Source organism: Anomaloglossus baeobatrachus, chromosome 5 (assembly GCF_048569485.1).
Source record: "Anomaloglossus baeobatrachus isolate aAnoBae1 chromosome 5, aAnoBae1.hap1, whole genome shotgun sequence".
NCBI classification, from domain to species: Eukaryota; Metazoa; Chordata; class Amphibia; order Anura; family Aromobatidae; genus Anomaloglossus; species Anomaloglossus baeobatrachus.
The window spans coordinates 83412370-83482254 of NC_134357.1; the positions used below are offsets into that span (position 1 = coordinate 83412370).

At 47.0% G+C, this 69885-nt stretch overlaps 2 protein-coding genes across 2 annotated transcripts in view; one reads left to right on the forward strand and one right to left on the reverse strand.

Annotated features, from left to right (window-relative positions):
- The first annotated feature begins 35444 nt into the window (after positions 1–35444).
- On the forward strand, positions 35445–59937 carry SYCE3 (synaptonemal complex central element protein 3). Its single transcript, XM_075352332.1, has 3 exons — positions 35445–35549; positions 45299–45407; positions 59771–59937. Exons 2-3 carry the CDS (start codon positions 45299–45301, stop codon positions 59926–59928), a joined length of 267 nt encoding a protein of 88 aa, XP_075208447.1. The 5' UTR covers positions 35445–35549; the 3' UTR covers positions 59929–59937.
- Positions 59938–69606: 9669 nt separating this feature from the next.
- Positions 69607–69885, reverse strand: part of LOC142313333 (kelch domain-containing protein 7B-like) — a 1946-nt gene continuing 1667 nt past the window's right edge. The window contains exon 1 of the mRNA XM_075352333.1: positions 69607–69885. This exon is cut by the window's right edge and continues 1667 nt beyond it. The gene's annotated coding sequence lies outside the window, so the exon portion shown is untranslated.

Sequence of the window (69885 nt, forward strand, 5' to 3'; positions counted from 1 at the left end):
TGTCCCAAGTGCATGACCTTGCATTTACAGTATCCACATTAAAGTTCAATTACCATTTCTCCACCCAGGCCTCCAGTTTACCTAAATCCTTCTGTAATATTGAACTATTTTCCTCTGTATTGATTACCTTGTAGAGTTTAGTATCATCTGCAAATAATTAAATTCTACTCTGCATATCCTCTACAAGGTAATTGGTAAATATATTAAAAAAGAAGAGGACCCAATACTGACTCCTGTGGTAGCTACACTGTGACCAACTCAGAGTATTTTCACTTAATAACCACTCTCGGTTTTATATCACTTAGTCAGTTGTTAATTCAATTACGCGTTTTCCCCTAGTCCCATTATTCTCACTTTATGTACCAACCTTATATGTGTTATGTATCAAATGCCTTTGAAAAGTCCAGATACATAACAACTACATACTTAAGACTGAGCAGAAGAGGAAAAAAAAAAAGTCCAGCTAGAAAAGATCCGGATAAAAATAAAATATAGCTTTAAATTCACTATTAAAAATTTGGCAATGTACCTTAAGATGGTGACTGAATGCCGAACGCATTGTCTGTGTGACTCTGCCACCCATAGAGTCGGTATATAATTGGCTGAGTACATTGCCAAATTGTTAATGGTGAATTAGAAGTTATATTTTATTTTTATCCGGAGATTTTCTAGCTGGACTTTTTTTCCCTCTTCTGCTCACTCCCAAGTGCGGTCAGGCTGCAGCGAGTCCCTGCTTGACTCCTGGATGTATTGAAGGAGGTTTATTCGGGCAAATCCAATGACGGGGAGCGGTTCTTTGCTTTGTTTTTAACTACAAACTTACACTGGTCCAGTCTGGAACTTACCTTCTCATCGAAGTTGATCAGATTAGTTGGACAGGACTGATGCTGGTTTATGAGGTTACTTTTATTTAGAAAATTCAGGATGTAATCTCTTAAAAAAAGCTTTAAAGATTTTTCTGCCAATCGAGGTTATACTTACATGTCTACAGGGTCCAGGTTTTGTTTTTCATGCCTTTTAGAATATTGGCCCCTATACTGCTATGCACAAATATTGTTAGAACACTTTATTGTGCTGTGCCTCTGGTATTCCTTTTGTAAACAATTGGTCACGATTCCAATTGAACAGAGGAGGTGTACTTACACTGGTTTTCTGTCATTGTCAGCAATGATTGGACAGATTGTGTTTGAACATGTCTCATCCCACACATGAGCAAAAGAGTCCAGCTAGTGCATGGATCACACAGTTTGTGTGCAGTAACAAGAAGGAAAGGAAGTCCAGCTACAACAATTCAATAAAATTCCATTAGGCTTTATTATAAATTTCACAAAAATTAGAACAGACACAGGTACAAAAAGCAACGCGTTTCGGATCACTCATGATCCTTCTTTATAGCCTACAACTTATACAAGTGTAGCACCCCTGAACCCATCAGGGTGCTACAAAGTTCTGTATCGCCACCAGGATGCAGAGCCTACCCCCTTAGGGACCCAGAACCCCAGTGCCAGTAACACCAAGAACCCAGGTAATCCCAGTTTCCCCAACAAGTCCCCATACAATGGTACCCAGCTAGGGTGGGACAAATGGATGGCCACCTAGAGGTGGAGCCACTCCAGTCCACTAGTTGACCAGGTGGGAGGGGCAGACTGTGGAGACTAGTCAGTCTAGAGTTGACAGTAAAGTGTGAAGGTGTGACTGAGCAACGTCCTGACTTGGGTTGACGGTGACCTGGTACCCAAGAGAAGTGGTTGCCGGTGGAGTACGGTGGAGTACTCCCGGAACTACGCACCAATGGGGTACAGGACCCTAGGACAGGAAAGAGCTTCAAGCCAACCTGTTAACACCTGCACAGCAAAGGGGACCACCAAGGACCTTGCTCACCCTAAAAAATCCAAAGACTCAGTAGCAAAGGGAGAACCGGGGACAGGACCAGAGACTCCAACCCCCACAGGGTTCAGGCTACTGTCAAGCGGACAGAAATGGACAAACCACAGAACGGGGACCCCCAGTGTTCTATACCACGGGGACCCACTTACCAGAGACAGGTGCAGGGGAGGAAGGTACCAGAGAAACCGACTGGCACTGGGACGAAGGGGACCTGGAGGCGAAACTAGCCGGCCTTGGGCAACCAGTTAACATCTCAATTGAGTAAACCAGTTGCACTGAATACTTGTCTGGACTCCCTTCTTCCGACGCCCACTGCACCATACACCCTACCCTACTTGCGGAGAGACTACCATACTAGCTGATGATACCACCAGCCCCAGTAGAGACAATCTGCAGCGGCGGCTCCCTACAGTTAGCCGCAACACCGCAAGTGGTGTCACATATAAACTTTATTCAGCAATCCCCTGTAAATATCCCCATTACAAAAAGGGCCCAAGGCACGGAACCGGGTATCAGCCACCACCGTGACATCCCCAAGAGAGACACTGCCCGGAACTGAGTACCCCATATCCCTGCGAGCTACACAAGCAATTCTCCTTATAACCAATGTATAATCAAAAACTCTGTTATATGTCCCTACAATAAAATGTAAGACCTTATAATCCCCCCACCGAGTGTTGGCATATAACTCGTATAGGGAAGAAGTGACCCAAAAAGCAATAAATATGAAATATAAACTTATTCTATTAAACTCATTTTAAAAAACATAATAAAATACAAGAATGATAAAAAGATGGAGATTCCTTGATGATAGCAGCAGGACAAATCCAAAGTGACAGTGCAAATAACAGACCCAAAGTATTGTAAAAACCTTTTAGTAATGTTACATGTAATAAAAGTTGCTAGTTCTGTGCAAGATCGCAACATGAGAAAGAATATAACTTAGGTGCTAGGAAATGTTATGCAGAACCACAGTATAGTGAATCATATGTAGATTGCAAGACATATACACGGATAGAACAAATTAAAATAACCGCGGATCTCAGTGAGCGATGTCTGCAGATATAATGAAATATCACTGGGTAAAGCAGAGAACCATATACCTTGGTTATAAAGTCTGTTTGGTCCAAGTGGCCGGTTTGTCTGCTGCAGACCCCGACACATGTTTCGTGACTTCCTTAGGGGTGACTTCCTCAGTACCCCCTGAGGAAGTCACGAAACACGCGTGGGGGTCTGCAGCAGACAAACCGGCCACTTGGACCAAACAGACTTTATAACCAAGGTATATGATTCTCTGCTTTACCCAGTGATTTTTCATTATAACTGCAGACATCGCTCACTGAGATCCACAGTTATTTTACTTTTTTCTTGCCGTTTATATGTCCTGCGATCTACATATGATTCACTATACTGTGGTTCTGCATAATATTTCATAGCACCTTAGTTATATTCTTTCTCGTATTGCGATCTTGCACAGCACTAACCAGCACTTTTATTACATGTTATTTCACATCACTATAAGGTTTTTGCAATACTTTGGGTCCGTTATTTGCACTGTCACTTTGGATTTGTCCTGCTGCTATCATCTGGGAATCTCCCTGTCTTTTTATCATTCTTGTATGTTATTATATGTTTTTTAAAATTAATTTGATAAAATAATAATTTTATATTTCATATTTATTGCTTTTTGGGTCACTTCTTCCCTCCATGGGTTATATGCCGGCACTCTGTGGGGGAATTATAAGGTCTTACAAGCAATTCTCCTGTAGAGAATGTTGTCTTTAATACGTGGGTTGTACCACTGATAAATTAAAAACACACATCAGAAGGCATCTTTCTGATTCCGAAAATTCCAAAGGCGAAAATATCTCTGTGGTTTTCTTTTCCCCACACAATGGTTATACCTCCTCCCTTTCTGTGCAAGGTATTGAAAGAGTCAATCCACCTTTGAGGGGAGATGACTACAAATTTAAGGTTCTTAATAGAGAAGCTTTTTGAAATTTTCTCTTCCAACACATGCATACCCTATGGTATGCCCTGCCTCCCAGAAAAATAAGTAAATTAACTAAATAATATTCAACTTGGTCACATAAGAGCATATTTCACAACTTTGCAGCCAAGGAGAATTAACTCTTTCTGTGACTACCTGGTTTTGCCAGGGCATCACATTCCCCCTTGGTTGAATACAGCCCGTCTGCGGGTTGTCCGGCCACTGACGTTTATTTTAACGGGAAAAGAAAAAGTTAACACATTACAACCATACATCTTCCCACATCGGGAGGTACGTTTGCTTAACCTTTAACCGTCCTGCCACCCCCCATCTGCTGTGCAGATGGCCTCCTTCGGGAACATGAGGACGTTCAACAGGGGCGACAGTCCATAAAACAGTCATTCTTTAAACTTGCGGGTAGCCGTCCATGTTCCGCTACCACTGCTGCTGCTGCCGCCGCTCCCAGTACGGGGCACAGGTTCCATGCTCTGCCTCCTGCTCAGGAGCCAGGCCCACTCTGATGCCCTTGGCGCCGGCTACAACTGGCCTCGCTAACTGCCGAGAGCCCCAACACTCAACTGTGAAAAAGTCTCAAAAGCTGAACCCAAAGTCTGTACACCCTGTACAGCAAATGGATGGCAAGAAGAAGTCAGGACAGTATGTCCATAGCAAGAGTGACAGATGTGACACTGCACGGACTGTAGAAATGCATGAACATTTAGTAGTGTAATGGGGAATGTCAGGAGTCAATGCCATTTATAAATAGGTAATGCCATAACCAAATGAATGGAATATGGGGTAATAATAACAAGAAATGAGAGTCCTGACATGCCGCAACACACAAAATAGATAGTCACATGCAAGTGTACAAAAACATCTAGAGTAATCACATACTGTATCTTTTAGATATTTCATTGTATGTTTGGCCAGAGTATTCAATTTTATTCAGTCGGATGAATTTTTTGAAATAAATTCCTGAAAGTAATTTTCAGAGGGGATTTTGTTTACACTTCATCTGACTAGGAAATATATATTTATTATTGCTGGCCACCATGTGATTTCAATCAGAGAAAAAGCTGTCTCCTATCCTCATGTCATTGTATTGCTGTGCATTTTTATCTTGTTTTATATATATATTCTCTTAATAAAGATATTTTCTATGTAAAAGTGTTGTAGTTCTTTGTAGGTTGTACGATTCACTGTGAACTACATGAGTGTGTGTGATCACATTGGCTCTTTTTTTGAGTAGTGATCAAATTCTTAGGTTTATATAAACTTCTAACTACATCAACCTGTAACTGGTTCTAAAGCTGGGTTCACACATAGCGACAGCGACAACGACGTCGCTGTTACGTCACCATTTTCTGTGACGCAACAGCGACCTTGTAAGTCGCTGTTATGATCGCTGCTTAGCTGTCAAACACAGCAGAAGCAGCAGCGCTCATAACGACACGCGTCGCTGTGCTACATGTGCAGAGAGCAGGGAGCCGCGCACACTACTTAGCGCTGGCTCCCTGCACTCCTAGCTACAGTACACATCGGGTTAATTACCCAATGTGTACTGCAGCTACATGTGCAGAGAGCAGGGAGCCGCGCACACTGCTTAGCGCTGGCTCCCTGCACTCCTAGCTACAGTACACATCGGGTTAATTACCCAATGTGTACTGCAGCTACATGTGCAGAGAGCAGGGAGCCGCGCACACTGCTTAGCGCTGGCTCCCTGCACTCCTAGCTACAGTACACATCGGGTTAATTACCCAATGTGTACTGCAGCTACATGTGCAGAGAGCAGGGAGCCGGCACTGGCAGCGAGAGCGGCGGACGCTGGTAATGAAGGTAAATATCGGGTAACCAGGGAAAGGTCTTCCCTTGGTTACCCGATGTTTACCCTGGTTACAGCTTACCGCAGCTGCCAGACGCCAGCTCCTGCTCCCTGCTCGCTTCATTTCATTGCTCTCTCGCTGTCACACACAGCGATGTGTGCTTCACAGCGGGAGAGCGACGACCAAAAAATGAAGCTGGACATTCAGCAACGAGCGGCGACTTCACAGCAGGGGCCAGGTTGTTGCTGGATGTCACACACAGCGACAGCGACGGGACGTCGCTGCAACGTCATAGAAAATGGTGACGTAGCAGCGACGTCGTTGTCGTTGTCGCTGTGTGTGACACCACCCTAAGATTAGTGGATTTTCCCCTTTCAGGGTTGTTTCTACACAGTATCTGTTTTGTTATTTTATTCTTTCTTTCCAATTATGCCCCAATATTCACCTTTGCACCATGATTTCCTTTGTCTAACAATTAATTTTGAAAGTCCATGTTCAATATAATCTATTGATGCTACAAGATAAGATGAGTTTGCACAAATTGAACAGTTCTGTTAACACAGCCAATTATATCATTTTAGTGGAAATTTCCTGAGTCACCAGGTTATCACCCCCGAAGTCAATATTTGTGAAATACAGGATGTGACATCAGACTTTTACTGGTTTGTACACGCTGGATATCTCTAAACATGGAAACAAACTACAAAAAAAAGACTACAGATGAAAAATATAAATCAAACTGTACTGTCACACTGTGTCGACAGCTATGATTTCTTGTTACTCACTCAGTTAGCTCAGTACTTGTGATATATTGCCCTCCTTAGGTGGGGGTGGTCTAGAAGATCTCCCCATTGATAGATAAAAAGTGACAAGGTACTTGACACTTCAATGTGAAGATGTTACTTCAGATTTTTTTTATCAGGAAATCCAAACAAAAATGTAATGACATGACATGTACCTTCATCAGACACGTATTGCTACATGATAAACAGGGGACACAAAAAGAAATAAAGCTCTAGAAGTATGCGGCCATTATCGCAAAATCTGGGGGCTTATATATTGCAACTATGGCTGCTTGCTTCTACCGCTTAATGTCTTTTTGCGTCCTCTGTTTATCCTACAGCAATCCTTGTCTGGTGAAGGTCCAATCATAGTTACTGAAATGCACCTCAGTACAATTTTTTTAGATTGCCTAATAATATAATCTGAAGTATATTTTTCCTTTTGGTTAAACCACTTACAGTGGTAGAAATAAGTAATGAACACCTCCAATTTTGCAAGTAAATAGTAATAGTATAGATGCTATTGCCATTCATTTCTTATCAGATGTCAGTAACAACTTATCCAGTCCACACAGGCAAAGAAGTTATAGCATAGATTTCAGTAAATTAAAGGGAACCTGTCACCAGTTTTTTCAATATTAAACTAAAAGTATCACCTGGGCTGCATTCTATGAAGGTGCACCTTGTTCCTGACTAAACTTGTAGACCCATGAAATAACTTTATAAAATCTGACCGCCAAGTATGCTAATTACCTTATCTAATCAGATGGGTGTGATAATTTTCTGCTATTTTTCCTCCCTCTGGCCTCGTTCGCCATCCTCCTTTCCTGATTGACAAGGATGGTGCCGCCATCGTCACCCATGCTGCTCGGCTAAATCTCACACAGGCGCAGTCAGCTCTGCCACATCGCGGGCCGAGCAGGCAACATAGTTGTCCTTGCACGCGCCGGTGAGGTATTTGTGCAGGCACGAAAATATGGTTGGGTACGAGGATGAGGCTGGTGAGCTTATGCACAGCGCCGACCATATGAGTCGCTCGGATCCGGACCTTCAGTGGGTGGCTCGAGGGTCTCCGGACCCAGGGGTCCTGCAGTCACTTCAATCAAAAGGGGCTTGGGGGTTTGGGGACATAGATGTACGGCCGGAGCCGTGTTAAGTTCGTGATGACACCCACAGGATGTGGTGAAGGTGGACACCACCGCTGCAGTTACGGGGCACCCAGGGGAGATGTTACGCAGCAAGTTATTAACCCCTCCGTGGGCAGGGATGGTGGCCCTGGGACCCGTTGGGGGTGTTTTGGCGGTGCAGGGAGATGGGCGGCCGGAGGGCACTGATGTACTCACTATTAGTAAACACACGAGTCTCTGGTAAACCAAGGTGATGGTGGTCGGTGCCCGCAGCCGGCTGCAGTCTGGTCCCCCACCCGGCTGGTGGTCTCTGTCTTTCTCCCGCACCTGTTTGTGATGGTGGACTACCTGCGCTTGCAACTTCAGGAGTCCGCTCCCGGCTTGTGGTTTCCTAAAAAAAGCCCTTTGCCCGCAGACGCTGGCCCGTGGGATCACTGAGTCGTGGCTGCTTATCCCCCTAGTTGGGCTGTTGCCTTCAGTCGGGACTTTGGGTGGGACAGGACCTCAAGTCCTGGCTGCAATCAGTTAATTAGCTAGCCCCCAGTAGCTTCTGGACCTAGCTTCAGGGTCTGAGTACCCCAGTTTGTGCTCTGGATTCCGAGTCGGTTCCCCGGGTCGGTACCGGCAGGCTACAACCCTGTCCCGGTCCACCACGGTTCCATCGAGCCGTCTTCCCAGCTCCTGTAGACAGAGGCCCCCGTCTGCTTCCCAGGCAGAGGTACCAGGGTTCCTACCCCGGCATCTGCTCAAATTGGGTTTCTCTCCTCTGCTGGAGCTGCACACAGCTCCAGCCCACACACCTCTCCAACTTGAACTCTGAAACTGTTCTGTTTACTTTCCTGCCTCAGGCTCTCTGAACTCCTCAGTGGGCGTCTTCCAACCACCTGGTTCCGCCCCCTGGTGTGTTCATCAAGCTCTGAGGGGGGTGACTAGGGTTTAAATGTTTGGCTGTATGTTACCTATGAGGGACAGGTGTAATGCGGGGCCCTATCTGTGACTACCTGGCATGGCCAGGGCATCACACTGGCATCCCTGTGCTCTCCTACCCACAGGCATGCATGCTTACTCACCACTGCAACTGGCTCTCACCATGCGTCCTGATGTCCCCACTCTCCCCCACATGGGCGCTTCCTGCTTCTTCCTTCCGGGGATTGTGCACACGTCGCTGGTCCTCCAGGAGTGTCCCTGGGGCACGCAACTGACCTTCTCTTAAAGGACTAGTGCGCCATTTCCCAGAAATTGTCAGGTCCCCTTGTCCACTGTGTTTCGGTTACGGTGTTTCCCTGTCCCTTGGCCCTTGTCCCTTGGCCTCAGTAGCTTCCTGTGCCTGTCAACCCCGGCCGTACCTCCAGCCTCAGTTATCTTGGTGGTCCTTACAATACCAGAGACTGTACCTGTCCATCCCGGCCATGCCTCAGCATCAGCTACCCCGATGGATCTCGCAATACTAGAGACACTGCCTGTCCACCCGAACTGTGCCACCAGTCTCTACTACCCCAGAGATTCCTGCTAGTGACTAGTGACTGTGTCCACTTGTCCCCGTGTCTGTCCTCATCCTAGGATCAGCTACAACAGTCCTGGGCCCTTCCCTGGGAGGAGCACCTGGCCACAGTGGGTAATTAGTCAAGCTCCTCCAACACTAAGGGTAAGGCCTCCCTCTGGTCCAGTTGGTCCACCCCTGCCCGCCACTCTACCACGTCCAGCGGCGAGCATTATCCTATTGCTGTACAAATAAATAAATAAATAAATTGGCATAGGGTCCCCCCATATTTTGATACCCACCCATGATAAAGCATATTACTACAGGCTGCACATCCCAGTCGTGTGCTTATCTTGGCTGTGTATCAAAAAGGACCTCATGAGGCTTATTTTTAATTATTTAAATAAATAATTTAAAAAACTGGCTTGCGAAACTGTGGATTTTGGATCGTGGATGGCAAGTTAGTGAACCATGGCTAGCTTGGGGTGGCAGAGAGAAGTACGCGTGAACCTCTAAGGCAGGGCTCTGATTTCTTTTTCCCTTTCTCCCTTTTTCCTTTTCTTTAGTCTTCTATTCTATTCCTTTTCTTTTTCTTCTTTTCTCTATTCCTATTAGCTCTTTGACAATGTTTTATTTTGACATAGATCAATGCATGTATTGAGATCCCTGTATGGTTTTTCCGACTAGATATGTCAATCTCGGTTGCCTTTTTCTTGGATCACACTAATAGCCATATGTAAACACTTAAAAATGTTTCTGAATGTTTTGCTTTGACTACATTTTCTTCAATAAATCTTGATTTGAAAGAAAAAACTGGTTTGCGTTTCCCCCCAATTTTGATAACCAGCCAGGCTGGTTATTGGGCCCCCCAGCCAAAAAGTAGCAGTTTGGAGTCACCCAGGATTGTCACATCTATTAGATGCGACAATCCTGGAACTTAACCAGACTCATCCCAATTGCCTTGGTGTGGTGGCAAACAGAGTAATAAGGGGTTAATAACTACTCCATGCCCAATTTTCCCACTAAGCCCTAGATTAGTAATGGGAGGGTAAATCACAAAGAAAATGATTAGTGATAACTAAATACTAAATATTAATTTTGGGTTATTCATACCGATTACCTAGTACTTTTCTAGCATTCGTCGTGAATAACGAACCTAATGCAAGTCAATGAGAAACCTGAGCATTTTTCTAGGAAATCTTAAAAGAAAATATAGGGCTCCTTATTGACTTCGATTAGGTTTGTTACTCTTCACAAATACTGAAATAGTTCTTCACTCATCACTAGAAATGATATATGGCTTTCTAGATATTTTCAAAATATAAATGTGAAAATTGGGATGCACAGTAATATTCCTAAATAAAATTCTGAGTGACTAATTGCTTCCAGAAGTCACGTAATCACTATAATAAGTCCACCTGTGTGTAAGTTATTGTCAGTATAACTATAAGAGTTTTTTTTTTAGAACATTAGGGATCAAACAGCATTATAAAAACCAAGAAACACATCAGACAGGTAAGGGATAAAGTTGTGGAGAAGAGAAAAGCAGAGTTAAGTTATAAAAAAATAGTCTAAGTTCTGAATATCTCAAGGAGCACTTTTCAATCCATTATCCAAAAATGGAAGACGTATGGAACATCTGCAAACCTACCAATTGACTTGTATTGGCGAGTCTCGCACGATTTCGATATCCACTCGCAGCATGCTGCAACCTTTTCTCATCCAGAATCTGGATAAGAAAAACAACTGACCATCTGCTCTCCTTCATTGACTAACATTGATCAGCGTGTAAAGCGAGATTTTCTCGCATTGCACTCGTCCGAGTCATACGCTTAGTCATATATGCCACCAATCTGGCTTTTGTGGAAGAGTGGCAAGGAGAAAGGCATTTTTGAAAGTTTGCTGCTTGCAAAAAATCATATAAGAGATGCAGCTAATGTGTTGCCCACCTGCAGCGATTGCCCCAGGGACACCACTCCACCTTCGGGGACACCACAGAGTCTTCAGTTTGGGTATATCTGGCTAAAGGTATGTCAGGTTTATTTACATGGGAGTCGTGACGGTTTGCGGTCAGGGTTATGGGTGACCGCCACTGCAGGTTTAACGAGCGTCTGGAGCTGATGGAGTCTGCAGTTGGGTGGTGTGGCCTCCCGTGAGTGAGGCTGGCCCCAGGTGCTCGGGTTTGTAGAACAACAGGTCCCAGAATAACTCAGTCTCAGACCGGAAAGTCTTTCAACTTGTTTTAACTCCCTGTTAGATGTTTTGTGAGGTACCCGGGCGATGCTGAGATTGAACCAGGTGGAACCAGGAACTCCTTCAGGCCGATCTGAGGGTAACCATTAACTCGCCTTCCTAGCACTTCTTGTTTCAGATAACCCCTGACTTGAAGTACCGTGGGGTCTATCCAGGGAAGTCGCTACTGCCTGTTCTCCCCTTTTTGGCCCGTTTGCCGGCAGCGTGGTCCAGGTGAGATGGCTTCTGGCTCTGTCTCCTTATGGGTCCCCCTGTTGCTGCTGAGGCTCGGACTCTAGATCGTTGGCGAGGGACCTCCAGTCCCCTCACCGGCAGGTTTAGCAGATCAATAAATGGACGTCTACTCTAGGGACCTGTTCCCTGTATGTGCCTAGTCACCAGGAGTCTCCATACTCAACTGCCTCTCTTCAGGTGTCTTTCTGACTCTCTGGTAACTGTTCTCCCCCGCTAACAGCTACTACACGTGCAGGGTCTGTCTAGGGTGTCCGTGTCACTGCCTCTCTCCCAGCAACTGCTGCACTTCACCCCCAGACTGGCTCTCTCCTCCTACGTTCCTTACAGCCTCTGCAGCTTAGCTCCCAGCCCCTCCCCTCCACCCCATGACAAGAATTGTAAGCTCAAGGTCCTATCTAATGGTGTGGGAGACCTGGTTGCTATGTGTCTGTGCGTACACACCCCTTTCTGGCCTTTGAAATTACCTGGAAACACTGTCCCAGCATGGGTGCAGTACTCAGTGGTGCCTGGCCAGGTCAGGGCCGCCACACTAACATGCGGAAGAAGGTGCTCTTGTCAGATCCAAAGTAGAACTTTTGGGACTAGATGAAAATGATATGTGTGGCAGAAAATTAACACTGCACACCACCCTGAAAACACCATTCCCACCGTCAAACATGGTGGTGACAGGTTTCATGCTGTGTGGATGCTTCACATCAGCAGGGACAAGGAAGCTGGTCAGAGTTAATGGGAACATGGATGGAGCTAAATATAGGGCAATTCTGGAGGAAAACCTGTTAGAGTCTTCAAAAGACTTGAAGCTGGGTTCTAGGTTCAGCTCCTATCAGAACAATAACCCCAAACATACTGCCACAGCTACAAAAGAATGGTTATGGTCACAGCATATTCACGTGTGTAAATGGCCCACTCACAGTCCAGAGCAAACTCCCATTGAGAATCTTTGGCAAGACTTGAAAATTGCTATGGTCCTATTGATTCAGGGATGCTGAATCAAATGTACATCACATCTTTCAGATTTATATTTTTAATATATTTAAAAAAAAACATCTAATGTGGGAAAGTTCAAGGGTATGAATAAGCATTCAAAGCATTGTACATGCTCTCTATATAAAATAGCATCTTTTCGCATAATTGCGCATTGTGCGTTCCTAATGTTATTCCTTTTGAATATTTGCAAGTAAAATTGTGTCGCCCTGGGCAAGCCAGTGGTCACAGGTCACAACACCACCACACCCCACATCCCAGGTAGGCACATCTAAGCTGAACCAAAAATCCTTGTTGCCTTCCTCCAGGAGTCTGATGATGCACACCAGGGGGTGGGCCAGGCGGTTGGCTCCGCCCACCAAGGAGCTCACAGCTCTGGAGGCAGGAAGTGTCAGGCAGATGAGCCCAGGGTGAGCCTGTGTCAACAGCAGAGTAGCCCGGGTAGGGCTAGAGTAAACAGCAGAGAAGTGAAAGTGAAGGAAAGAAAAGTGGAAAAGGAGGAAAGCAAGAAGTGGTGACAGAGCAGAGAGTGTGCAAGCCTGAGAGCCCAGCTTTGTGTAGGGCCAGAACAGCAAGGTCAGCGACGGCGGTGACTGTCTGGAGGGGGACCGTTTGGAAGTTCCTGGAAGGACCCCGTTGGCTGTGTGCCCGGTGGTCTGGAGCAGTGTTCCGAAAGACAGTCAGCACCAGGGCAGGGGCCTCTCGGACCCCGGCAAGGCTAGGAGTCGCCAAATTTGCCGAATCCGTCAGTGAAGGGGACGTAGATTCCCCCAACAACCAAGTCCCGATTGAAGGCAACAGTCCAACCTGTACAACAGAGGCACCGCCACCGTCAGGGCACCAGTCTCTGAGGGCCAGCGCCTGCGGGCAAAGTGTAGTGCTCCTCTGGCCCAGCTTGAAGCCGGGGAGCGGGTTACCGGTGGGGACCCATCGCAACCATCCGTACATACAGGTGCAAGGAAGAGGGACATCACCGTCACCTACCGGGGAAGCAAAGCAGCCGTCTGTGGGACCGTCCTACCAGCCGTTTGGTTTACCGTACAAACTGTGTCCAAGTCTCAGGCTCAGTGAGTACCATAGTGCCGCAAGGCACAGCGCTGCCCCCGCGTCCCTGCGCCCACCAGGCCCTGCACCTCACAAGCCATCACCGGGTCCCGGGATCACCAACCCCTACCCACGGAGGGGCAACACAACACCTGGCTGCTCCCCATCACCATCCCCGGGATCCCCGCATAGAGCAGCGGTGGTGCTACACATCACCACAACCGTGGGTGGCGTCACGGACATTATCCCAACATCCCAAAACCCCCCTTTCACTCACGGGCGAGGAGTGTCGCTCGAGAAACCCCGGGATCCGGCCCACCGCTCGAGCCACCACTGAGCAGCTGCCGGACCCGAGCAGAAGGGGTGAGCGCGGTGTGCTGACACCCTCCTCCCCGCCCGCGACAACTTGGCGTCACGAACAGGATCTTACCGCTCTGCCGTCTGGTAGAGGTGCGCCTTGTTACCGCCGGAGGTATCCGGCAGAAAAATTTCAGAAGCCGCCATCTTTGGCGCGAAAAGTTCCCGCTCGAGCGTCTTCTCGAGCAGTAGAGGCGCGAAGGCCAAAACCCCGCCCCGAGAGAGGAGGGGCCGGAAAGAGCTAAGGGGGACGAAAACAAGATGTCTGCGCCCGACGGAGCCGCTGGAGGAGCGGTGGTCGCAGCCGCAGCGGCACCCGCGGATGGGAATGGGCCTGCCCAAGCCCCGGTTGTACCAGCGGGAGGTGCCGCGGCCCCCGCGCTCGCTCAGGTCATGCCGTTTTCCTTGCCCTATGCGCCCGGAGCTGCCTGGCTACCGCAGTATGATGGGAAACCGGATGCCCTACAGGCCTTCCGGAAAAAGCTTAACCCGTTGCTAGAGCTGTACCCCCTGACTGATAAGCAACGTGCAGCGATAGTGCTAGGCCAGCTAACCGGTGCGGCGGAGCAGGAAGCGGAGACCTGGGCCGAGGGGGACCGGCTCTCTGTAGCCACCATCTATGAGAAGCTACAGACTGCCTTCGAGACCCGGACTGAAGCTGAGCTGAGGATGCAGTTTTACCAGTGCCGGCAACGAGCCGGGGATAGCATTCGGGACTATGCTCTACGTCTGCAGACCGCCCTCCGCACGCTGAAGCGGGTGAGCTCTATTAATGAGGCGGATAGCAACAAGATGCTGGTGGAGCAATTTGCGCAGGGGATGAGGTCCCCTGAGGATCGTAAACAACTCCGGCTGTGGGCTCTGGAACACCCGGATGTGGACTTTGCTGTGTTAAAAGAGCGGGCTATCAAAGCACTCCAGGCCCCAGTTGCTGAAGTTCTGGAACCCGTCCCGTGGCCCGTAGAGACGGCTCCTGTTGTGGCGGCCTCAGCCAAACCAACCTCTGTAATGCCTGCAGCCCCAAGCAGCACAGTCGAAGAGTTGGCAGCCCAAGTCCGTCGCATGGACGGAGACCTTGCCAAAATCCTTGCTGCACTGCAACCTTTGACCAGATCTCAGCCTCCAGCGCAGATACAGCTTGCTGACAGTCCCGAGGATGTTCCCTGGATGCAGCGGAGAAGTGCTAACAACCCGCGGAGCAGACCTCCAATCTGCTACAAGTGCCGTAAGCCGGGCCATTACTACCGACAGTGCCCGTTAAACGAGCAACCCCTGGGGCCCCGGGCCAATCCTCAGGAGTAGAACATCGTGGCCCCCCGGACTGGCGAGACCGATATATCGGGGCCCGCCCTATCATCCCCGTGGCTGTGGACGGCATACCAGTGATGGCTCTCTTGGACACTGGATCACAGGTAACTACCATACCGTACACGTTGTACCAGCGGTATTGGGCCGTAGACGAGCTGGCGCCCCCAGACAATAGCATAACGTTGATAGCCGCTAATGGACTTCCATTGACCCAGGTGGGGTATAAACAAGTGGCTATGACAGTGGGGCAAGCTGAACTGCAACACCAGGGTATGATTGTGATCATGAATGAACCCAGTGATCATAACCCGAAGATAGTGCTGGGAACCAATGTGATGGAACACTGCATGGCTGATGTGTTGACCCTATTGCAACAGCTGGCCGCCACAGCGGCAGGGAGCCGGCAGAGGGCTGTGCAGCGTGAAATCCGTGCCCTGATGTACCGCCAGCATGTAAGCTCAACAGGAGGGGAGATTGGTGGAGTGAGAGTGATGGATGTTGCTCCATTGACTGTGCCCCCTAGGAGTGAGATGATGATCTGGTGTAGGGCAGCGGTAGGGCCTCAGGGGCGTGACTACCCTGCGATGATGGAGCCCATGCCTTCTGAGCACTGGCCCACTGTGATGGCCGCCCGAGGGGTGGTGGATGTGAAGAAAGGGAGAGTGCCTGTGAGAGTGCTGAACTGTGGAGAGGAAGAAGTCAGGCTTCCCCGGTATGCCACCATTGCCAAGCTGCTCACCCTGGACCCTCACACTATCCATGAAGCCAGTCCATCCACACTTCCACCTACCACCAGCACTTCCCCACCCCAGGGGGAGACAAAGGAGTGGCATCAACAGCTACATGTAGGCACTGATGATACCCCTACACATCACAGGGCAGGGGTACACAGGGTGGTGCAGGAGTACGAACAGGTTTTCAGTAAGCACCCCCTAGACTTTGGGCAGATCAAGGGGGTCCAACACCACATTCCCACAGGTGAACATCCCCCTATCAAAGAGAGGTATAGACCTATCCCCCCTGCACATTACCAGTGTGCCAAAGATATGTTGAGGAATATGAAGGAGGCAGGGGTTATTCGGGACAGCTGTAGTCCCTGGGCCGCTCCGTTGGTACTGGTTAAGAAGAAGGATGGTACCATGCGGATGTGTGTGGACTACCGGAAGATCAACCAGATAACCCATAAAGATGCCTATCCATTACCTCGTATTGAAGAGTCTTTGGCTGCACTGAGAACTGCAAACTACTTCTCGACCCTTGACCTCACCAGCAGATACTGGCAAGTAGCCGTGGCCCCAGAGGACCGGGAGAAGACCGCCTTCACCACCCCGATGGGGCTTTGCGAATTCAATAGCATGCCGTTTGGGCTGTGCAATGCCCCCGGGACCTTTCAACGGTTGATGGAGTGCTGTCTGGGACATTTAAACTTCGAGACCGTCCTGCTGTATTTGGATGATGTGATTGTTTATTCCCAGACGTATGAAGCCCATCTGGAGCACCTGGCCGAGGTGTTCGCGTCCCTTGCCAAGTACGGGATGAAGTTGAAGCCCTCAAAATGCCACCTGCTGAAACCCAGGGTGCAGTATCTAGGGCATGTGGTGAGTGCGGATGGTGTCGCCCCCGACCCTGAGAAGATCACTGCCATCCAGAGCTGGCCGAGACCAACTACAGTGAGGGAAGTAAGGCAGTTTCTGGGTCTGGTGGGGTACTATCGGCGCTTTATAAAGGAGTACACGAAGATGGCTGCCCCCATGCAAGATCTCCTCGTGGGACAGACCAAAGGTGGTAGATCCATCGGAGCCCCACTGTCGTGGGAGGACAAGCATGAGGAGTCCTTTTGCCAGTTGAAGGCGGCCTTGACCGGAGAAGAGGTCCTGGCATACCCTGACTATGGGCGCCCGTTCATCCTCCACACGGACGCCAGTAACGTGGGGTTAGCAGCGGTCCTATCCCAGGTCCAGGATGGAAAGGAGAAGGTGATTGCCTACGCCAGCCGAAAACTCCGGCCGACTGAACGGAACCCTGAGAACTATAGCTCCTTCAAGCTCGAGCTATTGGCGTTGGTGTGGGCTATCACGGAGCGGTTCCGCCACTACTTGGCGGCGGCAAAATTCACCGCGTTTACGGACAACAATCCGCTGACTCACCTGAACACGGCCAAGTTGGGCGCGCTGGAGCAGCGGTGGGTAGCCCGGCTAGCCAACTATGATTTCACCATAAAGTACCGAGCTGGTCGTGTCAACATAAATGCTGATGCACTCTCCCGGATGCCCCATTTGTCAGAAGAGGGGTGCGAGGATGACGACCTCGAGGAGATCGAGTTGCCTGCGTTTCACCAGCCGCCTACTGAGAGGGTACAAGTATGTCAGCAAAGGGTGGATCTGGACCCGCGGCCCAGTCAAGAGTGGCAGGACGCCCAGGACCAAGCACCGGCTGTCCTCCTTGTCAAGACTCTGGTGGAACAAGGTGCTATGGGAATAGACCCTGCCGCTCCAGCCGAAGCCCAACGCTTGTGGAAAGAACGGAAACGGCTTTACCTACACCAAGGGAGGCTGTACCGTGAGCTGATCAACCCGAAGACCCATGAGAAAATATGCCAGTTAATCGTTCCTCAAGCTGATGTCGCTACTGTCCTACAGGCATACCATGATGGTGCTGGCCACTTTGGGTGGAAGAAGCTGGAGATGCTGTTGAGGGAGCGGTTCTATTGGAGTGGGATTCGTGAATCGGTGGAAGCCTGGTGCCGAGAGTGCGGTCCTTGTACGCTGAGGAGAAAGGGCGAGGCTAGCCAGAGGGCACCGTTACATCCCATAGTCACCCATCAGCCGCTGGAGCTGGTCGCCCTAGACCATGTCAAGCTCACCCCTAGCAGAAGTGGGTACACCTACGCATTGATCATGGTAGACCACTACTCAAGATTTATGGTGGTAGTCCCTGTTAAGGACCTGACTGGTCGAACCGCTGCTCGAGCGTTCCAGGCTTATTTTTGCCGACCCCATGGGTACCCCGAGAAGGTACTGACTGACCAAGGCCCGGCTTTTGAAGCAGAAGTGTTTCACGAATTCTGTCAGTTATACGGCTGCAAGAAGATCCGGACCACTCCATACCACGCCCAAACCAACGGCATGTGCGAGAAAATGAACCACTTGGTCCTGGGGCTCCTCAAGACGCTACCGCTGGAAGAACGGAACATGTGGCCGGAAAAGTTGCCCGACTTGGTCGACATGTACAATAATATCCCGTCCAGCTCGACGAAGTGCACCCCAGCGTATCTGATGAGGGCTCGGCCTGGCCGCCTGCCGGTGGATCTGGAGATGGGGTTGGAGGCCCCGGAAGCACTCCCTTCAACGGCAGAGTGGGAAAGTCGGAGGAGGGCACAGTACCGGCAAATCCAGGAGTATGTGGAGAAAAACCTCAATCGAAGTCGAGAACAGCAAGAGCACCGGTTCAATCAGAAGGCGCCCGCAGGTCCTTTCCAGCCAGGAGATGTGGTGCTGAAACGGAAGAGAAAAGCCCACAAGCTGGATGATCAGTGGGAGCAAGTCCCTTACGTCATACAACCCACAGAATGGGGAGATAGGAAGACCTAACAGATCAGTCGTGACCAAGGGGGCACCCTGGCCACCGTTTCCCGGGACCATCTAAAAAAATGCCCCCCAGCGTTGAAGGCAGAGGCTGAAGTACCGGTTCCTCCACCCGTGGAGAAGGCAGCAGAGGTAATCCACACTGTAATGGGTGACTTCCCAGCAAACTGGCCTACACAGAACGGCGCGGTGATTCTTCCAGTAATACTGTTCCCACAACCCGTGGATGAAGAAGTAGTGGAAGCGGTTAACCGTGAGCCAGAACCAGTGCCAGTGCCCAGGGATGAACCTGTACCCAGCCCCCCTACACCTCCGCCTGCTCCACACTATAGCAGGGAGGAGGAACCGATTGTTCCCTCTACCCCACTGTCTAGCAACACTGACACCGGGCCCCGAAGGTCCACCCGTTCCAACCTAGGTAGACCCCCACTTAGGTACAGGGAGACCGTTCTATGAGTAAAAGGGGTTCGCAAATGTGAAGGAGTGGTTGTTTGTTTGAAAAGTTTGAAAGTTCTGCCAATGAAGAAAGATGATTATCCGAGTTTTCACCTGATTGTCTGCTGTGATTTGCAACCGGCAGGAGCCGGCACCGTTGTCCCCGTGGGGACCGTTTAAAAATGCATGGGAACTATCCATGGACAAGCCCGTGAACTTGCAGGGCAACCACAGACGTTAGTGGCTTGTAAATATGTTGGTTACCGTTACCGTTTTCCGCAGTGCCGCCTCCGGAGAGGCAGGTTGGAGGGAGGGCCCTGAGCAGAGCAGGCCAGGGCCCAGCCGCCAAAGGAACCGGTGGCTACCCTCTGGAGGGAAGGACAGATCCCGCTCGGGTACCGTGTGCTGGACTGTGGGTCAAGGGGTGCTGCCTGGGTTTTAGGGGCAGCATCAGGGCCAGGTTACTTGGGTGGGAGAGAGCGGAAACCGTGACCGTATACCGTTGAAACGTTAAAAGAAATGTGCCTCCCGTCTTGGGAAGAATTTATTAAAAATGTTATGTATGTTTGTTTAACCCTGTTATCCCCTTTTTACAGAAAAATAAAACCGGTGTAGGACGGCAGCCCGCGGACGGTCTGCGTTTTGCTAAGGGGGAATGTGTCGCCCTGGGCAAGCCAGGGGTCACAGGTCACAACACCACCACACCCCACATCCCAGGTAGGCACATCTAAGCTGAACCAAAAATCCTTGTTGCCTTCCTCCAGGAGTCTGATGATGCACACCAGGGGGTGGGCCAGGCGGTTGGCTCCGCCCACCAAGGAGCTCACAGCTCTGGAGGCAGGAAGTGTCAGGCAGATGAGCCCAGGGTGAGCCTGTGTCAACAGCAGAGTAGCCCGGGTAGGGCTAGAGTAAACAGCAGAGAAGTGAAAGTGAAGGAAAGAAAGCAAGAAGTGGTGACAGAGCAGAGAGTGTGCAAGCCTGAGAGCCCAGCTTTGTGTAGGGCCAGAACAGCAAGGTCAGCGACGGCGGTGACTGTCTGGAGGGGGACCGTTTGGAAGTTCCTGGAAGGACCCCGTTGGCTGTGTGCCCGGTGGTCTGGAGCAGTGTTCCGAAAGACAGTCAGCACCAGGGCAGGGGCCTCTCGGACCCCGGCAAGGCTAGGAGTCGCCAAATTTGCCGAATCCGTCAGTGAAGGGGACGTAGATTCCCCCAACAACCAAGTCCCGATTGAAGGCAACAGTCCAACCTGTACAACAGAGGCACCGCCACCGCCAGGGCACCAGTCTCTGAGGGCCAGCGCCTGCGGGCAAAGTGTAGTGCTCCTCTGGCCCAGTTTGAAGCCGGGGAGCGGGTTACCGGTGGGGACCCATCGCAACCATCCGTACATACAGGTGCAAGGAAGAGGGACATCACCGTCACCTACCGGGGAAGCAAAGCAGCCGTCTGTGGGACCGTCCTACCAGCCGTTTGGTTTACCGTACAAACTGTGTCCAAGTCTCAGGCTGAGTGAGTACCATAGTGCCGCAAGGCACAGCGCTGCCCCCGCGTCCCTGCGCCCACCAGGCCCTGCACCTCACAAGCCATCACCGGGTCCCGGGATCACCATCCCCTACCCACGGAGGGGCAACACAACACCTGGCTGCTCCCCATCACCATCCCCGGGATCCCCGCATAGAGCAGCGGTGGTGCTACACATCACCACAACCGTGGGTGGCGTCACGGACATTATCCCAACATCCCAAAACCCCCCTTTCACTCACGGGCGAGGAGTGTCGCTCGAGAAACCCCGGGATCCGGCCCACCGCTCCAGCCACCACTGAGCAGCTGCCGGACCCGAGCAGAAGGGGTGAGCGCGGTGTGCTGACACCCTCCTCCCCGCCCGTGACAAAATCGCAGCTGAGTATTGCGTTTGTTAATCCATTGTTAATCTATTGATAAATTTCTAGGAGTAATAGCTGAGGAGTGGCACAATGCAGAGTCCAAGTTAAGATTATACTTACTTGCTCGAATGGGTAAATCAATATTTGTGATGTTTATAACACAAAATGTGAAACTATGCTCGTACATGCTTTCCTTTTAAAATTAAAATTCTCAAGCATTGTATCATAACTCTGCACTGTGCTGTTTGGTTATCGCTCCTGAGTATGGATAAACTGACAAATCCAACTGGTAACATACAGTTGTCAAGTAAGATACACGGCACGAAAATCAGAACGAGTGGAATGCGGTAAAACATTGCAGTCCACTCGGACCAATATTAGCCTATATGTCAGCACCCATGAACTATTATTTTCTCAGCCCTAATCGAACCAAGAAAACAATTGCAGCATGCTGCAACTGTAATGCGTTCCTGGTTTCTCTCGCACCCATTCAAGTCTATGGGGCGAGAAAAAAATCGCACTGCACTCGCAGTACACCGGTGTACCGCGAGTGCAGGGCAAGATTGGCAATAGCCGACTACGGAAGATTGAGGGTGATAAATCCCTCCCTCACCTCCGCAGCGCCAGCCCGCTCCTCCTCAGCACCGGCTCTCCCCTCCTCAGAGCCGGCCCGCCCCCCGCAGCTGAGGTCACTCGCATGACACTTGGCTACCGTTGTGCTGCCAGCGGGAGCCAAGTGTCATGCAAGGATCGCATTAGTCCCCCGTGTGTCCCCGACCGTAGTCATAAATTCGTATACCTCCGACACTCAGCACGTCTGCCATTCAGCTGTTATTAGCTCTAGTGGTGTCTGGATATAAAGACAATAGAGATACGTAGCTGTTCTGCAGCACCCGACAGCAGATACTGCACCTTGAATGGAGCAGTTCATTCCTCTGTTCAATGTGTTTAAAGTGAACTTGTCACCAGATTTGGGATTTCTAAACTAAAGCTAGCACCTTAAGCAGCACCTGTGCGGCATTTCATGAAGGTGTGCGTTACCCCCTGACTTCCCTGTAGCCCCCAAAAATACCTTTATAAAATCTCCCGCACAGTATGGAAATTGTCCCGTCCAGTCTGATGAATGTCCTATTCTGTGCCTCCTGTACCTCCTTTCGCCGTCCTCCTGTGCTGATTGAAGTGGATGGCTCCTCGGATGCCATCCACGTAGGCGGGCAAAGTCTTTTGCCTACGCACACATATTCCCAGCTCGCACAGGCACGCTCTGCCCTATTGCGGGCAAAGCCGAAAATATAGGTGTGCCTACGTGAGCCAGCAAGTTTTCTGCGCAAGCGCGAGATTTTGCCCGGTGATGTGGATGATGTCACTTGCTTCACTCACATCGCCGGGCAACATCTTGTGCCTGCGCAGAGAAGTCGCCGGTTCGTGCAAGCACACCTATGTTTCCAGCTCTGCACTGAGAGTCATGTCAGTGGCTGCTTTCACACATCTTTTTCCATTCAATAAAATATATGATTGAGCACATCTGCATCTGGACTTGAATTTTTTTCATTTTTCCTATTTGAGTGCTGGAGTTATATATTTGTAACAATCCTTTTTGTGATTGATGTGACGGATGCGTTGGAGATTGTGGTACAACTGATGAAACTGATCCGTTAAAAAAAGGGATCCATTATAGCAGTTTGTACCTGGCAAAGAGAATCCAGCTGTGGCCGCTGGTAACCTGAGTGACGTCACCGCTGACAGCGCAACTCACTTCAGTTGCTCCGTGGAGCTCACAGTGAGCGGCTGTGTTCTACAGCCGCTCCTATCAGCTTCCGATGTAGCAGAGCTGAAAGAGTCGTGGAACCTCGTGTTGATTACGTCGGACCTGCAGGGGTATTTGGGGATTAATAAAGTGGTGAAAGAGGATGTTTTTTGTCTTTTATTTCAAATACAGGATTTTTCGGTGTTTGTGTTTTTTTATTTTCACTACAGTTTAGTGATGAGGGGGTGTCTCATAGACACCTGGCTTCACTAAGCTAGGACTTATTGGCAGCTATGGGCTGCCATTAACTCCTTATTACCCCAATTGCCACCACATCAGGGCAATCGGGATGAGCCAGGTAGAGTCCCAGGACTGTCGCATCTAATAGATTTGGCATTTCCATACAGCTGCTGGCTGATATATTTAGGCTGGGGAGCTCCCCATGACGTGGGGCTCCCCACCCTGAGAATACCATCCCTCAGCCGAGTGGCTTTACCTTGGCTAGTATCAAAATTGCGGGGCAAAGCACGCCATTTTTTTAAATTATTTATTTATTTAACTGCAAGATATAGACCCTCCCACCGGTGGCTGTGATTGGTTGCAGTGAGACAGCTGTCACTCAGCATGGAGGCTCGTCTGACTGCAACCAATCATAGGTGCCGGTGGGCGGGGGAAGCAGTGAATACGAGATGGAATAATGAGCGGCCGGCATTTTCAAAACCAGGAGAAGCCGCCAGAGCAGTGTGACAGCTGTGCAGCGCCGCGGCGATGATCGGTGAGTATGAGAGAGGGGGTGAGAGGGAGAGACTAACTGACCGATAGACCGACAGAGAGAGAGACTGACATCGACAGATAGAGACCAACCGACTGTCATACAGAGAGAGAGAGAGATTTTCTAACCAGAAAGGAATTTACACATCTGAGCATGCTCTGTTCCTAAAAGACAGAATCGTCGACAGAATGCGTCATTTGACGGATTGGATCGATTCCATAGGCTTCCATTATAACCAACAACGGACGCCGACGGAATCCTAAGCACTGCGTTTTTTCGACGCTACAAAAAAGTTACATTCTGCGTTGCTTCCGCACGGCGGTCAGTAATTCCATGACTGATCAGTCGCATAGTGGATGCAAGGCAGGGCCATCAGTTGCAATCCGTCGTTAATACAAGTCTATGGGAAAAAACTGAATCCTGCAAACTATTTTGCAGGATTCAGTTGTTTCTCTAAGCAACGGATTGCAACTGATGGTAAAAGACAGAAGTGTGAAAGCAGCCTTAAGGCTACTTTACACGCTGCGATATCGGTCCCGATATCGCTAGAGTGGGTACCCGCCCCCATCTGTTGTGCGACACGGGCAAATCGCTGCCCGTGCCGCACAACATCGCGCAGACGCATCACACATACTTACCTGCCCGGCGACGTCGCTGTGACCGGCGAACCGCCTCCTTTCTAAGGGGGCGGTCCGTGCGGCGTCACAGCGACGTCACTGAGCGGCCGCCCAATAGCAGCGGAGGGGCGGAGATGAGCGGCCGGAACATCCTGCCCACCTCCTTCCTTCCTCATAGCGGCCGGGAGGCAGGTAAGGAGAGGTTCCTCGTTCCTGCGGCGTCACACATAGCGATGTGTGCTGCCACAGGAGCGACGAACTACATCGTTACTGCTGCAGTAACGATAATTGAGAATGGACCCCCATGTCACCGATGAGCGATTTTGCACGTTTTTGCAACGCTGCAAAATCGCTCATCGGTGTCACACGCAGCAACATCGCTAATGCGGCCGGATGTGCGTCACAAATTCCGTGACCCCAACGACTCCGCATTAGCGATGTCGCAGCGTGTAAAGCCCCCTTTAGGGTACTTTCACACTTGCGTTGTTTTCCTTCCGTTACAATACGCCCTTTTGGAAAACAGCGGAATCCGTTAACGGATTCCGCTGTTTCCCATAGACTTGTATGGATGACGGATTGTACCAAAAGGACCTGCGTTGCTTCCGCTGGGCGACGCTCAGTTGCTTCCGCCCAGCGGGAGGAACGCAGCATGTAATGTTGTTTTGAGCAGCGGAATCCTCTGGATTTCAGTGCGCATGCTTTTTTTTTTTTTTTTGAAATCACAAACTTTATTTTGGCTCGCGGTGGCCGAACGTTCAACTGAGCGCCCGCCCTCCGGCATGCCCGGGCGCCGGCAAGTGACAGCGCTCAGCTGAGCGACCGGCTGCCGGCATGCCCGGGCGCCGGCAAGTGACAGGGCTCAGCTGATCACCCGGCGGCCGGCTGCAGGGAGCGCTCAGCTGATCACCCGGCGGCCGGCTGCAGGGAGCGATCAGCTGATCTCCCGGCGGTCGGCAAGTGACAGCGCTCAGCTGATCACCCGGCGGCCGGCTGCAGGGAGCGCTCAGCTGATCACCCGGCGGTCGGCTGCAGGGAGGGATCAGCTGATCACCCGGTGGCCGGCAAGTGACAGCGCTCAGCTGATCACCCGGCGGCCGGCTGCAGGGAGCGATCAGCTGATCACCCGGCGGCCGGCAAGTGACAGCGCTCAGCTGATCACTCGGCGGGCTGGCTGCAGGGAGCGATCAGCTGATCACCCGGTGGCCGGCTGCAGGGAGTGATCAGCTGATCACTCAGCGGCCGGCTACTGGGAGCGATCAGCTGATCGTTCACAATAGTCTGCCGCCGGTAAAACTGTAAAAAAAAAAAATAAAAAATCAAAACGGATTCCGTTGTTTTGCAGGATCCGTAGCATCCGTTGTGCCACTATATGCAACACATCCATTGCATCCGTTACACAACGCAATGCAACGGATGCCGTTCAACGCAAGTGTGAAACTAGCCTTATCAGACTTTAAACTTCTTTCCTATTATGCCATTGCTATTATTTCTTTCTTTTTTTTTTGCACTGGGGAGGATGTCCAGGTTTGGTATGAAAGTCTGCAGTCGCTCTACGTGACTGCAGAGTTGTCAATCCTCCCATCATGCATATCTAGCGCTATAAGGATTCTCCACAATGGCCACAATTATGCAATATGCATACGCCAGACACATTTTGACTTGACGTGCGCGGCCTCACAAAATACAGGTGAATTGAGTGAGGCCACACACATCTAATCAGAAATAACCTGAAGAATGCATATCACTTACAGTACTCATGGTTATATGACCGCCTGGTCTTGCCCCAGTGTCAGAGAATCCTGACAGTTGTCGCTATGCGCGATGTGAGGATTCACAAGTCTGCAGTCACATAGAGTAACTACAGACCTTCGTGCTAAATCTGGAAAACACCTTTAATGCAATATCGGGAGGTCAAATGTTTTTGTAACTTTTTTTTTTGCCTTTCTGACAGATATTATTTCTTTGCTTGTAGCATAAATGATTACATAAGATAGATTTGAACCCATAGGTATTGGTCTACATACCTAGCCTTTGAAAGTTGCCTGATAACTTCTCAAGCTCAGTAGTAATAATAATAATAATAATAATATTTATTAACTTATATAGTGCTATTAATTCCATAGCGCTTTACATACATCAGCAACTCTGTACCCATTGGGGCTCACAATCTAATTTACTACAGTAAGTCATATTAAATAACTACTCGAATAAACTACAAAAAAAAGAGTTTAAAATACATTACATCAAATTTTTATATTTGTGTGTGTTTTTAAAACTGTAATAGCTCTACAATATTTGCACATTTGTCATTAGCAAACATCATCTGATGTGTTCTCCACAGCGTGTGTTGTGAGTCACAAAATCAATATTTCCACCTTGGGAACATGAACATCACCTGTGACATTTATGACAGTCTTGTGTTATTATTTCTCTTAATGTTAAAGAGATTTAATTCTTTGTTTGTTCTGGGTGACATTATATGGGGTTGATTTAGTAAGAATCTATATACTCTTAAAGGGAAAGCCTGATCTGAAGGCAACCGTTTATAGAACAAGGAGCTGAGAAGATTGATGTATAGCTTTGTTGGAATCGATTCAGTATAATTTGTATTGTGTTCAAGTAAATGACTGTTCTGTCTTAGTCCAGTGAGCTGCACTTATTAGGCAATTAGGGACTAACAGCTCGGTATGGACATTCACATAGAGAGGGTTTTAAATGAATAACATACAACAAGCAGGCTTGGAGTGACCCACCGAGAAATCAGTGAATGCTCGGTAGGCCCCTGTCTCCAACTGTCTCGCATCTCAGCATACAGCACATAAGCTGCATGCCTGATTTTAAGGGACTCTGTCACCAGTTTTCTGCAATGTAACCTGAAGACAGCATGCTGCAAGAGTTAAAACAAAGAATTCAGTCCGGCTTATCTGATCTCACAGTCTTTTTTTGTTTACCTGCAATGTTAGTATAGGCCTCTTATCTTTATCATTAGTGAGTCTGAGGAGCATGTGAGATCTAGTCCAACTTGCTCCCTTCTATGATTAGCAGCTTCTGTTTGTGGAAATGGACACTCAAACCTGGTGTGGGCAGGAGCAGCTTGCAAAGCTCTGCTACATGCAAAATCTCAACTCTATCACTGTATTGGAATGGCTACAACCACTAACCTAAGTGATGCAACTCAGGACCTCTTGGCCTACATCATGAAGCTCTTAGATGAGGTAGCAAAAACCTGCTGACAGATTTCCTTTAAGCTTCACCTTACCCTATCTATCTGTAGAAGAGAAATGAGTTGAAGATAGATGTATCTTTGTCACTGTATGCCAGTTCCAGTATTGCCTGTTGACTTGGAGAGATGTGGAATCAGAGGCTGAGCACGGTCAGACTGCAGTGTCAGAGAATTTTGCAGCGGTTGGGTCTCCCCCCCACTCTCCGTCAGCAGGAGTCTCTGGGTAGCATAGCGAAATGGAGTGTGGCTCAGAACAGCCATTCCCCTTGCAATGCACTCACTACCCTGCTCCCAGAGTCTTATAGCATTACACCCTGCTCACCAGAAAAGACCTGCTGTGGAGGAGTCTCAGGCTGTATGAAATGTGCTGCAGGACTAAAGGGTACTTTACACGCTGCGATATCGGTACCGATATCGCTAGTGAGCGTACCCACCCCCGTCGGTTGTGCATCACGGGCAAATCGCTGCCCGTGGCGCACAACATCGCTTACACCCGTCACACGGACTTACCATCCCTGCGACGTCGCTGTGTCCGGCAATCCGCCTCCTTTCTAAGGGGGAGGTTCGTGCGGCGTCACAGCGATGTCACACGGCAGCCATCCAATAGCAGAGGAGGGGCGGAGATGAGCGGCTGGAACATGCCGCCCACCTCCTTCCTTCCTCATTGCCGGTGGAGGTGCAGGTAAGGAGATGTTCGTCGCTCCTGCGGTGTCACACATAGCGATCGCTACTGACCTGACAATGATTTTTGGTAATTAAACAATCTCTCAGAGAAAAACGATTTTTGCCTCTTTTGCGGTCATTTAAGGTCGCTCCAGCCTGTCACACTCTGCGATGTTGCTAACGACGCCGGATGTGCGTTACAAACACCATGACCCCGATGATATATCGTTAGCGATGTCGCAGCGTGTAAATGGCCCTTAAGAGAACAAACTCAGAGATTGTGTCCCTCTCTCTTCTGTACTGCTATACCAACTAAATTCTGTATACAAGATGGGGTAGAGAAGGGGTTAATGCCGCGCATCAGCCGAATGAAGATGTAGAATGTTAATGAAGATAAGTATTCTTTTATTTCATTTATTTCATAGGTCTACGCGTTTCGAGGTGAAAACCTCTTCCTCAGGACCAGTATATCAACAACAAGTAAAGCATACATGAAGATGACAGATATATACACAACTGGTGAAGAGAGAACCGCCTACTGAGAGAAAAAAATTCAGCGGGAGGATCTTCCAGCTGCATGACATGGCAAATTCACATTGGTACATCAAATTCACATATATTTGAAGATAACATATCATTGTGCAAAAAAACAAGTGAATATGTAGTAATTAAAAATTAATAAAGGAAAAAAAATAAAATGAGAAAAAGCAAAAAACAAAAATGTGCATACGTATGTGAAATGACTAGAACCCTTATGTGGGTGGTAGCTCTACATTTATAATTCAAGTCACCGTTTTAGTGGTGATCACCATCATGAATTCCACAATAAAGTCCAAAAAACAAGAAAAGAAGAACCAAAAAAGGGGCAGAAGAAAAAAGTGAATCAAGCAGACTTATTATTAGAGTCTCCAGATTGTGATTAGAACACTTAAAGTGAGCAGAACAAAGAAAGCAGTGTGTATCAGCAAGTCATCAGCGCCACAAAGAGAAAGTGTGCTGGAAAAATGCATATTTACGTGTATAAAATATTTATCTTCATCAACATTCTACATCTTCATTCGACTGATGCGCGGCATTAACCCCTTCTCTACCCCATCTTGTATGCTCATCCTTGTGGGGCTGCAGCAGACGCCATTATCTCATGCGTACTAGTGGTTGTGACTATCACAACTGATCCAGGTGAGTGTATATTTTCAGGTATACCCCACCGATCGTTTTGGTGTTACACTATCAGCGCTCCTTATTTTCAGATTTATAACTAAATTCTGTAGTCGGCACTAGCAAGAAGGGGAGGGGAGGCTACAAAGTGCAGGACCCGAAGTGAGTACTGGAGCTTGATGTGTTCTGTCTCTTACCCACTACCCTCTTTTATCCTTCTATCCTCTGTCACTTGGTAGTATGCCCACATGCTAACATGCTATTCAATGTAGCATCACCAGCTGGGCCGCTCGTACCTGTGTCCGCTGATCAGAAGTCTCGGCACTTCCGTTCATGCGCGCTAGACCTCTCTGAAGTCGGGACGCATACACCCGACTTTATACTGCACATGCCCGAAGTGCCGGGCATCCAGATCAGTGAACACAGGTACGCGCGGCCCCACTGGTGATGCTACATTGAATGGCATGTTAGGACACTCGTGGGCGTGCTAACATGCTAAGAGGGTGGAATGAGTGCAGGAACTAACGCCCTTGTGTCTAGTCCCTGCGCTCATTAGCATATGATAAAGGATCTTTAGAAATACTTTTTGTAAAGATCTCTTTATCTATGCTAGTGTATACAGGGACAGTTAGGCTATGTGCGCACGTAGCGTTTTTCTAGCGTTTCCGCAGCATTTTAAGCTGCAGCATCACATTGCCAAAATGCATACGTTTTGCTTTCCAAGCAAAGTCTATGAGAATCATGACAAATCCATGCGCACAATGCTTTTTTTAACGCAGCGTTTTGAGTAAAAAATTTGACAAAATCTCTGCGTTTAAAAAAGCAACGTCACTTATTTCATGCGCTTTGGATGCTGCTCCCACTCTGTCTATGGGAGAGGCAGCATCCAGAGCACATGAAATCGGCATCTATTCTGCAAACTCACTGAATCCATTACGCAGTGTTTCTGTAGCGATTTGAAGCGCACATGCACTGCCCAAATCGCTGCAGAATTTGCAGCATGGACACTACGCTACGTGCGCACATAGCCTAAGGCCAGTTTCACACATCCGGCTTTTCGCCGGTTTTGCGGATTGCCGCATTCGGCAGACTCCAGTACAGTGTGATACAGTACAATGGCAGCGCTGCAACTTCCAGGTCACATGACAGCATGTGACCGGCGCTTGTCGCACTGCCATTGTACTGTATACATTGCACTGGCATGCGCCGAATCCGGCAAACCGGCAAAAAAACTTTTTATAGCCACTTAAGTTTTCAAAGATGAAAAATGGTAAAAAGAAGTCCACAGTCTATTTTTTGTGGCATGTTCTGTTTGGAAGAAGCTCACTATTAACACTTACAAATCACAATATTAAAAAAGGACATCTAAAAAAACCACATCTGTCGTGTTCCTGACGTCTCTTTATATAGGAAAAACAATGCAGGTAGGTTGGTGCCTTAAAGACGTCATATGCACATAACCTAGAAGGTCAGGGCTTTTTTTGTGTCCCTGAGTCTATGGAGCAATAATCATCATTGATAGGGGATAACCTTTTTAAATGATATGCACCTTCAGCTGATGGCATTTAAAAAATAAAGTCCTTATGTAAAGTCAAAAATAGAAAAGATATGAGTCTGTGAAACTAAACAAAAAACTGCATCCTGAATTCCTGCGTATAGCTAGGATAACATTGGCTTCATGGTTCTTTTTTTTTTCTTCTTTTATTATTATGGGAGCAGAAAAATTAAACTCTTAACAGAAATAGATCTGTCACCAAATTAAAGACACAAATGGTGATGGACAGAACCCATTGAATATCAGGGTTCAGGTCTTTTTTGCTTTAGTTAGGGTGGCCATCTTTTTAACAGAAAACAAATTGTGCAGCACATTGCATCTGTTCTTCCAGTAAATATAAAGGAACTTATGACTGAGCCTCCTACCAAATACTACAACATGAGTGTGAATCTGGCCTGAGCATGGAAATTTAGTGTGGGCCCCTAAAGTCAGTTCTATTGGTGCACCCTAGGCCCCCCAGTATGACACTGCACATAAATTACACTGAATCATATCCCACCACACAATCTTGTATATGAATCTGCTTAGCTTCCCCACCTATATAAAATAGAATAGACAGCAGTTTCAAGATGATAGCTTCACTTTTAGCCTTCAGGTTTATGGGGGAAATGTAATAAAGGAAACCTGTCACCAGATTTATCCCTATAAGATGCGGCCACCACCAGTAGGGTCTTATATACAGCATTCCAGAATACAGTATATAAGAGCCCTGGCCAATCTGTATAAGATAAAAAAACATCTTTTAATATACTCACCTGCAGTTGGGTCCAATGGGTTGCTGGTCTTGGTCCGGCGCCTCCTCTATTCCTTCCATCACCGTCCTCCTTCTTGCTCCGTGTGGATGATGCGTCTTATGTCATCTACACAGTGTCCTCCGTTGCGCTCCTGAGCACACACACTTCTCTCTGCCCTGCTGAGGGCAGATCAAAGAATTTTAGTGCGCATGCGTAGGAGTTCTTTGACCTTTCCCGTGCCTGCGCATTACAGTACTTTGCTGTGCTCTGAGCAGCACATGAGCACATGGAGACCTCTGTGGATGACGAAGGATATGTCAACAACACGGAGCTGGGAAGGAGGACGGCAATTGCAAGAAGAAAGGAGGCGCTGGACCCGAGACCAATGATGCCCATCAGACCTGACCGCCTTGCAGGGAAGTTAAATAAAACATGTTATTTATGTTATACAGTGCGGCTTTGGCACTTATATACAGTATTCGAGAATACTGTATATAAGAGCTTATTCGTGCCAGCGGCTTTTAGTAGACAAATCAGCTCCAGGGCTTTTTAGAACAGAGCTGAGCCACTTGACACAAGACATATTAATATAATTTACGTCACAACCTGGTGTAAATTATAGCATTTTGTGAATTCGGAGTCAGATGCATACTTAATAACATATTACAAGCAGTGCTACTTACTATATATGAATAGTGTAGCAATGTATTATTTAAAAATAAAGGCCATAAGAGTTCACAAGTTCTATACGCTTATGAGGTTGAAATACTTGACGGAAAACATTACTGTTTTTCCATGTTCAATCCAGTGAAAAAAAACTCGGGTATTTTTCTACAGTATTTGGAATTATACCTGCAGACAAGTGTGTGCCCACATAGAAATGGTGATCCTGGACGATTAACCCCACGGATCCTGAAGTCAATACTGACTGTCACACCTCTGTGGTTAAACAGAGGGACAGGGCTTCTATTATAAGTTTATCAGCCTCCATTCAACAATTTGCATATAACAATTGGACATGCAAATATAAGAAACTTTGGAACATATGTATCGAAATATGCTTTCTTCTGCACTTATAAGTTACTTCCTCCCCTCGAAACTTGCTCATTCACATATCAAAAACTGCTACAATTTATGTTGAAACAGAAAATAGTTTGAGTTCTTTGAAGGATTAGGTTATTCAATGTTTTATGCAGGTCAATTGAAAAGGGGATAGTGGAGGAGAAAGCTGCTGAAGCAAGACATGGGCAGACAGATACACAGTTTATTTCACGCCATCACAGCTCCACTGCTCAGTAGTTGTTGCCTCTATGCTGCTATTGTTAGTGATGATGTCCTACAGAGAAAAAAGGAGCTGCAGGATATCCACTTATGAGTGGGCAGTGGATAGGAGACTATAGTAGCTATTCTTCACCCACGAGCCCAAGGATGACTGAAAATTAAAAGTTGAGCTTGTGCAAGGAAAAACGTGTGTGTTTTCACCAGAAACATGGCATGTAATGCATTGAAATTTCTCAAAATTGATGCGAGGTTGCACAAGAATTTTAAGACTTGGCATTTCATGAGCGTTTTAATGCGAGAAAACATTGCATTGCACTCAGGCCAATGTTATTCAATGAGGCACAGCAGATCTGCAATTTTTTTTTTCCTCACCTGTATCTGGGATTAGAATAAACTAGCAGCATGCTGAGAGTGGATGCATAAATTGGCTGAGACTCGCAAATGCAAGTCTATGGGGTACTTTACACGTTGCGACATCGCTACCGAAATATCGTCAGGGTCACGGTTGTTGTGATGCATATCCGGCGCCGGTAGCGACATCGCAATGTGTAAATCCTAGGAGCGACGATGAACGAGCGCAAAACGGTCAAAAACGGGCGGGTGCTATCGCGCTTGACATTGCTAGCCGATCCTAGCTATGTTGCAACGTGTAAAGTACCCATATGGGTGCAAGGGAAAAAAAACGGACAGCACACAGATCATCCGTGTGCCACCTGTTTTTTAAGGATACATTACCATTCTGGAGCATAAAACACTGTAAATGGTCCTGTAAGTGATTGTAGGATAATAGTTGCTGAGAAAAAAAGGCATACGGATGCCAAGCAAGAAAATCATCCCACACGCGCACAGCACTGCATGACATATGGAATACCAACCAGATTTCACTCGTTCTACTCTCCTGGATGATAATCGGTATTATTTTTTTATGCTCCTGTGACACCAACCTAAGAAATGGATACAAATGTATTCAGTCTATGTAAACAAGTTTGGAATGCAAACTGATACATTGTAGCAAATAGACACAAAAGAAGGGGAAAAACTGGACCTCATTATTTATTCATCGGGTCACTCCCCAATAACCACTGAAAACCTGAAACAGAAACCTCTGGGAGTTTTTCTGACCCATACATATACATAGAACAATTATCAAAAGTGCTCCAACCGTCTTATAAATAAATTTATTTTATTGTCACAATAGTACAAAAAACAGTTTATAGCATTATAATTAATCCTGAACAAAAATTCAGCAAAACATATTAAGGTAAAAATCCAAAAGAGAAACCAGGGCAAGAAATGTGGACACGAATAAAAAGCCCAGGAATGGGAGAGGACACGGGACGATAGAGCAATCACTAACCCAGTCAAATAATGGGCAGGAAAATATCCACGTATAATATCGTTGCTGGAGTGCAAGCTAAGGTGACTATGTGCATATCAAGAGAAAATCAGAGCTATTCAGCGAGTGGACACTAGATGGCGCTCAAGCATAAATAACACGTTAATGTGTCCCAGCGCTGAATATTTTATTGCAGCAAAGTATTCCAGGCTTACCCACGTCAGTATGTTGTGAGGCTCACGTACCGGGTCCCCTCCCTCGCCCAACGTAACGTCCGTTTCGAGATGAATCTTCTTCGGGGGCCATGTTGGCCGGGACACATTAACATCCGTCCGCCGCATGCGGTTTTTGCCACTGCGCATGCTCAGTAGCATGCCGCAAGCGGCAAAAACCGGACCGGCCGCATGTAAAAAACTTATGCAAAGGATGCGGTGTTTTCACCGCATCCGTTGCATAGCCTTCACAGCCGGATTGAGCCGCAGAGCTCAAACCGGATGTGTGAAAGTAGCCTAACACACCAAGCCGTATGCATGGTGTGTGAGGCAAAGTGCTGCAATATTATCCACTGTACTTATAAAGCATTGCAGTGGATTATGGAAGCGCAGAAAAAAAAAACGCAAAAACAATTGACATGCTGCTTCTTTTTTCAGCAACAAAATCTTCAAGGAAAAAAGCACTAGGTTAGATGCTCTTCTATGAGGTGGAAAGCACATCCTAAAAATGGACAGTGACCAAAGGTAATGAAAGGAAGACTCAGTGGGGAGATGGGTCAGCAGAGCAGGTCTAGGACAGATGAGTTTAGGCTTTTATTTTTTAACCTCTTCATGGTCTTATAAAGAACCCCAAAAAAGGTGGCTAGCTGGCTGCCATTTTACTGGAATTTTGCAAATAGTTATGAATTGATTAGTTGCATCTATAGCACATCAGAGAGGCCTTTTCCTGCTACTTCTGCTCCCTGCTTCATTGCAACATCTCCGTTTGCTTATGTCATTGAATTATTGCATTAGTTCTCATGTTTTCTCTGAGGAAATAATTTCTAAATTGGAGAAGATAATAAAATTCATGGATTTTTAACATTTCCCCTTATTTAACGACCCAGTATTGGACATAAGCATGAGTGAAAGGAGTCAGGTGGATCTCAGGAAAGTACAGGCCTCATAGTTACCATGACAACACAGCCTGCACGGTGGTGAGGTGGCAGTTACTGAATGACGCAGAAGCTGAGCATCGAGCGCTGAGGTGTTTACCTGGACTTCTGAGAGAAAATAACAGAAAAGAGTGACTACAAGGAAAAAGTATAGTTTAATCAGAAGCAGACGGTGTTGCCTTATATGCTATTACTACAGCATTAACAGAGAATTTAGTAACATATTACACCAACACTTAAGGCTCGTGCGCATGTTGCGTAATTGCATGCATTTACGCTGTGTATTGCATTGCAGCGTAAATGCATGCGTCCTGCGTCCCCTGCACAATCTATGAAGATTGTGCATGATACGTGCGCACGATGCTTTTATGAACGCAGCGATTTGGGTGCTAAAATTTTTACCCAAATCCGTGCGTTCATAAAATGAGCATGTCAATTAATTTGTGCGCTATGGATGCAGCTCCCACTCTGTCTATGGTGAGGGCAGCGTCCCGAGCGCATGAAATCGGCTTTTTTTGTACAGAAAAACTGCATCTGTCGCGGGCGGGGAGGAGGGTGTCAGCACACTACGCTCACCCCCTTCTGCTCGGGTCCGGCAGCTGCTGCTCAGTGGTGGCTCGAGCTGTGAGCCGGATCCCGGGGGTTCTCAAGCGGCACTCCTCGCCCGTGAGTGAAAGGGGTTTGTTGGGTGTGGGGATTGTTTATTGTCCGTGACGCCACCCACGGTTGTGGTGATTTCACCACCGCTGCTCAATATGGGGCTCCCGGGGATGGTGATGCGAAGCAGCTAGGTGTTGTGTTGCCCCTCCGTGGGTAGGGGTTGGTGATCCCGGGGCCCGGTGATGAGAAGGGAGATGCAGGGCCTGGTGGGCGCAGGGACGCGGGGGCAGCGCTGTGCCTTGCGCCACTGTGGTACTCACTCAGCCTGAGACGTTGACACAGTTTTACGGTAAACCACACGGCTGGTCAGACGGTTCCCACGGACGGCTGCACTTGCTCTCCCAGTAGGTGACGGTGATGTCCCTTTTCCTTGCACCTTTATGTCTGTGTTGGTATCGATGGGTTCCCACCGGTAACCCGCTCCCCGGCTTCAAGCTGGACCGGAGGAGCTCTACTCTTTGCCCGCAGGCGCTGGCCCTCAGAAACTGGTGCCCTGGTGGTGGCGGTGTCTCTGCTATTATGGTTGGGCTGTTGCCTTCAATCGGGACTTGGTTGTTGGGGGATCTACGTCCCCTTCACTGACGGATTTGGCAAATTCTGGCGACTCCAAGCCTTGCCGGGGTCTGAGAGGCCCCTGCCCTGGTGCTGACTGTCCTTTGGTACGCTGCTCCAGACCGCCGGGCCACCACCCGTCCGCGGTCCTTCCAGGAACTTCCAAACGGTCACCCCTCCAGACAGTCACCGCCGTTGCTGACCTTGCTGACCCTGTCCTGCACACAGCTGGACTCTCTCTGCAGCTTTCTTTCTGTCACCTTTCACCTTTCTTTCACTTTACTTGTTTACTCCTTTACCTCCTAAACTCAACTTCACTCTAGCCCTGCCTGGGCTCAACTCCTGGGTTTTCCCGCCTCCAGAGCTGTGTCCTCCTCGGTGGGCGGAGCCAACCGCCTGGCCCACCCCCTGGTGTGAACCCCAGCCTCTGGAGGAAGGCAACAAGGATTTTGGTTAGCTTTGATGTGCCTAACTGGGATGTAGGGTGTGTGGGTGCAATGACCTGTGACCCCTGGCTTGCCCAGGGCGTCACACATCCATTATGCAGTGTTTCTGCAGCGATTTGACGCGCACATGTGCTGTCAAATCGCTGCAGAATATTCAGCAGTTACATGCACATGAGCCCTTACTGAGGAACAAGGAAAGACGGGCAGGTTTCACACATCCACATATGAACAGCATGTCAGTTCTCCTTACATGAAATCAACAGACTCATAGGCATATATGAGACTTTTAGGCTATGTTCGCACGTTGCGTTTTTTACCGCGTTTCTGCAGCGTTTTTAGCAGCAGCGTTTTTGTGCTAAAATGCATGCGTTTTTGTTTTCCAGCAAAGTCAATGGGAAAAGCAGAAATCCTGTCTGCACTTTGCTTTTTTTTCTGCAGCGTTTAATTTGCATATTTGTGGTCAAAAACCATGCTGAAAAAGAAGCAGCATGTCAGTTGTTTTTTTGCCATTTCTGCAGCATTTCCTTAACATTGGAGTCAATGAGAAATGGCAAAATGCAACCAAAATCACAATTCCTGCGTTTTTCATGCTTTTTACCTGCTTTTCCACTGCGTTTTTGGCTCCAAAAACGCATGCTTTTCTGGGCAAAAATTAAAGGGTTCTAATGTTCCTTTACACACACACAATAACCGAAAATTTAAATGTAAAAAAATAATAAACTTTACCTATTTTTCTGTTAAAATGTGCATAACCACTATTATATCATTAAAATTGATAATTTTACATATAGTTTTATTAAAAGTTAATTTTATACTTTTTTTCTCTTTTTTCATTCTTTTTGACTATTTCAACTTTATTTCTCAGTGTCTTGATCTACAAAACGCATCTGCAGAAACGCAGGTGAAAACGTAGGTAAAAAGCGCTGAAAACGCACTAAAAACGCGGTAAAAACGCATGCGTTTTTAGCGCTAAAAAATGGTCAAAAGCCATTTGGTCAAAAACCAAGGGAAGGAAACGTGCAGAATAAACTGCAGGTACTCCGACGCAACGTGCGCACATAGCCTTATTTGGGTTTTTGAGACCCCAGCACTTTCAGACATCACTGTCATTACTCGGACCATGAATGTTGCACACGTGACACCGGCCCTAGTGTTGTTCATCGGTATCGTTCAGTATATACTGCCGGATTCGGACAACGTATTACAGTAGTTTGACAGATTTACTAAATTTCCGCCAAACGCTGTGACAAAAAAAAAAATCTGTGAAGCATGAATGTCAATTCCTTCTACAGATTTTTATGCAATGCACAGGGTGAAATACGGTTCAAGTCTGCAGCAAAAATGGGAATTGTGTTTGTGTATTTGCAGCAAAATTTGTGAAGAACCAGCTCAAAATTCCGCAGCAAACCCGCCCTGTGTGGATGTTCACTTAGACTATGTTCACACACAGGTTTTTTTGGGGAGGATTTTAGTGAAAATCTGTTCTAAAATCTTCCTAACAAATTATAGAAAAATGTTGTTTCTTAGATTTTCATTTTTGCTGAAGAGGTTTTGAAAAACTCCTGGTGGAAAAGGAAAAAGTTCATGCCACTTGTTTGACGCCACTTCTGATGGAATCTGCTCCAAAAATGCAGTGTCAGATCAAAAGTCTGCCAAAAGAACTCCCCATGAAAAGAATGCTTCCTGAAGTGGTTGAAAAAATCATTGTCTTTTGAATACTTCAAGAACCTTTGTGTGAACATAGCCAAATAATGACATTCACAGTCTGAATATAATAACAACCGCAACAATCCATATGCATCACAGCCCCATATTTTGACAGCCATAAGCTAGATAAACAACCAGTGTTTACAATGGCAACCTCTACCGCCAGTGGCGTAACTAAAGTCCAATGGGCCTCTGTGCAAAATTTGGGCCTGGGCCCACCCTTTCCCCTTATATTAGTCACTTGTATGGGCTCTTGTAGCTTTCTAAATCCTATAAAGACATATGTGTTGTCCCCCTCTCTTTATGTACTAATGTCCCCCATCCTGGGCCCCTTCCTGATAAATATGTCCCCCACTCTGATATGTATATCTCCTATCCTGGTATATACTGTTATATATACCCCTCATCCTGGTATATATGTCCCCAATCCTGTTATATATGTCCCCAATCCTGGTATACATGTCCCCAATCCTGGTATACATGCCTCCCATCATGGTACAGATGTCCCCCATCCTAGGTCCATCCTGGTATATACTATATGTAACCTGCGATGAAAGGGTGCACAGCTATAATACCAATCAATAAATTGGTGTTGCATCCTGTATAGAACACAAACTGTCAAGAGGAGAAAAGCTAATACTTAATGGATGTGCACATCAGATCTAGTAAGCGCATCCATTACATAGTTTTTTTTCTCCCTTTGACATCATGATATATATATATATATATATATATATATATATATATATATATACATATATATATATGTATATATATATATATATTACAGTATAGACCAAAAGTCTGGACACATCTCATTCAAAGTGTTTTCTTTATTTTCATGACTCTGAAAACTGTAGAAGGCATGAAAACTATGAATTAACACGTGGAATGAAATACTTAACAAAAAAGTGTGAAACAACTGAAAATATGTCTTATATTCTAGGTTCTTCAAAGTAGCGACCTTTTGCTTTAATTACTGCTTTGCACACTCTTAGCATTCTCTTGATGAGCTTCAAGAGGTAGTCACCAGAAATGGTATTCCAACAGTCTTCAAGGAGTTCCCAGAGATGCTTAGCACTTGTTGGCCCTTTTGCCTTCTCTCTGCGGTACAGCTCATACCAAACCATCTCGATTGGGTTCAGGTCTGGTGACTGTGGAGACCAGGTCATCTGGCGTAGCACCCCATCACTCTCCTTCTTAGTCAAATAGCCCTTACAAAGCCTGGAGGTGTGTTTGGGGTCATTGGCCTGTTGAAAAATAAATGATGGTCCAACTAAACGCAAACCGGATGGAATAGTATGCCGCTGCAAGATGCTGTGGTAGCCATGCTGGTTCAGTATGCCTTCAATTTTGAATAAATCCCCAACAGTATCACCAGCAAAGCACCCCCATACCATCACACCTCCTCCTCCATGCTTCACGGTGGGAACCAGGCATGTAAAGTCCATCTGTTCCCCTTTTCTGCGTCGCACAAAGACACGGTGGTTAGATCCAAATATCTCAAATTTGGACTCATCAGACCAAAGCACAGATTTCCACTCGTTTAATGTCCATTCCTTGTGTTCTTTAACCCAAACAAGTCTCTTCTGCTTGTTGCCTGTCCTTAGCATTGGTTTCCTAGCAGCTATTTTACCATGAAGGCCTGCTGCACAAAGTCTCCTCTTAACAGTTGTTCTAGAGATGTGTCTGCTGCTAGAATTTTGTGTGGCATTGACCTGGTCTCTAATCTGAGCTGCTGTTAACCTGCGATTTCTGAGGCTGCTGACTCAGATAAACTTATCCCCCGCAGCAGAGGTGACTCTTGGTCTTCCTTTCCTGGGGCGGTCCTTATGTGAGCCAGTTTCTTTGTAGCGTTTGATGGTTTTAGCCACTGCACTTGGGGACACTTTCAAAGTTTTCCCAATTTTTCGGACTGACTGACCTTCATTTCTTAAAGTAATGATGGCCACTCGTTTCTCTTTACTTAGCTGCTTTTTTCTTGCCATAATACAAATTCTAACAGTCTATTCAGTAGGACTATCAGCTGTGTATCCACCAGACTTATGCACAACACATCTGATGGTCCCAACCCCATTTATACGGAATCCCTCTTATTAAACCTGACAGGGCACACCTGTGAAGTGAAAACCATTTCTGGTGACTACCTCTTGAAGCTCATCAAGAGCATGCCAAGAGTGTGCAAAGCAGTAATCAAAGCAAAAGGTGGCTACTTTGAAGAACCTAGAATAGAAGACATATTTTCAGTTGTTTCACACTTTTTTGTTAAGTATTTCATTCCACATGTGTTAATTCATAGTTTTGATGCCTTCAATGTGAATCTACAATTTTCAGAGTCACGAAAATAAAGAAAGCTCTTTGAATGAGAAGGTGTGTCCAAACTTTTGGTCTGTACTGTGTTTGTTTGTGTGTGTGTGTATATATATATATATATATATATATATATATATATATATCCCCCTTTCCGTTATATAAGTCCCAAATCCTAGTAAATATGGCCTTCATTCTGGTACATATTACTTAAATCATGGTAAACATGTCCCTTATCCTGGTATACATGTCCCCTATCCTAGTATATATGTCCCCCATTCTGTTATATATCTGATATATACAGTGCCTTGCGAAAGTATTCGGCCCCGTTGAATTTTTCATCCTTTTCCCACATTTCAAGCTTCAAACATAAAGATAAAAATAATAATGTTATGGTGAAAAATCAACAAGTAATATGAAAAACTTTCAGCTCACCCATTCCATGTGCTCAGAATTCCCTCTGCTGCTCGGGCTGCAGGTGCTGTTACCTGAGTATAATGAAAAGGAAAGAGTTCTGCCCAGCGCAAGGAGGAGAGATACGTCAGTAAATTTCCAGGTGCTTTATTTTACTTGGTTTCCAATAAAACGATCATATAAACATATGAACAGTTAAGACATAGTCCTCCGTGGATGTTGACACAACAGCAACGCGTTTCGGCTACTGGAGTGTAGCCTTTGTCAAGTCAACAAGTCAAAAATCAACAAGTGGGACACAATTGGGAAGTTGAATGAAATTTATTGCTTATTTTAAACTTTTTTAAAAAATAAATAACTGAAAATTGGGGCGTGCAATATTATTCATCCCCTTTACTTTCAGTGCAGCAAACTCACTCCAGAAGTTCATTGAGGATGTCTGAATGATCCAATGTTGTCCTAAATGACTGATGATGATAAATATAAGCCACCTGTGTATAATCAAGTCTCCGTATAAATGCACCTGCTCTGTGATTGTCTGTGTTCTGTTTAAAGCGCAGATAGCATCATGAAGACCAAGGAACACAACAGGCAGGTCCATGATACTGTTGTGCAGAAGTTCAAAACCGGATTTGGTTGCAAAAAGATTTCCAAAGCTTTAAACATCCCAAAGAGCACTGTGTAAGCGATCATATTGAAATGGAAGGAGTATCATACCCCTGCAAATCTACCAAGACCCGGCCGTCCAAACAAACTTTCATCTCAAACAAGGAGAAGACTGATCAGAGATGTAGCCAAGAGGCCCATGATCACTCTGGATGAACTGCAGAGATCTACAGCTGAGGTGGGAGAGTCTGTTCATAGGACAACAATCAGTCGTACACTGCACAAATCTGGCTTTTAAGGAAGAATGGCAAGAAGAAAGCCATTTCTCAAAGATATCCATAAAAAGTGTTGTTTAAAGTTTGCCACAAGCCACCTGCGAGACACATCAAACATGTCGAAGAAGGTGCTCTGGTCAGATGAAACTAAAATCAAACTATTTGGGCATAATCCCAAATGATGTTCGGCGTAAAAGCAACACAGATCATCACCCTGAACACACCATCCCCACTGTCGAACATGGTGATGGCAGCATCATAGTTTGGGCCTCCTTTTCTTCAGCAGGGACAGGGAAGATGGTTAAAATTGATGGGAAGATGGATGGAGCCAAATACAGGACCATTCTTGAAGAAAACCTGTTGGAGTCTGCAAAAGACCTGAGACTGGGACAGAGATTAGTCTTCCAACAAGACGATGATCCCAAACATAAAGCAAAATTTACAATGGAATGGTTCACAAATAAACGTATCCAGGTGTTAGAATGGCCAAGTCACAGCCCAGACCTGAATCCAATTGAGAACCTGTGGAAAGAGCTGAAAACTTCTGTTCACAAACGCTCTCCATCCAACCTCACTCAGCTTGAGCTATTTGCAAAGGAAGAATGGGCAAAAATTTCAGTCTCTCGATGTGCAAAACTGTTAAGGCCCCGTCACACACAGAGATAAATCTTTGGCAGATCTGTGGTTGCAGTGAAATCATGGACATATTGTTCCATTTGTACACAGCCACAAACCTGCCACTGATTGTCCACAATTTCACTGCAACCACAGATCTGCCGCAGATTTATCTCTGTGTGACAGGGCCTTTAGACACATACCCCAAGCGACTTGCAGCTGTAATCGAAGCAAAAGGTGACGCTACAAAGTATTAATTTTAAAGGGGATGAATAATATTGCACGCCCCACTTTTCAGTTATTTATTTTTTTAAAAAGTTTTAAATAAGCAATACATTTCGTTCATCTTCACAATTGTGTCCCACTTGTTGTTGATTCTTAACCATAACATTAAAATTTTTATCTTTATGTTTGAAGCCTGAAATGTGGGAAAAGGTTGAAAAATTCAAGGGGGCCGAATACTTTCGCAAGGCACTGTATGTCCCAAATCCTGGTAAATATTGTTTATCCCCCACATACAGTATATGACTTCAATCCTGGTAAATATGTCCCCCCTATCCTGGTATATATGACCACAATCCTGGTATATACTGTATATCCCCCATCCTGGAATACATGTCCCCTTCCTGGTATATACCTGATATATACAGTATGTCCCAAATCCTTGTGAATATTGTATGTCCCCCATACTGGAATGTATGTTCTTATCCTTGAACCCTTCCTGGTATATATGTCTTTATCCTGGATATCCTTTTCTATAGCCGGTGCAGGATCCGGTGCAGGATCCAGCTGCCTACTTCAGTGTGCAAGTCATAGCGCATGACATTACTGCTATGTGTCCACAGTCACAACATGCCAACATCAGCTGGTGACCTCTGAGAGGCCGGCAGCATGTATAACGACACAGGGACCCAATGAGCCACTAGACACTTTAGCAGAATATATATCTTCGAACACACATCAACCCAATCAAACTTTTGTAGGTAGAGTTGAAGAAAAAGCTGTATGTACTGTACAGACCAAAGGTTTAGACACACCTTCTCATTCAAAGAGTTTTCTTTACTTTCAGGACTCTGAAAATTGTAGATTCACATTGAAGGCATCAAAACTATGAATTAAAACATGTGGAATGAAATACTTAAAAAAGTGTGAAACAACTGAAAATATGTCTTATATTCTAGGTTCTTCAAAGTAGCCACCTTTTGCTTTGATTACTGCTTTGCACACTCTTGGCATTCTCTTGATGGGCTTCAAGAGGTAGTCACCAGAAATGGTTATCCAACAGTCTTGAAGGAGTTCCCAGAGATGCTTAGCACTTGTTGGCCCTTTGCCTTCACTCTGCGGTCCAGCTCACCCCAAACCATCTCGATTGGGTTCAGGTCTGGTGACTGTGGAGACCAGGTCATCTGGCATAGCACCCCATCACTCTCCTTCTTAGTCAAATAGCCCTTACAAAGCCTGGAGGTGTGTTTGGGGTCATTGTCCTGTTGAAAAATAAATGATGGTCCAACTAAACGCAAACCGGATGGAATAGCATGCCGCTACAAGATGCTGTGGTAGCCATGCTGGTTCAGTATGTCTTCAATTTTGAATAAATCCCCAACAGTGTCACCAGCAAAGTACCCCCACACTATACACCTCCTCCTCCATGCTTCACGGTGGGAACCAGCCATGTAGAGTCCATCCGTTCACCTTTTCTACAAAGACACGGTGGTTGGATCCAAAGATCTCAAATTTGGACTCATCAGACCAAAGCACAGATTTCCACTGGTCTAATGTCCATTCCTTGTGTTCTTCATCCCAAACAAGTCTCTTCTGCTTGTTGCCTGTCCTTAGCAGTGGTTTCCTAGCAGCTATTTTTACCATGAAGGCCTGCTGCACAAAGTCTCCTCTTAACAGTTGTTCTAGAGATGAGAAGGTGTGTCCAAACTTTTGGTCTGTACTGTATACCTGAGTGAGTTGACCAGTATGCATCAACATTAAGAATGTGTTGAAGCGACTTGGGATCAGATTTTGGTTGAGATAAGTTTGAATCTGATCAAGAGCATACCCAGAAGGATTCGGGCTGTGTGGAAAGCCAAAGATGGATTTACAATATACAAACAAAAAAAAAGAAAAACTTACATTTAGATTTTCAGTAGCAAAACTGTAACAATACAGTGACATGAAAAGAATCTGCATAAATAATCATATGCCACATAATTGCAAATCAAATTTATAGATAGACAAAGTTGAAATCCTTATTACCCTTTTGCTGGTCACTGTATGCAGTATATATTAATGATTTCAGGAACATTTTTTTTAAAAACTAGATGGCAGAAGCAAACTCAGAAAAACAGACATGCGGAGATGTTTCTAAGGGGTTAACTGACCTTAACAAGGATATGGAAAGAATGCTAGAGCAAATGGAAAAGATATCAGGTAGGATCAGAAATAGAAATCCAGACCTAGGAAACATGTATGTTAAGTTGCAAGGAATGCAAATATATATGAACAGTAGTACCTCCAGTGAAAAAAAATAGAAACATATCAGTGATTTTATATTTTCACTAGAAGGTGGCCCGATTCTACGCATCGGGTATTCTAGAATTTACGTATTGTGTAGTTAATGTATGATTTTTGTTATATATATATAGATGTTGTTGTGTGTAGTTACCAAGTGTTTGTGTAGGGCGCTGTACATGTTCTGGGTGTTGTCTGGGTGTGGCGGGGGATGAGAGCGGTGTTGTTTGTGTGTTGCGTTGTGTGCGTTGCGTTGTTTGTGGAGCGCTGTGTGTGTGTGTGTTGCGCAGTTTGTGTGGGTGTGGGGTGTGTGTGTGTGTTTTGGTGGGAGGTATGTTTTGTGCAATGTGTGTGTTGTGCGGCATGTGCGTATATTTGTGTGTGCTGCGCTGTTTGTGTGTTGGGTGTCTGTGTAGGGCGGTGTTTGTGGTTCCCAGTGTGTGTGTGGTGTTGTGCAGTGGGGGGAGGTGTGCACCCCCCATCGTGCTCCATCCCCCATGCTGCGCACCCCCCATTGTGCTCCATCCCCCATGCTGCGCACTCCCCATCGTGCTCCATCCCCCATGCTGTGCACCCCCCATCGTGCTCCATCCCCTATGCTGCGCACCCCCCATCGTGCTCCATCCCCCATGCTGCACACTCCCCATCGTGCTCCATCCCCCATGCTGCGCACCCCCCCATCGTGCTCCATCCCCCATGCTGCGCACCCCCCATCGTGCTCCATCCCCCATGCTGCGCACCCCCATCGTGCTCCATCCCCCATGCTGCACACTCCCCATCGTGCTCCATCCCCCATGCTGCGCACTCCCCATCGTGCTCCATCCCCCATGCTGCGCACCCCCCCATCGTGCTCCATCCCCCATGCTGCGCTACCCCCCATCGTGCTCCATCCCCCATGCTGCGCACCCCCATCGTGCTCCATCCCCCATGCTGCACACTCCCCATCGTGCTCCATCCCCCATGCTGCGCACCCCCCATCGTGCTCCATCCCCCATGCTGCGCACCCCCCATCGTGCTCCATCCCCCATGCTGCGCACCCCCCATCGTGCTCCATCCCCCATGCTGCACACTCCCCATCGTGCTCCATCCCCCATGCTGCGCACTCCCCATCGTGCTCCATCCCCCATGCTGCGCACCCCCCATCGTGCTACATCCCCCATGCTGCGCACCCCCCATCGTGCTACATCCCCCATGCTGCGCACTCCCCATCGTGCTCCATCCCCCATGCTGCGCACCCCCCATCGTGCTACATCCCCCATGCTGCGCACCCCCCATCGTGCTACATCCCCCATGCTGCGCACTCCCCATCGTGCTCCATCCCCCATGCTATAATAGTTCTCCTATTATACTCAGAGAGGAGTATAATAGGAGGACTATAATAGGAGGAGTAGTCCTGGGGGGAGAGGAGTATAATGCCGGCTCCCTGCACATGTGTACCGGGAGCCGGTGTACGCTGGTAACTATGATACACATCAGGTAACTAAGGGACCTTAGTTACCCGATGTGTATAATGGTTACCAGCGTTCACCGGCTCCGTCACGATACCAGCAGCGCAAGGTTATGTCTGGCGATGCGTGCGGAGGGCCGGGGCGAGCGGCCAATCCATGCGGAGGGCAGGGCCAGGCCGAGGCGAGCGACCAATCCGTGGTGGGGGGGCGGGGCCAGGCCGAGGCAGCGGCCAATCAGACGCTTGTCACCGTAAGGACACAATTTTGGAGCAAGACAGACAGACCGACAGACAGACAGACAGACAGAATAAGGCAATTATATATATAGATGTGCATTACCTCCTTAGTACGTAGCTCAGATGTTTTTACTGCAGATCTTTCCCTTTTAATTTAATAACTGGCTATTGTTATCATTGGGGGTTATGTTATAGAATTACTTACACTCACATTTGGCCAAGTTCATTATTTATTCAAGCTCACTTTAAGCCTATGACCCCAGGGATACTCTGGGATACTCGGTCCCGGGCCTGCTTTCACTGGGGAAGTATCATGGGTGTAATGGCAGGTGCCCGGTTCCATGACCCTGGGGGTTGCTTTTAAAAGGGGGATATTTACGGGGATATTCTAATAAAGTTTTTGTCGTGACGCCACTTGAAGGTTGTGGCTATACAGGTGGAGCGGACGATGCACAGTCTCTCACCGCTGGCCCTGGGGCTTATGTTAATGGCAGCCTGGATGTTGCGGCCCTCCGCAAGTAGCGCTAGGCTCCAGGGGATAGAGGATGGTGGTTGTTGGTTATGTCTGTTAATAATGCTGGGACGCGTAAAGAAGGTAGGCCACACAAGGGATTGCAGTGTAACTGGTTCTTTTCTCACTGAGATGTTGTTTACAACCCGATGGAGGCTGGTCCTCACCACTGGTCCCCTTAGTCCCAGTGCCGGTGTGGTGACCTGGTGGCTTCCTTCCCCTGCACCTGTCTCTGGTTGGTGGGTCCCCGTGGCTTGGAGTGTCTGGGGATCCCCTCCTGGTAGTCTTTCAGTCTTAGTCCGTACGGCAGGTAACTTGAACCCTGTTGAGACGGATCTCCATTCTCGTTCCTCAGTTCTCCCGTCGTTACTGTGTCCCGGATTTTACGTACGGTCGGTAAGGTCGGATGGTCCCTTCACTGTTCAGATTTTATCACGTCTGCCTGGAGAATTTTCCTGACCTAGGGCTCTGTACCCCGTTGGTGCTATGGTTCCAAGAGTACTCCACTGTACTCCTTTGGCAACCACACGCCTGAGCCTGACAGGTCACTGCTACACTCTCCCGTCAGTACGTTATGTCCGACTCCTTGCATCTCCACTTACTGACTGTCTGACCCCGCCTCCCTGGTTGTCGCCTAGTGGACTGGATCGGTTCCACCCTTAAGTGGCCATCCATTGGGTCCAACCCTAGACTGTCACCAGTTTCTGGGGGGAAAAACAGGGATTACTTGAATGTTTTGATGTTACCGGCACTGGCCTTCTGGGTCCCTGAAGGCAGGCCCTGCATTTTTGACAGGATGCAGTTCCCTGTAGCTCCTGATGGCTCAGGGGTGCTACACTTACACTTGACTCTCCTCATGCTCTTCTAAAACCATAGTGCTGTTAGAAGCATATAGCACAATAGGGCATTCATACTACATGAATTTAAAAAATAATGCCTCTCTCTGTTGCCTACGGAATCTGAGAGTCAATGGCTTTGTAGCTGGTTCTATTGCTTTGCAGCATTAAACCAAACTTTAAACCAAACCAAGAAAACATCTACCATACTTTTCGGACTATAAAAAGCACGTAGGTTTTAGAGGTGGAAAATAGGAAAAAACATTTTGAAGGAAAATAATATGGTAAAATATCTTAGCTGACGATGTTTCACTGTGAAATGCTGCGGCGATACAAAGAAAAACAAACCGCACTTTGCCTTCCCCTCTCCTGCTGCCGATGACTGACAGGTCTCTTTCTGTACAGTGTATTCAGGAAAAAAAATTGTCACTTAATGGGAGCAGATGGAGAGAAGCCGCTGGGGACCCAACTGTCCGACTAGTTTCCAGTGTGGCTTGGTCTCGGTGGCTTTCCAAGTACAGTATGTTTTTCTCTGAAATGCTGTAGCGTTTTTTTTTATTAAGACTTAATTAAATCTTAATGCTTGCCTCTTCACAGCTTTTCTAAGTATTCCGGTTCTCTGTGCAGCACGTTTCATATCTATGTGGCTCTGCTTGAATCACTGCAGCCGCACTCTACAGGAGCAAGTGGGCCGTCTCCCGCCCAAATCACAAGCAGCAGTGATGTACAGAACAGCACAGTGCGCATTCCCCCTGACCCTGCCTCTTCATTGCGTCACTGCAGCTTGTGATCTGAGCGGGAGACCACCCACTTCCTCCTGTCTAGCGCGGCTGCAGTGATTAAAGCAGAGCCAGTGAGAAATCATAAATATGCCCAGTGTCGGACTGGCTACCGGAGAAACCGCCAGTAATACCAGGCCTGGCTGCGGTTACCTGCATTAAACTCCGGAGCTCTCACCTGAGCTCCGGAGTGCAGCCTGGACTGAACCGCAAGCGCCGACTGATTCCCCAGCGATGGCAGTTCAGTTCATGACAGCTGCGGACAGGCCGGGCTGAACTCTGGAGCTCAGGTGAGAGTCCAATGTAGGTAACCGCAGCCAGGCCTGGTATTACTGGCGGTTTCTCCGGTAGCGAGTCCGACACAAAATGTGCTGCACAGAGAACCGGAGTACATAGAGAAGCTGTGAAGAGGCAAACAAGAGTGCGGTGGCACTGACAGAACTGCTGCTGCCAGCACCCTGCAGGTGCCTCCTCTTAATAAAAACTGAATATGCACTGCTTCTGTGGCGCCCCTGACCTGGTCAGGCACCACTGAGTACTGCACCCACCCTGGGGACAGTACAATACAGGTAATCCAGAAGGCTGACCGAGGTGTGACTACACAGGCGCATAGTGATCAGGTCTCACACATGTACCTTTGAGAGGACCCCTGGGGATCCCAGGAGGGGGCAAAGCCTTCACCTCCACTGGAATAGTGGAGGGGGCCAAAAGCCTCCATCTCCACTCAAGGGGTGTGGTAAGAGAGCCTGGTTGCTAGGTGGCGTAGGCAAGAACAGGAGAGGAGGAGCAGTGAGCCAGTTCAGTGTGGAGTTCAGGGGGGGCAGACGTCAGGAGCAGACGTCAGGAGCAGACCCCTGGGGCTGTTGCAGTCTGACAGCGTCCGCGCAGTGGCTACCGATGGGGGAGAACAGTCACCTAGTAGTGCTACCCGAAATCCATCTTCAGCTAAAGAGAGAGCAACGGAGTGGGAAGTAAGGAGACTGCTAGGGAGTTACCAGGCCCAAACGGGTAGTAGGTCCCAGTGCAGGGATAGATCCACCTTTCCTTGCCAAACCTGCTTGAGGGGGCACTTCACACCCCCAAGAACACACTACAGAGTCCGCAGCCACGTAGCCACAGTTAGGGCCCATAGTTCACAGGAGGCAAGCAGCCGGAGTGTCCTGGTCCAGGCTACAAGCAAACGGGCCAAACGAAGGGGAGAGAGGCATCAGCAACTTCCCTGGGTGACCCCCATAGGGACTAAAAGTCGGGGTTACCCCAAAACGCAAAGGGCTAAGGAAGGCGAGTCGGTAGTCACCCTCATCAGTCAGCCTGAAGGACACCTGGTTCCAGCCTGGTTCGTCCCAGCTACGCCCGGGTTACTCACTCTGCCACCTTCCGTGAGTAAAACCCCTGAAAGACATTTCGCTTGTGTGGAGTTATTCTGCGCCTTGTGGTTCTACACACCTACACAGGGCCCTGGGGCTTGCCTCACTCTCAGGAGGCTATTACAACCGACTGCACCCACCATCAGCCCCAGGCATCCCTTAATCTGCAGTGGCGGTCCCCACTGACCGCAATTCTGAGAGTGGCGTCACGACAAATAGAAGATTTCCTACCGGTGACAGGATCCAGCTGCGTGGAGTCCCTGAAGGTAATGCACCGACACAGCGTTTACAGGGCTTCACACTTCCGACGCCCATAATCCTACCTACTTCTTGGTGCCAGCTTCAGTGCAGAGAGGTGGTCAGGATGGGGAGCAGGGAGTATTGATTTTCTTAAATAATTGTCACACGTGACTGCCCGAGTCACCGGATTCCTCCTCCGGCCTCATGTGACCGTTGCCGCCTCCCACAGTAAGCTACATCTGGACTATTAGATGCAACCCCACTTTCCTCCCAAATTTGGAGGAAAAAAGTGTCTTATAGTCCAAAAACTATGGTATATGGAGATGCTATGATTGTATCCTAAGTAGGAGTGGTTTCTTTCAATGCTTCAAAAAGCATATTAAAGGGAATTTGTCACCAGGTTTTTACCACCTAATTTGAGAGCAGCAAAATGTAGGGGCAGAGATCCTGATTCCAATGGTGTTTGACTTACTGGGCTGCTTAGTGTAGTTTTGATAAAATCACTGTTTAATCAGCAGTAGATTATCATTAGAGGACTACTTGACATGCTGCCCGGTAGTCCAGCATATTCATGAGCTCTGTGTAACCACTAGATTTGCAGCTGAGAAAACATTGATTTTATCAAAATGAAAGCAAACAGCTCAGTAAGTGACACATCGCTGGAATCAGGGTCTCTGTCTCTACATTATGCTGCTGTCAGTTAAGGAAGCAAAAACCTGGTGAAAGATTTAGGCCTCCTTCATACATCTGTGTCTGCAGTATGTGTGACAACCGTTTTCACACGTACTGGATGGACTCCCATAGATGCATTAAAATCAGTGTGCTGATGATGTTTTCACATATACGGTCTGTCCATTTGGAGCACATGTGTGTTTGTGTGCACCACATGTCCATTTTCTGCCAGCAGCACGGGTGTCACAGGGACCGCACACTGATGTGATCCGTGTGATATCAGTGTGAAGCCACCTTCACACAATTGTGATAAAAACGCACATGTAGCCATCTGTGTGAGGTGATTTTGGCACACGTGTGTTCTTCATGTAGATAGCACACGGAGATCAGGAACTTTTTACTCACCTGTCCCCAGCGCTGTTGCCTCCAGCGCTACAGTTTCCGGGTCTGCGGTGCAGTGAACGTTGATGAGCATAATGAGCGGGATAAGAAGCAAATAACAGCAGCGCTGAAGACAGGTGAGTATAGAAAATCATTTTATTCAAAGACACGTGCTTTCCCCAATATCTGTCACACTGATGTCACATGAATCACATCAGTGTGTAGTCCGTGTGACATCAGTGCTGCTGCACAAAAATGGATTAGTCTCCGTGCGGAACAGACGGACACGTGTGTGCGCCACACGGACACACGTCCGTCAAAAAACACGGATGTGTGCGCAGACCCATTGATTTTAATGGGTCTACGTATGTCCGTGTCTCCGGTACGTATGAAAACGGATGTTATGCGCACTGGAATCACAGATGTGTGAAGGGGGCCTGACACGTACTGGAGCAAAACACAGGTCACATAAAAATAAAAAATTTTTATACTTGCCTGTCTCCGACGCTGCTGCCTCTGCTGTTGCTTCCCAGCCCGCTCATTAAGCTCATGCATATTCACTGCATTTACCACGGACCCAAAAGTATCAACAGCGTGGGAGACAGGTAAGTATATCAGCTCATGCTGTCCGTGTGCTATCCAGATATCACACAAATAGCACAGGGACAGCATACGGTACATACACACGTACACACGTTTGCACTTTCACCCCAGACTGTGCAAAACGTTTGTGTTTTGCACCAATCTGTGAAGGAGGCTTTAGTGAGCATTCATTTTTTGCAGCGATAATCCATATACCTCACAGGTGTGGCCTATCAAGGTGCTGATTAGACAGCATGATTATTGCACAGGTGTGCTTTAGGCTGGCCACAATAAAAAGCTGCTCTAAAATGTGCAGTTTTACAGTATTGGAGGTCCAGGGTGCAACTAATCTCCTTCGCATAGAGTTCATAAGGTTGTTAATTGTGGCCTGTAAATTGTTGGTCCGCTCCTCTTCAATGGCTGTGTAAATTTGCACCTTATTGGCTGGAACTTGAACATGCTGTTGTATACATTGATCCACGTCATCCCAAGCATGCTCAGTGGGTGACATATTCGGTGTGTCGCGGGCGGAGGAGGGGACGCTGCGCTCTCCCACTGCTCGGGTCCGGCTGCTGCTGCTCGGTGGTGGCTCGAGCGGTGGGCCGGATCCCGGGGACTCGAGCGGCGTTCCTCGCCCGTGAGTGAATAGGGGGGGAGGAATTGATTGTGGGGATTTGATATTGTCCGTGACGCCACCCACGGTTGTGGTGAGATTGGTGACACCACCGCTGCTCTGGACGGGGATCCCGGGAGCGATGACATGGAACAGCCTGGATGTTAGTTCTCCCCTCCGTGGGTAGGGGGTTGGTTGTCCCGGGGCCCGGTGAGGGGGTAGGGATGGATGGCAGGCGGGTTACAGGGCCTGGTGAGGTGCAGGGTCGCGGGGGGCACTCAGCCAATGATGTACACAAAGTCTCCGGTAAAACAAATGGCTGGATGGACGGGTCCCACAGACGGCTGCGGTGTTTCTCCTCCCGGCAGGTTGATGGTGACTGCCTTTCCCTGCACCTGTGTAGTGTAAACGGTTCCAATGGGTTCCCACCGGTAACCCGCTCCCCAGCTTGAAGGTTGCTGAAGGAGCCCCTTTTGCCCGCAGGCTCTGGCTCTGGGAACTTTAGCCTTGGCGGTGACTGTGTTTCCCTCTAACGGTTGGACTGTTGCCTTCTGTCGGGACTTGGCTGCTGGGAAACCCAGGAGGTTCCCTTCGCTAACGGATTTGACAAATTGCACGGCGACTCCTAGCCTTGTCGGGGTCTGTAAGCCCCTGCCGGATGGTGCTGGCTTCTCTTTGCGTACCGGTCCGGTACCGCCGGGCCACCGCCCGTCCACGGTCCTTACGGCTAGCTCCAATAGGCCTCTCCTGCAGACGGTCACCACCGTCTGCCAACCTTGCTGTTCCGTCCGGACCACTTTCTGTCTGCTCCTTTTCCACTTCACTCTCCTCTCACTTTCACTTCCAAACTGAAACTGACTCCTTTTCCCGCCTCCAGGACTGTGAACTCCTCGGTGGGCGGGACCAACCGCCTGGCCCACCCCCTGGTGTGAACATCAGCCCCTGGAGGGAGGCAACAAGGGTTTTTGTCTGACTTTGGTGTGCCTGACCGGGAGTGTGGGGTGTGTTGGTGTAGTGCTTGTGACGTCCTGGCTTGCCCAGGGCGCCCCAGGTGAGTATGCTGCCATTCATTCATGCCAGTGCATTATGCTGCAACATGAGGTGATGGTCCTGGATGAGTGGCACAACAATGGGCCTCATGATCTCGTTAAGATATCTTCCTGTGTTTGCTGTCCATAACATACACCTGTGCAATGCCCATACCATAACATCACCGCCATCATGGGCCACTTGATTCACAACAATGACATCAGCAAACTACTCATCCACACGCAGTCTGCCATCTGCCTTATAGAGTGAAAACCGGGATTCATCCATGAAGAGAATACCTCTCAACATGTCAGACTCCATCGAATGTGAGTATTTGCACTGTCAAGTTGGTTACGACTACCAACTGCAGTCAGGTGTAGACCACAATGAGGACACCAAGCAGGAGATGAGGTTCCCTGAGATGGTTTCTGACAGTTTGTGCAGAAATTCTTTAAGGGCCCGTTATACGCTACGATATATCTAACGATATGTCGTTGGGGTCACATCGTTAGTGACGCACATCCGGCATCATTTGATATATCGTAGCGTGTGACAGCTACGAGCGACTGTGAACGAGCAAAAATACTCAGCTTATCGTTGCTCGTTGACACGTCGCTCATTTTCAAAAAATCGATCATCCTTCTGCGTGCCGGTTGTTCATCATTCCTGAGGCAGCACACATCGCTCCGTGTGACACCCCGGGAACGATGAACTGCAGCTTACCTGCATCCCGCTGGCAATGAGGAAGGAAGGAGGTGAGCGGGATGTTACGTCCCGCTCATCTCCGCCCCTTCGCTTCTATTGGGCGGCCGCTGTGTGACGTCGCTGTGACGCCGAACGTCCCTCCCCCTTCAGGAAGAGGATGTTCGCCGCCCACAGCGAGGTCATTCGGGAGGTAAGTATGTGTAACGGGGGTTACCGACTTTGTGCGACATGGGCAACAAATTGCCCGTAACACACAAACGATGGGGGGCGGGTGCGATCGCACATGCGAACGCACGATAAATCGACTCGTGTAAGGGACCCTTTAGTTATGCAAACCAATTGTTGCAGCAGCTGTCCAGGTTGCTAGTGTCAGATGATTTTGGAGGTGAAGATGCTGGATGTGGTAGTCCCTGGGCTGGTGTGGTTACACTTCGTCTGCAGTTGTGAGGCCAGTTGGATGTACTGCCAAATTCTCTAAAATGCCTCTGGAAATGGCTTATGGTAGAGAAATGAATATTCAATTTAGGTGGATGAATTATCTCAGCAAAGGAGAAGTGCTCACTAAAGGCCGCGTTACACGCAGCGATATTGTTACCGATATCTCTAGCGAGCGTACCTGCCCCCGTCGGTTGTGCATCAAGGGCAAATCGCTGCCCGTGGCGCACAACATCGCTTACACCAGTCACACATACTTACCTGCCTAGCGACGTCGCTGTGGCCGGCGATCCGCCTCCTTTCTAAGGCCGCCCAATAGAAGCGGAGGGGCTGAGATGACCGGGCCGAACATCCCCCCACCTCCTTCCTTCCTCATTGCGGGCGGCCGCAGGGACGGTGATGTTCCTCGTTCCTGCGGTATCACACGTAGCGATGTGTGCTGCCTCGGGAACGACGAACGACCTGCGTCCTCAACAATCAACGATTTTATGAAAATGAACGACGTGTCAATGATCAACGATAAGGTGAGTATTTTTGATAGTTAACGGTCGCTCGTTGGTGTCACACGCAACAACGTCGCTAACGATGACAGATGTGTGTCACGGAATCCGTGACCCTGGCGATATAGCGTTAGATAACTCATTGCGTGTGACTGGGCCTTAAGATCGGAGTCACACTTTCGAGTAACTCGCATCGGCATCACCTGACACAGCCTGCAGGAGCGTGTTAGCTGCATAGAAATACATGCAGCCGACTCGCTTCCATCAGGAGAATGTGTGGCCGTGCTGGGTGATGCCAATGCGACACTCGCAATTGTGACTCCGGCCTACCATATATATTGCAATAACACATCTTTTGTTATACACATGTGTAGCACCCAGGGGGCAGGGGGATTCAGGCACGGGGGTGTCTAATACCTGAGTTACTTGTCGCTGGGCTGGTGTGATAATCTGGATTGTCACGGTGGCCTGCCCGGCTTCATGCTCAGAGGTGTACACCAATAAAGAAGCGAGATGATGGGAGCAGTAGTAGGATGAATGTCGTGACGCCATCTGTGGTATGCGGCCAGGGATTTAGCCGCCGCTGCTGTCGCTGTCCTCCGGGGCGGATGGTAGTAGCAGCCAGGGATGGTATCGCTCCCCACAGATGGAGCGGGCCCTGGGGAGGATGATGAGAGAAGTAGTGATGGCGTTTGGCGCCGAGGCACGGGGCGGTTGTGCTGGTAATCAAGAGGCAGAGTCTATGGCTGCGGTTCCAGGTGTCTTTACTCACTCTTTGTGTTGTGCCGCTCGCCCGGGTAATACTGTTCATTTGCTGCGATGGGCTCCGCCGACCCCGGATAAGTTAGGAGAAGTCACCGGTGTTGGAAAGAAGAAGAAAGTCCTTTTTCAGATTGGTCCTCTGTTATGTGAGGCACCTGGGCTGAGCGTTACTCTGCCAGCCCCAGGCCCCGTGAAAAGAGGTGTGCCAGAACTGATGTCCCGGGTAGACTGTCTAGTGATTCTGTTTGTTTGCTCCTATTTCTACCCCAAGTGGAATCCGCCCCCCAGGTGGTTGTCCTAGTGACCGAGGAATTCCCATGCTTTGTGATGGCCAACCCCCTGGCTACCGTAGCACAGCTCCCCAGAGAGAGGCTCCTAAGCTTTATGTAAAGTGTGAATGTGGAATACCGGTGATTAACCCCCTCCTTACCTCAAGGTGAATACTGCAACTAAATGAGCTGCAATTCTCTGTGGCGACTGAAGCCTCAGGGGCGCCACACATGTTTATTTCCTTTGTGTACTGGAACAAAAAAAAAAAACACAGAAAAAAAGGCCAGACAAAATTGTTGGCACCCTCAATTTAATATTTGGTTGAATATAGCTAGAAAATCAGTATACACGTCTAGAGTACCCAGTGTGCACAGAGACTAAAATAAATAGCAGGTAGCAGCGCCGATCATTCCTGTCGCAGTGTCAAAAATGTGTTAAAAAAAACCCAAATATATAAATATGTGCTGCTGCGCTAATCAGTCTGCAACTGTTATATACACAAGGATTTGCAAACCCTGATGTGTATAATGGTCGCAGACTAATTAGCAGGGCAGCACATCTAATATATAGAGCTGAATGTGTGTGTGTGTGTGTGTGTGTGTGTGTGTGTGGGTGTGTGTGTGTGGGTGTGTGTCCAATTTACCAATTAATTTTGCCCCTATTTACATAATGGGGAAAAAGTGAAACAAAAAGTGTATCAGCACCGTCGCATTTACAATCACGAAATTTTGCACAGACACCTCATGTGACCCAGGGAACGTCGTAGACTATGTTTTGACAGGAAAATTTAACCCCGCGCTTTACAGTTACTCTTCAAAACACATGCCTCCATTAAAGTAAATGGAGCCTGGAACTACAGGTTATTAGTAGGAGCTGTAATTGGTTGCTACAGGAACAAAAGACATTCATAGTATAAGAAGCTTATATGTGAGGTAATAAGATGTCGGTGAGGAGACGGATAGAGACAGACAGAGAGACAGACAGAGAGACAGATAGAGAGACAGAGAGACAGACATAGAGACAGACATAGAGACAGACAGAGAGACAGACCTGGAAAGAGACAGACCTGGAAAGAAACTGACCTGGAAAGAGACTGATGGGGAAAGAGACTTACCTGGAAAGAGACTGATGGGGAAAGAGACTGACCTGGAAAGAGACTGATGGGGAAAGAGACTGATCTGGAAAGAGACTGATCTAGAAAGAGACTAACCTGGAAAGAGACTGATGGGGAAAGAGACTGACCTGGAAAGAGACTGACCTGGAAAGAGACTGATGGGGAAAGAGACTAATCTGGAAAGAGACTGACCTGGAAAGAGACTGATGGGGAAAGAGACTGACATGGAAAGAGACTGATGGGGAAAGAGACTGACCTGGAAAGAGACTGATGGGGAAAGAGACTGACCTGGAAGGAGACAGACCTAGAAAGAGACAGATGGGGAAAGAAACAGAGAGATAGAGACAGACAAAAAAAAGAGACAGAGACAGGCAGATGGGGAAAGAGACAGATGGGGAAAGAGACAGACGGGGAAAGAGACAGACGGAGCACATTACTTGGCCAATTTAGTTAAATCTGTGTGGAATATCGAAATATATGTTGTGAAATGCTTCTATTAGCTTAGTTTTTGCCTTTTAATAATTACATTTCTATCTATTTGTTTTGTGATTTTTGCGTGCAGAATAAATTTTTGTTAATAGAGTCTATTTTGTTAACAACAGTTATTAACTCGGGCGAAGCCGGGTAATACAGCTAGTATTTATATATTAATATTTGGTTGCCCACGCTTTGGAATAAATAAATAAATAATTGCGATCAGTCGCTTCCTATAACCATCAACAAGCTTCTTAAGGCTGCTTTACACGCTACGATTCATCTGACGATATGTCGTCGGGGTCACGGTTTTCGTGACGCACTTCCGTCATCGTTAGCAACATCGTTGCGTGTGACACCTACGTGCGACTCCGAACGATCGCAAATAGGGTAAAAAAATCGTTGATTGTTGACATGTCATTCAGTTTCAAAATATTGTTCGTCGTTTGGAACGCAGCAGACATATTGCTACGTTTGACACCCTGCCAACGACGAACAACATCCACACGACCGCCTTGGTCAAACAATATATCGCTGAACGATGTAGCGTCGTTTGTGAGATGTGTACGTGTGACGTCCTATGAGCGATCTCGGCAAATCGTAACAATGATCTGGGTGTGTCACATCGCTAACGAGATCGCTAGCGATATCGTTGTGTGTAAAGCAGCCTTAACACCTCTCATCTGGAATTTTGGACTCTTCTTTTACAAACTGCTCTAGGTCTCTCATATTTGAAGGCGCTTTCTCCAAACAGCAATTTTAAGATCTTTCCACAGGTGAGCATTTGGATTTAGATCCGGACTCATTGCTGCCACTTAAGAACTCTCCAGCGCTTTGTTTCTATCTATTTCTGGGGGCTTCTTGAAGTATGTTTGGGACCATGTCATTGGAAGACCCGTGAGCTAGGATGAAAACCCAGCTTTGTGACACTGGGCACTACATTGCAACCCAAATTTCATTTGTTATCTTCAGATTTCATGATGCCTTGAACACAGACATATTTGGAAAAGGGCCAACAATTTTGTCCAGCCCATTTTGGCTTTTTTGTGTGAAATTATGTTCACTTTGCCTTGTTACATTTTTTTTGTGTTGTTCCAATGCACACAAAGAAAATAAATATGTGCATAACAAAACAAGTGTAATAAGTTTCTGGGAAAAATACTTCATTTTCTGGAACAATTTCAAGGGTATCAACACTCAAGGCTTTCAGCCATGACTTTGTATATGTTTATATATAATAGTATATATATATATATATATATATATATATATATATATATATATATTTTATTGCTTGTTAACTGATATGTGTCTGGATTTTTCTTTAGTTAAAACTACATGGATGGTGTATGAAATGGTAATGACACACAGTGATCCTGCCATTGTTGACCAAATGAGAAGACTAGAGGAAAGTTTCTTGCAGTGCAAAGAAGAAATAGAGAAAAAGTGGAGAGACATGTTAGATGAAACCAAGGAAACCTCATAGAATCACAATGGTCAATAAAATGTTTGTGATTTATTCTCATAGCATTGTTCCTTTTATTAAATATTAATTCTAGTCTGTAACTTAAATTTCCTCATGATTCCTCTTGCTTGAAATCCCGCAAACTACTCTGTTTCTTTCAGATTGTATGGTATACGACAAAATGGTTAGTTGATAACACATGAAGAGACCAACAGAGTTTATAACATTTGTAGAAAATTACAAACCATATCATTGATGTGACGTGCCCACAGGCTCGAGGGTTACCCGTTACCGGGCCGCGGTGCTTCTGCTGGGTCGCCGCGGTGGCCTTGCCTGAATCCGTGAGCCCGGGTGTCAATAAAAGTCAGGGGACGGGGGGATGATGGGGGGTAGTTGGTCGTGACGCCACACATGGTGTGCTGCCAAGATTAGCCGCTGCTGAGGGATTGCTTCTCTCTTCCTGGGCGGATGGCTACGCAGCTCAGTTGGTACAGCTCTCCACTGGCAGAGCTATGCCCCAGGGAGGATGGTGGTGGTGGTAGTCTCTTAGGCGCGGACAGCGCTGAGGGCACCATGATGTGGGCGCCGGCAGTAACGGGACGACACAGACGGTGCAGTTCAAGGTCTCTTTACTCACTGGTCACACCCGGCCGTTGGACATGCCGATCCCCGCTGCGATGGGCTGCAGCCGATCCCAGATACTTTGGAGGTCATGACCGGTGGTCCCTTCAGTTAGTTTCTTTTCGTCGGTCTCCCTCCACCCCAGCTCCTGGGCCGTGGAACAGGTCATGGGTGCCTGCTGCACTCCCCACAAACCCTGGGAACCCCCTTCTTTTCCTAAGAACCCGAGTCAAGCCTCCAGCTCCAGACCATGGGCCCCGAACTATTCGATGTGTCCTGCTCCTCCTAAGTATGACCTCACATGGACACTGTCCGGTGCTGACTGACTATTGTGTGTAGGATGGCTCCTAACTTCTCCTGTGGGTGCCCTGCCTCCCGGGTTCCTGACTAATCGGCATGAGCTCCCATACCTCGAGATGGCCACTCCAGCTGTTACCCTAGCCTGGTCCCAGGGACAGAACCCCATGTTATGTGTTGGTTGTGGTTGTGGTGGTTGCCAGCGATGACCTCCTCCGTATCCAAGATGAATTATGCACCTTAAGTGAGGTGCAGTACCCTGTAGTGCCTGAAGCCATAGGGGAGCCACAGATGCAACCTGTGCAGCCCCACAAGGGCCCAAGACGTAATGGGGCCACTACCATCTCCAAAACAGCAAGGAAATTCTCTCATGGACGGAACTATTAGACTGTAAAGGGTCTATATACTGTTCTTGCACAGGAGCCCTTTTCTGTCTGTGTCCGCTACTGAAAATGACTGTATGAAAACTTTATTCTGGGGAACTTTGTACATAAAAAGTATTGTTTTAATGCTTTATAATATAGTTTTCAAGCAAATATTCTAATATTGTGGGTCAATTCTCTTTAACATGTCCAAATTCTGACAAGAAAAACTGACTGATTATTTTGATCAGAGGGTGGACAAAGTGTCATCCGTTTTTCTTGCACGTGGAGAAAAAAAAGTTTCTCCACCTTTCCCATTCTATAAGTCCATGAAAATCAGACTTCACTTGGATATCATCATGGATCCATAGACTTGCATTTTCGATTTTGATCTGACAGCTCAGTCAAATCTGTCTCCATGATTTTTTTGTGGACCGCACACTTTGCGAAAAATCATGGACATATGAATGTTGGCCATAGACTATCACAGATATGAGTGCTATCTTTGAATACCATGGATAGCATTTGAACCTGAAAATCGGATGTGTGAATGAGCCCTAATTAGCAGGGAGTTCCTCAAATAGGACTTTTAGGACATAAGACAAGTGTATAATAAAAAATAATCCAAAACTCACATTTTTGTGTAACATTTATGACAATATTCATACATAAGAAATCTGTGCGCCATCCATGTTTCCATATTTTCTGTCTGTGCGGCACCCATATTTATAAATCAACAATATAAAATGCCAATGATAAAGTACAGTTACTTAGTTTATTAATGGCAATGTATCCATAAAAATTGTATGCAATATGTATGATCCATATGGGATCCGATTTTTTTTTTTTTTGTGCACAACCCTAGATGTGAATGGGTATGTGTCATCCAAGATATGGAAGAGAATAGTGAGAGCTGCGATTTTTTTCTTTCACATGGACACTGTCCGTGAGAAAAAACTATCATCAGTAGAATAACATTGGTCAGTGTGCTGTCCATGAGCTAGCCAATTTAAAGGGAACCACTCACCAGGATTTTTGTATATAAACTAAAGCCAGGCTGATTCTCTACATACCTTTAGTGGTCAGCTCAGATGTTTAGGTTTTGAAATCCAAAAAAGTAAAGTTTATAAAATTAGCTGCTTGTTGAGTGGCAGTTACAATAGAGCCGATAATATATTTATAGTTATCCAAAAAAGAGCACTCACCGGAGATGCAACAGGATGGCTGTTTAATCAAGCAAAAAGGTTACATGTGTAAGCTTGTCAGGGAGGGGGGGCACACAGCACGGTGAAGACGGCTGTTTCGCGCCTGCGCTTGGCGCTGCCTTCTACGACTCGTAGAAGCGCCAAGCGCAGGCTACAAACGGCTGTCTTCACCGTGCTGTGTGCCCCCCCTCCCTCCTAAGCCTACACATGTAACCTTTTTGCTGGATTAAACTACTGTCCTGTTGCATCTCCGGTGAGTGCCTTGTCTTTTCTTTTTTGGATTATATTGTGGACACTTGAACTTTGACTATAGTGCACCACGGAGTATCAAGAAGAATATGTGACTCCTATACCGAATCAAAGTGCCTGAGCCGGGAACTCACTATTTATGGTGCAGAGAAAGTGGTTTTGGAGTTTGTCTGAACAAGTGCCCAGTTTTTTCCTCCTAGGGATTTCCTGGTATATTCATAGCTATCCTCTCCCCCTGTTAGAATTAGAATAAGTATTATACAAATTATTCACTTTGTCTCTTGCAGGACCTGTGTGAGGTCATACCCATGTGACTAGAAGGGGCGGGGCCTCAGCCACCAAAGCTGGATACCAGGTCACATGGTTATGACCTCACACAGGTCCTGCAATTGACAAGATGAATCGTTTGTATAAAATTTATACTAATTCTAACAGAGGGAGGGGATAACTATGAATATATTATCTGCTACACTGCAACTGTCACTCAACGAGCAGCTCATTTTATAAACTTTACTTTTTTGGATTTCAAAAGCTATACATCCGATCTGACCACTAAAGGTATGTACAGACTGTGCCTGATAGTGCCAGTATAGCACTGGCTTTAGCTTATATACGAAATTACTGGTGATTGGTTCCCTTTAAACTCATGCAGCAAACATACTATATATATAATACGTTCATTTGAACAAGATCTGAAGGACATTTCCACAAATGCAAAAATGCTACTTTTTTCAGCTACATTTTACCTGGAATTGTCTGCAACAGAATACCCAACAGTAATTTGCCCTAATTATTGCATTTTTGCAGGTTATGTGTTTTCTCCCTTTTTTGATGCATTGTTAGTGCAGATTTAAAGCAGCATTTTATGGGTTTTTTTAATTTGGGAATTATTCACTGGAAACTACAATTGCATTTTCTGGTTCCTGATAGAAGCCTATAGGGAAATAATGTACCATAAATGCATAGTTCAACAGAGTCACTAAACACACAGCGGGCAGGAATTTGATTGAAATCACATTACTTAGTTTGAATTGTTAAATGCATAGAACTTTCTGCACAAAAAAGTGGGTGGATACAAAACAGCATTCATGCTTAGTGGTAATATGACCAGACACTCAATGACTGGGCCTTTATATGTACAGCCAGTCCATTGATTACAGTGGGCACCATTTGATGTTTCATTTTCCATGTGTTGTCTGTGTATAGGAACTGAATACTTTATAGCAGATTGCAAATTTAATTTTATTCAGAGCACATACTATAAATTTTTTTATATTTCTTTGAGACCATTTTATGTCTTAAAGATGGTGTCTTTAGAATCTTTCTCAGTGGTTAGCATTGCAGTCTTGCAGAGCTGGGGTCCTGGGTTCAAATCCCAAGGAAAACATCTTGAAGGAGTTTGTTTGTATGTTCTCCGCATGTTTGGGTGGGTTTCCTCTGGTTTCCTCCCAGACTCCAAGGACATACTGATAGAGAACTCAGATCGTGAGCCCCGATGGGGACAGTGATGATCATGTTTGTAAAACCTGGCGGAAAATGATCGTGCTATATAAGGAAAGCATAATAATCTTCAGTGACACAGAATTGCTTCTTTGTTGCTAAAAAAAATATGTAAAAGAACTGAGAGTCCTCAGTGGTTGATACCTTTTAATGGCTAACTGAAAAGATGGTAATAATTGCAAGCTTTAAATAATTTTTTTATCTCTACTGGCTAACACGGTACAAAGATATATTTTACTTGTATTCTTTGTTGCTGTGATTTGTTGCTGTGATGAGCACTTGTATCCACAAGGGGGCAGTAAAAGCTCATAGTGTTCATACATTAACTAGAATGATGTAGCTCAGTAGAGAATTATCACATGGATGATGATGATAATAATAATAATAATAATAATAATGAGGAACTTTAATTTATAGAATGCTATCATTCCATGTGAAACAAGTAAATATGGAAAACAACATAATGTTACAACCTCTCTTTACAAATTAACAAAAGAAGAGAAGACTGGCTAGAAGAGCTTACAATCTAAAGATCATCAATATGTAATAGAACTCTTTGGAAAGAACATTGTCAATGGGTTTAAACATTGTAATTCAGTCTTTATTTTGTTTTGTCCTGACTCAACCAACAAATCCTTTAAATACATGTTTTTTTATGGAGAAAGTCAATGACTTTCCATATGACTGTGCTGCCATGTGATCCTGATACTAATTAATGTGTTCCTTTACCAGTAAACCTAGAGCCTTGAATCTTGTAAAAAAAAATAAATTAACATACTAGTCGCTGACTCCTATATACAATGGTTCTGAGCCCAACTTAAAGAGGTTGTCCAGATTTGGCACGGACGTCTGTAGTCACTCTATGTAACAGTGCACACTGTCAGGATACACCAGTGGGCAGTCATGTGACCGCAAGTATGGGACATGCATAGTGCTGGCCACATTCCAACTAGAGGTGTGTGGTCTTGCTCAATATAAGTGAATTCAGTGAGGCCATTCAGGTCTAGTCGGAACGTGGCCCGAAGGTGGCTTACTTGCATTCACATGGTGACTTGGTCTCGCCGCTAGCTCCAGAGAACCTTGACAGTGCACACTGTAAACATTCACATAAAGTGACTGCAGACTTTCATGCCAAACCTGGATAACCCCTTTAAAGGGGTATTCTCATCTAGCAAATATATGATCTATCCAAAGAATATGAAATATATGTATGGTAGATGCAGATATTACAATAAGGGTATGTGCCCACGATCAGTTTTTACAGCATTTTGGACACAGTATGCTTAAGCTGTGTCCATCACGCTGCGTTGTACAGTACAAGGACAGTGGATGGGATTTCTAGAAATCCCGTTCCCACTTTGCTTGTTTGTTCCGCAGAAAACATTGATCTGCGGTGTGGCTTTCCAAGCCACAGCATGTCAATTTATTGTTGCGGAGTTGCAAGCGTCCTCTGCAGGGAGAACACAAGCGAGAGACCGCAGCACACTGAGCCCTGATCGAGGGTACGAGCAGCTGCGGTCTCCTGCATTATCCTGCGGAGGAGACTCAGGGCCCCGCAGGTAAGGACCCGCAGCGTTCAGAACACAGCGGGTCCTGATCCTGTGCACGTACCCTTATACCTGCATCTGGGTAAGGAAATGGCCATGTTATGAGATTTTGTCAGTGGAAAAATGGTCAGAATTCCTATACAAATGAATGTGAATTCCAACCACATGTCCACTGACAGCCGCGTGTATCCGAGCTCTGTTCTGGGGATAGATACAGAACCCGTTGCTCTTCTATAATTTAATTTTAAGTCTCAATTACGTACATCCCTATTGAGTGTGAGCAAGACCTCTTCCTTGAGTGATCTAGGGGCAGTTTGCTACACTGGACCAATAAGACACCTCTTTAGCTGCTTTTCTTCTTTTCTTTCCCAGAGTAAACACAATGTAGGAAAAATCACTGCAGTTGCATCCCCGTCCTCCCCCTCTCCCTAGTTTTACTGTTCCTCTAGTGTTGCTGTTTGGAGAAACATTCGGTTGAGAGCAACGGCAGATGCCATTGACCCCTATTGAAATATTTTACAAAGTTTCATATTTTCACATGTGCTTCTAATTTATGGCAAAAAAGTGTATGTATCTATCTTTTAATATAATGTTTAAGATTATTTATCCTAGGATATTTCTAAATTATTTCCCTGAGAAAGAAAAGTGAGTTTTACTCTGTTTCTTGAAAGTGATTAGGATTGCTCTCTCTGTGATATCTTATGTGATGAAACTTAATATAATCAAATTAACACAAAACTGAAACTATCTAAGGCCTGCGACACACATCCGTGCCGCCGGTACGTGTTTGTCATTTTTTGCACGTACCAGCGGCATGGAGACATGTTAAGCAATGCTACCCTATTGTAGCAGGCACACACGTAAAACCAGACGGAACGTGTGTCTGTGTGCGTTTGTACGTGTGTGCGTTTTTTTCTAAACGCTGACATGTCAGTGTTTTCTCCCGCAGCACGGGTGTCACACGGCCCGCACCCGTACCACACGGATGTAGTGTGGATGTGGTCCTGTGTGACACGCGCCGGAGAAAACACAAGTGTCAGAGGAAAAAAAAAAAACCTTAACTCACCTTCTCCAGCCCTCCTGTCTCTGCCGCTGCTGTCACTTTCTGCCGACCGCCGCTCATTATGCTCATTTAATATTCACTTCACTGCCTGGCAGCAGCAGCAGCGGGGAGACGGGAGGGCTGGAGATCGAGGATCAGCACCACGGTCAGCAGCGCGGACAGCAGGAAGTATGCAAATGAGTATGCACGTGAGTATGCAAATTACCGGTTCTACGTGCGCTATCGCGGATAGCACACGTAGAACACACGTGGCCCGCACGTACCAGAGACACGTACTTACCTGCACGCAACATGCAGGGGAAATACGTGTCTCGCGGCACGTGCGTGATTTTCACGTGAGTGTAGCAGAGGCCTAAACTGGTAACTTAAAAAACTTTGATATGATGAGTATACAGATACCTCCTGAGTAACATTTCATGCTTAGGGACACAGTTGACAGCATTATTATTATTTACAGCATCATGTAATAAATACAGAACAGCAAATAACTGGAAGTAGTATTGCAACTAAAACAAACATAGTTAATAAATAGTTGATAAATAATCCAAATTCACATGGGACAAATACTTTAAAGACAATTGCTGAATGTGAATGTTTAAATAAACCTCAAAATACAAATTACGTCTTAGATGTGTTCCAATAGTATTATATGTAATATATTTTATTAGCGAATCTGAGCTTTGATACATTTTCTAATTGCTTATTCTTCATCATACATAAGTCAGAAAGTCATGGTTAGAACTGAATTTAGTATTTATCAGCATGAAAAGGGACTTCACACCTCCTATTGATGTCCATGGAAACAATGGATCATTTCTCCAAGTGGTGGTCTCCTAATTCCATGTGAACTATTACAGTACACCATAACTCTAACATCCTAAAAAAATATATTACAAAGTGACATGAGATTAAAGAATTTGTATAAAACTGTCTGCAATACTTTTCATTTTTTTGTTTGAAAAATTGTAGCTACTATAAAGAACACATCTGTTTGCAAATAATCACCATCCATTAAAGGGAATCTGCCAGCAGGTTTTTGCTATGTAAGTTGAAGACATAATGCTGCAAGGGTTTTACACAGAGATTTCATGGATACCTGTCTTGTCAAGGTCCAATCTGTTGTTTATTTGTTATGTTTGTTTTAGCATCGGGACTTCTCATTGCACAGAGAACAATGTCTCAAACTCACAGCAGTCTGGCACATTGCCCTCCTCTGATTGACACGTGAATGTTCAATCTCTATAGAGTGTGTGGGAGGGGGCAGACCTCTATTACATGGCTAAATCTAAAAATTCAGATTGTGTTAAGGCCCCTTTACACCCCGCAACATCGCTAGCGATATCGCTGTAACGTCACCGGTTTTGTGACGTAATAGCGACCTCCCCAGCGACATTGCAGTGTGTGACACGCATCAGCGACCTGGCCCCCGCTGTGAGGTCGCTGATCGCTACACATCTCTCAGGAACATTTTTTCGTCCTTTGTTTCCCGCTGCGCAGCAAGCATCGTTGTGTTTGATACCGTTACAACGACTTAGCGACTTCCCTTTCAAATAGCTACTTTGACACGTCCCCAACAACCAGCTAGGTCGTTCTGCAGGTCCGTATCGCTGCTGCGTTGTTGGCCAGGTTTGCCTGTTTGACAACTCACCAGAGACTTTCCAGCGATCCCGGCCAGGTCGGGATCGCTGGTGGGATCGCTAGAAAGTGTTTAAAAGGAGCCTTTAGAACTAGAGATGAGCGAACCCGAGATTTGGTGTTCAGTGTTCGTACCAAACACAGAATTGACAAAAAAAAAAACAGAGTTTCGGTTCGGAGTTCAGGTGCTTTATGTATGCAAACCTCTCGTGTGGGCATCATTATGCTTGGGTACGCTCAGTGCTCAGCCCAATATGAGACACTTCAGTTTTACTGGGGGTAACAGCAGAATGATCAGATGTAGTGTGCACCAAAAAAATTAAAAATGGGAAAAACCTTGCACACCTGCTCCCGAAAGTGATCTGTTTATAGCTGCCTGCATTGTTGGCGGAGACCCAAACTGCCCAATTAGTGACTTCAATTGGAATTCAGGTCAAGTCCAGGATCCACACCAAACTTTATCTGAAGTCTGGCTGAACTCGCCAAACCGAACTTCCACGGGTCCACTCATCTCTAGTCAAAATGACTTCACCCAGTAATCTAAGTGATACATAGTTGGATTCAGAATCTCTTTGCCTACAACATGCTGCTCTCAGATGAGGTAGCAAAACCCTGCTGATAGATTCCCTTTAAAGGGCTGGTCTCGCTTGGATTAGGCACCTGTACTCCCCAATATCTAGAACAGTATGGATGAGACTTCTAGATGAATTTTGGGCATTTCTAAGCATATATTTGTACTAAAAATGAGAATACATCTAAAAAAAATAGAGGAAAAAGAAGTTCCTTAAAACAAAAAGCGTTTCTCCTTCCTGCTAGTGGAGGGGAATACGGAGCTAACTTGTGATTATGTAAATGTAGTATAAAACTATTGCCATAGTGTGAGGGGGTGACACGGGGGGCAGGTTCCCTGGGCGCAAAATTTATAGGTGAGCTAAATGTGAAGATTAAAAAAAAAAAAAAAGATAATCGTGGCCTCTTTAAGGAGGTTCCAGGGCAGTGTACATGTCTTGGACTTCTGGCTGGGTGCTTTAGACCAGTGTTCCCCAACTCCAGGCCTCAAGGCCCACCAACAGTGCATGTGTTAGGATTTCCTTAGTATTGCACAGGTCATGGAATCCTCACCTGTGTAGGTGATTAATTACCACCTTTGCAATACTAAGGAAATCCTTAAAAGATGCATTGTTAGGGGGGCCTTGAGGACTGGAGTTGGGGAGCCCTGCTTTAGATCTCTAGGAGATCGCCACTTTCAACCGATGCCAATGGTTCGATCTTGTCAAAGAGCCATAGGTTCCCTGCTCCACCACTCTCCATCGTCTAGGCTGCAGGCTTCTGTAGCTCTACAGCCTACAAGATGTGAGTGTCCCAGCACAGGAACTGTAAAGACATTACTGCATTGCACCAACTGTATAAGCCCAATCTGTGTGCGGGCAAGAAGAGAACTCAGTCCCTTGGAGTAGGCGAGTATAAACTTAGGTTTTTTGTGTGGGGTGGACAAAGGA

What these genes read in the sequence shown, in the direction of transcription:
- SYCE3 (XM_075352332.1), top strand. Translation starts at nt 45,299, where the DNA reads ATGGCAGAAGCAAACTCAGAAAAACAGACATGCGGAGATGTTTCTAAG. An exon ending in GCAAATGGAAAAGATATCAG is followed by an intron (nt 45,408 to 59,770) that starts GTAGGATCAGAA and finishes ATTTTTCTTTAG; the next exon opens with TTAAAACTACATGGATGGTG.